At 37.5% G+C, this 72,089-nt stretch overlaps 2 protein-coding genes and 2 long non-coding RNA genes across 6 annotated transcripts; all 4 read right to left on the reverse strand.

Annotated features, from left to right (window-relative positions):
• Positions 1 to 5,439: 5,439 nt before the first annotated feature.
• Positions 5,440 to 8,321, reverse strand: LOC141591080 (uncharacterized). Its single transcript, XM_074411522.1, has 10 exons — positions 8,098 to 8,321; positions 7,889 to 7,989; positions 7,552 to 7,620; positions 7,399 to 7,440; positions 7,221 to 7,288; positions 6,590 to 6,656; positions 6,462 to 6,515; positions 5,982 to 6,119; positions 5,837 to 5,897; positions 5,440 to 5,730 (listed from the first exon to the last, which is right to left on the reverse strand). Exons 1-5 carry the CDS (start codon positions 8,176 to 8,178, stop codon positions 7,240 to 7,242), a joined length of 342 nt encoding a protein of 113 aa, XP_074267623.1. The 5' UTR covers positions 8,179 to 8,321; the 3' UTR covers positions 5,440 to 5,730; positions 5,837 to 5,897; positions 5,982 to 6,119; positions 6,462 to 6,515; positions 6,590 to 6,656; positions 7,221 to 7,239.
• Positions 8,322 to 13,496: 5,175 nt separating this feature from the next.
• Positions 13,497 to 16,832, reverse strand: LOC141591081 (uncharacterized). The gene is made up of 3 exons (XR_012520643.1): positions 16,630 to 16,832; positions 16,392 to 16,460; positions 13,497 to 13,776 (listed from the first exon to the last, which is right to left on the reverse strand). It is a non-coding gene; the product is annotated as an uncharacterized LOC141591081 (long non-coding RNA).
• Positions 16,833 to 17,202: 370 nt separating this feature from the next.
• LOC141591082 (uncharacterized) lies at positions 17,203 to 34,548 on the reverse strand. 3 transcript variants are annotated; one of them, XR_012520645.1, is made up of 10 exons: positions 34,517 to 34,548; positions 33,560 to 33,924; positions 33,360 to 33,431; positions 33,172 to 33,251; positions 32,354 to 32,438; positions 30,667 to 30,779; positions 29,567 to 29,696; positions 20,327 to 20,445; positions 18,941 to 19,266; positions 17,203 to 17,807 (listed from the first exon to the last, which is right to left on the reverse strand). It is a non-coding gene; the product is annotated as an uncharacterized LOC141591082 (long non-coding RNA). The 3 variants fall into 3 exon arrangements; XR_012520644.1 differs by having other exon boundaries at positions 33,360 to 33,924; XR_012520646.1 differs by lacking the exon at positions 30,667 to 30,779 and having other exon boundaries at positions 33,360 to 33,924.
• Positions 34,549 to 35,416: 868 nt separating this feature from the next.
• Positions 35,417 to 36,994, reverse strand: LOC141591083 (putative disease resistance RPP13-like protein 1). The gene is made up of 2 exons (XM_074411523.1): positions 35,699 to 36,994; positions 35,417 to 35,523 (listed from the first exon to the last, which is right to left on the reverse strand). Exons 1-2 carry the CDS (start codon positions 36,913 to 36,915, stop codon positions 35,517 to 35,519), a joined length of 1,224 nt encoding a protein of 407 aa, XP_074267624.1. The 5' UTR covers positions 36,916 to 36,994; the 3' UTR covers positions 35,417 to 35,516.
• Positions 36,995 to 72,089: the final 35,095 nt, after the last annotated feature.

The following is a 72,089-nucleotide window of genomic DNA, read 5'->3' on the forward strand; positions in this document are numbered from 1 at the left end:
ACATTCTCAAAGCATGATTGAGAATGTCGAGAAACCGGAGACCTTTAATCGTAACATCAAATGAGAATATTGTTATCGACCGTATTCTTCATTCACTCCACGATGGTTATTCGCAATTCAGAGCGAATTACTATATGAATGATTTGAAGAAAACTCCCCATGAATTGCACTCCCTCCTCGTACACCGAGAAGGACATGAAGTTCAGTGGGAGTTCAAACAGATGTTCTCGTTGTGTCAAACAAAGGGAAAGGTAAGGGCAAAGCTCCGGCAAACCTAACAAAAGAGGTAAGGCGAAGTTCAAGAAGTCGGGTTCGGGGAAGAGTGGTCCTGGTGAGGCGAGCAACTCATCGGGCAACACAAAGAGCAAGAGTGAAAACATGGAATGCCATCATTGCCACAAGACTGGGCATTGGAGACGCACATGTCCTGTTTATCATGAGGACTTAAAGGCAGGTCGTGTTAAACCTGTTGGTATGTCTTCTCTCTCTTCTAATTTTATTCATATGATTGAGATTAACCACGCAAGTTACGGAACTTGGGTACTTGATACTGGTTGTGGTTCTCATCTGTGTAATCATGTGCAGGGGCTCCGAAACATCGAACCCCTCGTAAAGGGTGAGGTGGACCTGCGTGTTGGAAATGGAGCAAGAGTAGCTGCCATCTCCAAGGGGACATATGTGATCCAGCTTCCTAGCGGATTTGAGTTGTCTTTATTTGACTGCTATTATGTTCCTAGTCTTTCGAAAAACATTATTTCAGTTTCTGCGCTTGATAAACTTGGTTTTTCATTTGTAATAGAAAATAATTCTTGCATTTTCTCATTACACGATATGATTTACGGCAAGGCAGTCTCCATGAACGGAATTTATGTTTTAGATCAGACCTCGGAAATATTACACGTAATGAATAAAAAGTTAAAGGTTGGTGACAAAGATCAAACGTATCTATGGCACTGCCGTATGGGACACATTAATGAGAATCGCGTAAAACAGCTCATCAAACATGGAGCTATCTCGGCCTTTGATTTTCAATCATTTGGCACGTGTGAATCATGTCTCATCGGTAAGATGACTCGGATTTCCTTCAAAGGTGTTGGAATGCGCGCTGCTGACCTATTAGGGCTCATACACACGGATGTATGTGGTCCTATGTCAATCACCGCACGAGAAGGCTATAGGTATTTCATCACTTTCACGGACGATTTGAGTAGATATGGCTATGTCTACTTAATGAAGCACAAAAGTGAATCCTTTGAGAAATTCAAGGAATACCAAAATAGGGTACAGAACCTATTAGGTAGAAAGATTAAAACACTGCGTTCAGATCGTGGTGGCGAGTATCTTTCTCACGAGTTTGATCAACACCTAAAGGACCGTGGGATTGCCCTACGCTTAACTCCACCGAACACCTCAAACAATGGTGTGTCCGAACGGAGAAATCGAACACTACTTGATATGGTTCGATCCATGATGAGTCACACGGTTTTACCCGATTCATTATGGGGTTATGCTCTTTGTCACCGCTCTAATACTTAACCGAAGTCCGTCTAAAGCTGTTGACAAGACTCCATATGAACTATGGAAGGGAACGGTCCCTAACTTGTCCTTTATACGGGTTTGGGGCTGCGAGGCTTATGTCAAGTGGAGACCTGAAGATAAGCTCGGCCCGCGATCGGTCAAGACATACTTTATAGGTTATCCTAAAGGATCACGTGGTCATTACTTCTATTCGCCAACCGAACAACGTGTTTTTGTTGCGGCTAGTGCGACATTCTTAGAGAAGGAATTTCTCGAGAATGCAAAGAGTGATAGAACCTTCGACCTGTCGGAGATTCCAGAACCAAACACCGAGCAACCATTGGAGGAACGTATTCCTTCAATCCCGGCTGCGGTAAATAATCCTGAGGAACCTAGGAGGTCGGGAAGAGTCTCTATTCCTCCGGACAGATACATTGGTATGGTCGAGGAACATGACATAGATGACGTTCTACTCCTTACGAGTAGTGAACCCGCAACCTATAAAGGTGCCGTGACCAGTTCTGACTCGAAACTATGGCTTGAGGCCATGCAATCCGAGATGGACTCCATGTATGAGAACAACGTGTGGGATCTTGTTGACTTACCTGCTAAGGTTCGTCCCCTTCAATGCAAATGGCTTTACAAGATAAAGCATTCTGTGGAAGGTCAACAAGATATCTACAAAGCACGACTAGTTGCTAAAGGTTTCACCCAAGTGCCAGGTTTGCACTACGATGAGATTTTTGCACCCGTAGTCATGTTGCGTTCCATCCGGATTATCTTAGCGATTGCCGCTTTTCATGACTATGAAATTTGGCAAATGGACGTAAAAACCGCCTTCTTAAACGGCTTTTTGGAGGAAGAGTTGTACATGGTACAACCCGAAGGGTTCATCGATCCAAAGACATCCTAAGAAAGTGTGCAAGCTTAAGCGTTCCATTTATGGACTTAAGCAAGCATCAAGGAGTTGGAATCATCGCTTCGACCAAGTGATAAAAGAAAATGGATTCACTCGATCAGTCGAGGAACCATGTCTATATATCAAGTCGAGTGGGAGCAAGATTGTCTTCCTAATATTGTATGTTGACGACATACTCCTGATTGGGAATGACATACCTCTCTTAACTTCGGTGAAAGTATGGTTGAAAAACCATTTCCAGATGAAAGATCTGGGAGAGGCGCAAAGAATTCTAGGCATCCGCATCTATCGAGATAGATCACGACGGATGTTATCTCTCGATCCAGAGTCTTACATAGACAAAGTCCTAGAGAGATTCAAAGATGACTAACTCCAAGAAGGGGTTTCTTCCTATGGCTCCAGGGGTGCATTTGAGCAAGTCTCGTGCACCGAGACACCGGAAGAGAAAGAGCGCATGACACGGATTCCTTATGCTTCGGCTATAGGATCAATCATGTATGCCATGATATGCACACGTCCGGACGTGGCATATGCATTGAGTATGACAAGTCGATTCCAACAAAGAACCAGGTGAACCACATTGGTTGGCTGTCAAGAACATTCTTAAGTACCTCCGGAGGACTAAAGATTGGGCATTGACTTATGGAGGCTCTCAGACGCTATGCGCAACCGGTTACGCAGATGCTAGCTTCCAAACGGATCGTGATGACTCGAAATCTCGGTCGATTCGTTTTTACTCTTAATGGCGCTGCAGATCACCGGAAGAGTTCAAACAAATCACATAAAGAGATTCTACGACGAGTCCGAGTACTATGCCGCGTCCGAAGCTACAAAGGAAGCGATATGGATGCGTCAATTCTTACATGGGCTATCTGTAGTGCCTAGTTCGAATGACCCGATCACCATTTATTGCGACAATAGTGGTGCCATCTTCCAAGCTAAGGAGCCTAAGTCTAGCAACAAGTCTAGACATGTACAACGGAAAGCTCATCTAATCCGGGATTACGTGGAGCAAAAGACAGTAGTGATAGAAAAGATTGCTACAGATGACAACATAGCAGATCCTCTCACTAAAGCATTACGACAAGATAAGCATGAAGGGCACGTTAATTCCATGGGAATTAAACGTGTTCCTAAGTTGTAGTACTCTTTTATGGATCAGATTCATTCTCCTTTGTACTCTATACGACATCATCGTTTTGATATTTTATATATATATTTTGTTTTTCATGTGGAATTGTACGACGATTTTGAACACCACAAAGTGAATCGAACAAACATCATATCTTGTTAGTCCTTAATTGCCCACATGAGCTGATAACTCGGCAATTATTTTGTGACGTTGGTTGATGGTGGGTTCAACGAGCCATAAGTCAACCGGTTGACTGACCAATCACAGAGGCGATTTATACGGATATTTCGTAGGACACCATTGTGACATCGACGTGGAGTCCTAAATGTTTTATAACATTCGTTGCCCGGTCGTGGATAGGACTTCCATGGTGATCCTTAGAGTCGAATCTCTTGACTATCGACTGTCTCTTGAGACTACGGCAGATTTTGGGTGACTTTGGTTTATTTCTCACGGTCATCCGTAACAGGGGGCCAAGTAGATTTTTTCTGGGTCATTTCATGCTGTGCTTAGATCGGAAGGAGTCGAGTTGAAGGAAATATTCAGCCTTTATCGTGTACTCGATATTTCTCGGGGCCACTCGAGGAGTCAGAATCGAAATGCATGGCCATGCTCGGATACGGATTCGTTTTATCAGTTAAGTTACTCTCTAGTCGGGGAAACCACTCTAGATACAGATCGATTGTAAAATACGACCTTTGCGGATCCAGATCTGCAAATTGTTTTACATTGAGTGGGAGAAATTTTTAAATGAATATGAGAATCGGTTATCGCACATACACTTGTCCGGACAAGTGGGAGTTTGTTGGAGCTTGTGTCCTCCAGTTAGTGCGGATAACGTCATTGCACATGCACTTGTACGGACAAGTGGGAGCTTGTTGGGGTTGGTGTCCTTAACAGTTAGTGCAAGGACTTATAAACCTCTAAAAGGATCAAAGGGCATACTTTTGGTATTATTATCCGTTGATCCACGTTTATCAATAACGGTTGGCTTGCTAGATAAGTTTGACGTTATTGTCATACGATGATGGTGATCAATCGGTCCCTAAAAGTCACACCTATAGGATACGTTCGAGAGATGTGACGGTATGGAAATACTGTCATGTAGATGCCAAAATTGACTAACCAGTTAGTCCGAGTTATTTGACTAGTAATTAGTCAAATATGTGATGTTGAGATATTATATTTAATACGGATTAAATATCATGGGCTAAGGTGAATTAACCGTTAATTCGTAAAATTAAATATACGTGATTTATATTTAATTAAATGTATATTAAAAATAATTATACAATACTGTTTTGTCGGACACGTATTAATAATTCAGCTAACCCGTATTATTAGCTGATGCCTTAATTTCCGATAACCGATAACAGTTTATAATACAAACCCGTCATATACATTTCAGTATTTAACGAACCGGACCTCGAGTTAAAATCAAGAGGAAGTGGAAGCCCACTTCCCCTTGTGGGTCACGGTTTTGGCCGAATTAGGAGAACAAAAGGAGACCTCCTCCTTCTGTTAAACCTAATCATCATTTGAAACAAAACTAGGGTTTTGAAGAGCATTCTCCTCTGAAAAACCTGAGATCTCTCATCTCGATAAAACTCACATCAGTTCTCCCTATATTGCAAGGCAATCGGAGAACACTGTTCTAGCACAAGGGCATATCTCGGACAAAGTCTTGGGTGTAACAATTAGGAGGAAATCTGCTTTGATTTCTGTTCTTTACGCCGCAATTTTAAAGGACCCGAGGTTATTTCTATACATTAATCATTTCATTGTGTTTATCGTTTTATGACTATAAATTGCATGTTTAAATTTACGTTATAGTCCTGCAATTAAAGGGTAGTATACGGATATTAACCTTCAATGACAATTACTACTATAAGTCTATAACATCTCTTCCTTGTCTTGGCATAGTTTGTAAACAACGAAGTCATCGTAAACAATGGAGATTGAAGATAAATGACATGAATCGAAGCAACAAACAAAAAAGGACCCACAAAATTGCCCAAACAGCTCAACTCAAACAAAGACCAGCACTACTTCAGTGAACTGTTTGGAGATAGCAACTCCAGTGACTAGAGATGGAAAACCGACAGGAGCGATGCAGACTGAATTACCTAACAGGCGCTGATGGCACATTACACCTCTTTACCTGCATATTTGTAAGTGTCGGTAAGAACAATTTCACTCTTAAAATCTAAATGGATAACTACTTGCTCAGGGGGGGAGTATAACATAACGGGCAATGGATTGATTACCTTCGACATTACTTTGCAGTCTTATCGGCTGTTCGGTTTGCTGTTCTAACCGCGTTTATAGCTACAAAATTATGGAACATCAACTTAGTATCTCAAACATAGATATCATCAGATCAGTCACTGAACCGTTTAGAAAACAGTATACCTTTGAATATTCTTTTGTTGGAGGCTCTTTTCCTTTTCCTGTCCTTCATTAATTCAGTGTCCTTTTGATATCTCCTTTACCAGCAAAGACCTCCTCAAGGGCGAATATAGCCACATCCGAAACCGCTACCGGAGTTATCTGCTCATCAAAAGGGTAATAGTAACTGTAAATCCTACTCAATTAAGCATTGGCGGATCTACATATAAGGACATGGACCACAAAACTCGTCTTTTCGTGCTTTTTGTCCAATTTTTGTGAGAAAAAAATTATAATCTGGAACTTTTGCATAATAAATTTATACTCTGTAATAGCTTTGATATTGTTAACGAGAAATCAAAACCAAATGTCCAAGGTCTGCCCTCGCAACTTATAAGCAGAAACACAATCACAATCCTAGATACTCCGTAATTTATTTAAACACCAGCCAGAGCAGACAGAATCTAGAAAAAGACGCCCTAAGCATTGAAATGAGACTCATACCTCTTCCATGGCTAAAGCTGGAACATTTGTCGGGATAGTCATGTCTTCCATTACCTGTCAAGGTAACGTTGATCAAACACACAAATCACACACATGGGTTCACTTATATCTGCAAAAGTGATGAAAGCTAGGAACAAAATGAAAGTGGGACAGTGCATCCAGTTTCAAACACAATCTTTTAAAGAGTTCACTTGCCTGGTACAAAAAAGATGGTTATGCGTGAAATCCTGAAAAAACAGCTTACATCAAGATAGGTGTGCAAAGAGGTAAAAAGCACATTAAAAATCAGACGTGAAGTAACTGACATGACATTTCTTTCCACACTGAAGTGCCTATACTAGTCATATGTAACTCATTTTCTTAAAAAAGAAACACAATTAAGAAAACATAAAACAAGGTTAACAAGCCACTAGACTTGATGCATATAAAACGGAAGCAAATATTGCATAAACCAATTCTCGCACGGTGCCACTTGGTCCCACCACAACAACCAACAAGAAAGCAAGTGCAAAGGTTAAATGCCAATATGACTAGTACATACAGAGCATATAACCAAGTGCAATACTCAAGCAGGACACAAAAAATACATGGTAGTGAAATCATTATCCATAAAAATCAAATTTGAAAGCATTATCCATATTAATCAAATTGCACACTCTACTGTGGGGAAAATAGTGAAGATATGGGTTCCTCAAAAAAAAAAAGTGAAGATATGGGCAAGTCATTTGCTTTGCAAGGAAATTATATATAAATAATCACCTATTTTCTCAACTCATCATTAAGTGAAAGGGTGCAGCAGCAAGACCAGTTTGCTGAGCATATTCTTCCTGCAACAGTCATATATTTTGACAGCAAAGTTCAGGTCAGTCGGTCATACTGAAACTTCAGAGCTAATTTCTATGAATCAAGCACAACTTGATCCTGAAATTGATCTAACCTCATAAATATCAGCAAGACCCTTCTTGCTCTTATTATCGTCCTGTAGATAAAAGGCAATAGATCAGCAAAAAGAGTTGCTGAAACACTTCTGTACCAAAATCAGAAGTGTAATGAAAATTCAGTTTATCTGTATGAAAGATAACGAACTTACCAACTCCTTCCATTCTTTAGATGCTGCAGATGGCAATTTAGGAGCCCTTTGTACATCATCAAAACGTCCCTGTGAACACTGAGTATTTCAGTACAAAAACCCAAGCTTTGTAATACTATACAATATATGCATTCAAACTACAAAGCAAGCATAGAATATTAAAGGCAAGAGGACCCTTAAATCTTTAAAGTTTATATGCCCCATAGATCAGCAAAAATATTCCCGTTTTGGTTTCAGTATTAAAATTGATAATAGCATGAACAAAACAGTGCTAAACCTAACACAATTCATCCAAGCGTCTTGTCCAGACATTTTTCTGAAGCATAAATCACCCTACATGGTCCAATCTTTGGCCGCTAAATTTGCGCCTTCCATCTGTTTTATTTTGGCTTGAACCTTCTTATGCTCCCTCTCTTGAGTAGAAAGATTTGTATTGCTCTGCTAAAGAGACAACACAACAAATACATTTACAGCTTATAATAAAACTGATAGAGAGATAAACAGTACAAAATATGAACACGGGCTATATCAAAGAGGAACAGTAACCTGAGGTTCAACTCCATCATCTGATTCTGGTTCATCAGATTGATCTGATTCACTAACTTGTTTTTGTCTTCTTTTTGCCATAACATTCTTCTCATCTTCTATCTCGGAGTCATCTGATTTACCCACTTGTTTCACTCTGCTTTTTTGTCTGCTTCTTATTCAGAAGATGGAAATCTGCATACCTAATATTTTGTAAAAAAATAAAACTAAACAATGCTTACACCAAACAAACCTCCCTATCTGAAGGATGAATGGAAAATAATTTAAACAAAGTAACACGGAAGGTCAAATGGAAGTGTTCTGAATGAAAGTGTTCTGACTGACTCGAAATGAAAATTGAAACCATTGGCAGATCCAGTAAATTATGAATCACAGACTTTCTAAACATGCTAATAAAAATCGACGTAACTCATATACTCTCAATGTGAATCATTTTACATGCCACCCGACCGACTCATATATTTAAATTACCAGCATAACAGGGAAGGTCAAACGAAAGTGTTGTGAATCTCAAAATGAAAATAGAATCGAATGATACTACAAGCGCAACCAGTTTCATGAGGACCATTTTGTTTTACTCCATCATAAACCAGTTCACATCCTTTTTGAAGAAAGAAAAGAATAATCTTATGAAGTAGTCGAAAGTGGGATTCACTCTTTCGATGTCGTAGTCTACAAGTCATGTTAGTTGTCAACGGGGAGCGAAAAACACTATTCATCTTTTTCTCTTCTGATAAGCTTAAACTATATTCATCTTTTCTCTCCTAATAAGTACATAGTTTTCCAACATCCAAATACCCAATCCATATACAATTATACATCGATATCCCACACCATAGCATGCAAACCAAGCAACAAAAAATAAATAAAAGATATGCAACATAAAAGCACCTGATGTCGTTTGTGTTGTCTTCACCATCGTCACTGCCTCCTCCATACATGAGAAGCTACAAAAAACAGACATCAAATTAAATAATGGACAACATTAGTGAAGCTTCCCCTCTGCGAAGTTAGAGGGAGAAGGGGGAGGGTCTATAATTAGGATGTATAGAAGTAATTGTTTCCGATTGATTCTAAACAGAAAAGAAGATAGCTACCGGCTTCTTCATGAACAAGTTAGAAACAGAGATCTTTTCTAAATACCATTATATCCGAAAAACCCTACAAAACAATCATCCAAAACCCTGGACAAGCTTGTCAGCCAAAGCAAACTCAACGAATTTTTGTATCAACAGTAAACTACAAAGACAACCAAAGCAACCAGTTTAGTTTTGTTTATACCTGGTGAATATAGTTTACTGGTGTACTTTGGTTGTTCAATATAGTTTACTAGTGAATATAACAAACTAGCTTGTCAACCAAACACCACATAAGTTGTTATATGACTTATATCAGCAAAACAACTCTACAACAGTTTGCTGCTATTCTAATTTTGCCCATCTCATTAATCCCCCTCATTGTACTGCATCGAAAGAAAAGAATACAAAAAAACTAACTAAATCACGTACTACCGCCCCCTTCCTAGACCACCCACCACCTCCACCTTGGCCACCCACCGCCCGCCTACTGTCCACCTTTTGTCCAGTCTACTACCACGTCCCCCTTTTATCATTACTAGTTGTTGTATGGCGCGCGATACCCCAAGATATTTATATCAGCGTAGTTTGATTCCTTGAACGTCGCAAAGTCACGAAAGTCACTACAATATGATTTGAAAAAGTCTAACTATATAAAGTTTAGAAAACTTATTGATTTTTTTGGGTGTAATATCATAATATTTCAATAAACTGTATATAAGCTACGATTATCCTTGTCTTTTTTTCCCCTGAGTTAGATCAACCTCTACGACATTATTTAATGTCGATCTATTGCGAAGATCAATCTAGTGGGATGTGGTAAAACAAGCTTTAATAAATAATCTTAATCAACAAGCAAAAAGTAAAGAAAGTGAAGAACATACAATCTTTATACAGAATACTCCCTTCATTCAAATGAATTGTAATCAAACATATGAAATTTGTTTAAAAGGAGGGTAAACAACGTAAAAGTTCTAATTAACCAATCTAAACAAACAAAAAATCTAAAATGGTCAACATAAATAAAAACTTTGATTAACCAATCTGTGTACACATTTACCACAATATTTTCACCACTTTTTGAATTGTATAAGCTACAGATTAAAGATACATGTACATTTTGTGCAGGCTTCTTGAATACCTCCTCTATAAACATGTACCACAATATTTTTCACCACTTTTTGAATTATATTTTCTGCAAAAATCACTAATGTATTATACATTTGATTAGATGTAACGTACTAACATGTATCGCTATATTTCACACCGCCTGAGGTTGAGATGAAGTTGCATTCCATGACGGAATAACATTGGGCCTAAACATAACATAAAGCAGCTCGTTCCACGAGTTAGGAACTCCGGGCAGGCACCAATGGCTGCAATCCTGCCTGTGGATGGATGCGGGACCTGCACCAGGGCCTAAATAGTATAACGATAAGTGGCCGTCTTTTCTTCTGGAAGGCATTACTATGATGTTCAATACATTGATGGCTCTAAAACTGGAAGACTGGTTTATAAGGGCAGTCAATACATTTGTGCCTATGGTGAACTTGGGCCATATTTGAGGTGGACCCAAGGAGGTTCGGGGAGGGTCTCTATGTGACAGGTTCCTCCAGTCTTCCAGTCGCCACCTCTGCCACGTAGAAATGTAGTTTGTATTAAATGAATGAAGATCAATCTTTTTGAGACGGAGGGAATAACATTGATACAGCAATCTAAAACATGATCAGTAATTCTAATCAGGCTGTAATACTTTATTCAACCAGGCTACGAGGCTGGCAACCTTCATCTACTATAATTCAGTAATTATTACTTCTTAGCTCACTGAACTCGGACGAGTTGAAAGGATATAAGAGTAAAAGAGTGAGATTTAAAGAAAGGTGATAAACTTGAAATGTACAGGCGCATATGTACGAAAGAAGATTTGGGTCTTGCTTGTCTTTACATCTTTATCTATCCAGTTTATAGTCTCTAACGATCTTTGATATGCACTATCATCTGTCATACTCATATTTACCTTTGCCCCGGTTTGAAAGTAGCAACCCCTGCCATACAAATTAAAAGCTTCAAGGCCTGATGTCATCTTCAACAGTTTGATTTGGGGAATAATGGAATTGCGGACGAAAAATCTAAACTCAAATTGTTTCAATGAACATCTGCTATGAATCAGAGATCATAATGCCAGACATGATGATTAAAGCTCATAAATGAGCATATACCGTAAACTGCCATATAGCATCCTATAGGCTACACTCTACAGAAATCCGATTAGTGAATGAAGTTTCATCAAAACAATTAATTGGATGAGGGGTATAATGAAACTGAACACAAAAAGCTTCATTTACGAGTTATGTCATCCTACTTCTAGGTCCTTTTGAGTCACTTGGCTATGGGTTAAGTCGCTTTGTCATTGAGTCTAAGTCTAATAATTTCATGATGCATTTGAAGTCAGAAGCAATAACTCTTAACTTATAAATGAGACAACAATTATCACAATTCCCCATGAATTTAACAAACTTGAGTTATTATTAAAACGCGGTTAAACGGATTTTCCCAAATATTCTACCAGATCCCCGAACTAACAAACAAAATGGCCACATAAATCTAGGAGATTAGTGTAGATTAGTCAGATTAGTGTAGAATTCAAGTTAGTCGAGCAAGTCTCAAAGGCCAAGTATCGTTGCTCTAGTCTTATCCCGTAAGTTCTCCAATCAAGGATACAAAACAGCTAAAGCGACAATAATAAGATAAAGGGGTTACTCGAATTCCAGGGACAGGGACACATCCCGATAAAGCGCGCTAATGTGACAAGCAGGAGGGAATCTCCTCCTTTGGCTTTGGGACTAAACTATTCATCAATGAATAGTGTTGAGTGGATGAATAGTTGAACTCCACTGGGCGGGTTTGGGTGTCATTTACGCTGGTCGTTGAGTCGGGCTTTGCATTAACTGGGCTGCGGTTGCCTTGAAGCTTGCTTTTGGGCTTTATTATGATTCTGTTGCCTTTGGATTCGGTTTCAGTTTTCTTTTGCTTGGTTCTCTCCATTTTCACCACACACTTTTCCACCTTTTCCTCCCTGCCTTTCATTCTCCTCTCTCACTATCAAACGACTCTCACTCCCTCATCACTTTCCACTTCTCTAACACAATGCTAGAACTACAACTTGAAACTAAATTTCATGCTCTGAGTTCTTGCCTTAATCGTGATGAACGTCTAGCCTCTGTTATCATATTAGCAATGGCGTAATTTCAATTAGCTTATAGCAATTCAAAGCATATATACAACTCGAACATCAGAAATAGCCAATATGCACTAACCAAAACTCAAACTTGAACAAACCCACTACTCCAAACATTTAAAAATGTAAACATCCACCCTAAAGCAGAACCAAAATCACAGCAAACAACCTCATAAATAACGTATCTGTTCATATCCAAGCAAACCCCACATCACAAACCACTATATTACAAAATACCCATCCGCCAAATAGTTAATTTACATACACATAGCAATCAAAAGCTAATTAAATCAATGAAATCGAATAAACTAATCAATTAAACACAACTACATCAAATTATTAAACTGATATGGGCAATCAAATCAAACAAACCCATAAATAATTGAATCATAACCCTAAACATTACCCACGATTTATACTATAAAATAAAATTAAAAATTAAGACCTGTATAGACGTTTTTGATGATGATGATATGACCATAATTTGTCGGAGGTGTCTCAGTTGCTTAGGCATCGGCTGATTGCAGTGATGATCTGAGAAAGCTATAGCAACAAAGTAGAGGGTGAAATCAAATTGCAGAGAGATGCCTGAACAAGAGAGCTGTGAGGAGAGGGAAAGGAGATTAACAGGGAAAATAGGAAAAGTGATAGCAACAGGGAAAGTGAAAAGGAAAGTGATAGGTAAAGTTTTTGTGTGTGTTTGCTGAGTGAAGGGGAAGAGTGATTGTGTTCATGTCACTACAACAAATCCCGCCTGTTTTCGACGCTTTTTTCATCGTTTTTAGACGCTTTTTAGTGTCAGAAAATATATTCTCGACGCTTCTAAAAGCGTGGTCTTTTGAGCCGTCAGAAATTCCTGACGCTTTTTAGTGTCGGCATTCTCGACACTATTTGGTGTCGAAGGTTACTCATCGACGCTAATATCTGTCAATATTTCTCGACGCTTTCTGATGTCGTATTCATAGTTTTCAACACTAAATACAGTCATTGATAAATTTAGGTGGTAACACACTTTAAAAAAAAATTCGTCAATTCAAGTGTGTCAATATATTGTGAAATTACACAACTTTTACTCCTACCCAATTTTTATTTTTACCAATAAATTAAAGAAGTGATTACAAGGATCTCTTATATTGCACTGAGTAACTCGAAAAATCTCGTATAAACAATTCATACATTGTACGGTGTTTGGAGGAAAAACTCCTTAAAAAGCAAACTAAAATCAAGAATTGAATATTTCCATAAAAACATAAATTAAAGTGGAATATACATCCAACTACAACGGAAATACATGTTGTCGATAAATCTAGAATATATGTCGTTTCTCTTCAACTTTAATCAAGCCTACCAATGCATCTAGAGTTTCTGCGAGATCATCAAATATGGCATTAGTATTGTACCATAGTCACTCAACAAAGCACAATGGTTAGGTACCTAGGGTAGGCGAGGCAAGAAGGCACACATATGCGTCTTTTTTTAAGATTGGTAGGCCAAAAAAAGTAAACGAGTATATAAGAGAGCTCAACAAAATTTATTACTAGTTGGCACCAACTCAATCAAACATTAAAAAAAAAAAGTTGTAAGACTTAAACTCGTCTATCAGGTTATATCCTAACCTAGCTATATCCTAACCTGCAATAAAAGGTTTGGGGCACTGAACTCAAAAGTAGGAAATCAAATGAGAGCTCAAATCACCATTTTTGATAACTAAAGAAAAGAAAAGGAAAGAATGAGAAGAACGAGCTCAATTGCTTTCAAAAATTGACAAATGATCAACTGATATATAGACAAGTTGTCAATTACACATATAACTTTACTTATAACTTTCTAGTTATGTGCGACAAAGGACAATAGAAATTTGATTACTTTTAATTATGCTCGAACTTGCTGCTCTCATTCAAAATGAACTTGGAAAACAAACTGAGTAATTGACATAGTAATGAGGACACCAACACCATAAATTTATGAGAGATGAAGTTCAAATTAAGATTATTTATGTGGCGGCCGATTTATAAAAGCATGGGAAAAACAAAAAGAACAGAGTTATTCAATTGATGAAGGATCGGAAGGCAGCAGTAGAGAAACAGAAAGGGGTAAGGGTTGACAAGATTCGAGAAGTTACGTCGCTACGGCTGCGGAACGTGTGGGCAGTGGATATTATTTAGTTATTTTAATATTGTTCGAAACTTAAATATATGATACTTGAAAATGTACAAAAGGAGCGATGACACAGTTACAGTGATGTGAAAAAATGTGAAATATTTGGCATAAAATAAAAGTAGTGAACAATATTTGGCCTGAATAGATATGGTAGAAAGTTCTAAACCTATATCAAACTAACAACTCATTATTTGATATCCATGTACTCAGACGGAAATTGTCACAACATATGTTGTTCCATTAATCTCTAGAAAACAAAAAAAAAAAAAAGTGTGATCAGAAATAAGCCATTGAATCAGCTCCGACAAACCAGTATGTGGGATTTTTTTTCAAAGAATCACTAATAGAAAAAGGGATTGGCCATAGTTAGAAGATATACCGTGTTAGTAACAGTTAATTCAAGTCCTCAAAGCTACTCAACTCATCCAAAAAAACGTATCATTGAGCAATAGGCTAATGTATTAGTAAGTCACTAAGTCACTGAATTCCAATTTTAAGGAAATCATAGAACGATTAATTAGAAGAAATGAAAGAAGCCTATAAAAACATTGTAAACACGAACTCATGAAGCCTTAAGTTAAGACAGATTATCCAATGAATTGATGATAGATCATCATGATATAAGAATAAGAAAAAGGTACATCGTCATGTATTAAACATTACATGTTCAATAATATAAGCATAAGAAAAAGGCTTCAACCATTTCAGCTCAATTAGTTTAAGATAGATAATCATTTATTAAACATTACACATTCAATAATCGCAAAGTACTGGAACTTCTAACTCGTAAAAAGAAAAGTCCCAAAACCATATGTAACTAACAATTAAATTATAAAGAAGTTGTAATTAAAAGGAGACGGAAAATAACAAGATCAGAAGCATAAACGCCCATGATTAAAAGGAGACAAAACAATAATTATCTGAACTAAGTAGCTAACAAGACTCAATTTCCGTAATTAAGTAGACAATCTTTAACTCGTAGAAGAACAGCAGAAGATACGAAGGACAATTTCACAGCAGGCGGATAACATCAAAGCGTATATTAGTCATGCAAAAAATAATCAGGCAGCCACAAACATCAATAAAATAGAAATGCTCAAGCACATGGAAGCTAATTAGCAAACAATAACAAAAATATAATACCTCAAGATGTAAAAATGCTCCTATTTTTACATGATTTCCTTAACAAGTGATCCTCATTCAGCTTTTTCAGATTTGCAGCACATTCCTTGTAATGCAAACTTAGTAGTTACTCCTTTTCATGCAACACACATGACTAGTAATATTTACGGACTACATACAATATCACACTTGTACTTAAAACATATAAAAGTTCAACTTTGAGATGATGAACTTCAGTGTTAGTCCTAACACAAATATTGTAGCGAGCATGAGTAACTACCAATTTCAAGTAAAAACACATATAAGAAAAAATAGGCCTCTAGTTATTGCGCTATGACTAGACTAACTGGAAAGGTGGATTGGGTTTACTTATTGCAAAGATAAAGCATGATTTCAACACTGATTTTACGCACTGCAATGACCTTCGTTAAAACTCTTATACACACCAACCTGGACTCACAAATGACTTAAGCATTGCATACACCAGTTAGACATAGTTAGAAATTGAACTGAACTGAACAATAATCAAGTAGCCTTTTCGATATAATTAGCCCATAATTTCAAAGTAGTGAAACAAAATATGACCGCTTCAAATCAGATCGATTAAAATAGAACAGCTTCAATTGTAGCCACAGTGCCATATTAAGCATGGTTCAAACAAATTTTTACAAATTAATAAACTGTGGTAGCCAATCTACCTGATTTGTGCCATATTAACAACACCCATTTAGAAAAATTCAGATGTTCACTTAGCTTCGCCCTTCACCCTGTAATCGTTTCACAAATACAACAATGTTCCATTAGCATTAGAGAAGCCATAACCTGAATCGAAACTAAAAGTTAACAACTTTAGTTTGAATCTAATATCAAGATCCCCAATTAAATTTAAAAACAAAAAATACTGCATATTAGGGTCGATTCGAATCAACATCTTACGAAAGAAAAAGGAATGTGATAGTGTATTGAAGGCGTAGATGAAGAACCGTCTTGGTAGTGCAAAATTGAAAGCCAATAACAAGAACAAAGTGAAATAAGAAAGAGAGCAGGAAAGATGGAATCACAAGGGAAATAGAAGAAGACGTTTCATCTCATCTGCTTGAGAGTGAATATGAGAAAACCTAATTTCTAGATTGACGATGTTTTGCTTTACTTTAGCAGATGAAGTAGATATTTGTGGTTTAATTTTTTTATAATTGCGCTCAACTACAATGGTTTTTTTAACACTAGTTGTTGCATCGCGCCCTATCGGGCGCGGTGCCCCAATTTGGTGAAATGCTAGGCAGAATTGAGTCAAGATTGAGCGTGTATTGATCATAAACAATGTATGGCCCGACCTAGGCACATGCTGCTTGAAAATAAATATGTTTGAAGTAATAGAATACTTGTAATTAAAAGCAAACAACTGTCTAGAAGTACAAGGTAAAACGACATTGCTAAAATGCGTAATAAAAATGCATACACATTTTACATTGTAGTGTTAGGAATGTAACACATAAGTAGTCACGATGATTCATATGGAAAAGCAAAACATTCAAGTATTTAGACAGACACGGGATCAAAAACAAGGATGTACTACTTTGGAACACACAGCTTAGTAAGCATGGGTGTTCCCAAAACACTAACATTGGTTTAGATGATACAACGTGCCTGAAGTGGGTATTATGCAAAAGTATTGTTTAGTTACTACGACCCAAAAGAGAACTAAGATTAGTGTAGTTCATAATATACATGTGACTTACATAGAGATGATGCCCATTGGGGTTGTCGTGGATATGCTGTTCTAATTACCATTTACCGGGCTGCTTTGGTTTTGGGTGAAGTTGATGTATCTAGAGCAGGTGTTCTCTTACTCCTTCGATTTTTACTTGAATTAGTTTTGGTGTATTCGAGTTTAGTGGTTCAGTGATCAAGGCATCTGTTCTGTTTCTGTTTGAGTCTGCTCCATCTTTGATCTGAATAAGTGTCGTTTGGTGAATGAATTTGTGCAGAGGAGCATATTGGAGTTTCCCTTGCTGCAGCTAGTGTCTCTTCACCTGTCTCTTTGGTGCTGAAGTTATGAAATTCTGGTGGCACTTTTGCATCTGTTTCTGGGAGAGTTTCGATAGCAGGTACCCCTGGAAAAAATTCCTCACAGCCTGAATTATTCCTCAATAACCAATTATATTATTATAATAATTAAAAAAAAAGTTGAGATCAACAGGAAAACAGGAGCATGGAAATCACTTGATATACAGACTATATGTGTCCATAAAATGATATATTTTCTATCAATCAACTTGGTTTTTTTATATGAATCAATCGAAGTAATTCCTAGAAATGTGCTAAGAACTTCTCTGTTTTTTTTTGTAGAAAAAACAGAAAAAGAAATAGAATGCAACAAGATGCCTTGGGAAGAGGTGCAGTGGTGCACCCATCCTAGACCTACTCTCTCTCAAGAGAATATATATCATTTTAAGAACAAAAAAATGATGACTTAACAACTTCGGGTAATTTTCATCAGCACAATGGTATTGAATTAGGCAAAAACACTAAGTTCACAAATATGACAGTGACAATAAAGTGGTTGAACAATTGTTAAATGACACAAACTGGTCTCAACAACTAAAACTAAAACTACATCATCAATTAATAAAAGCCGAATGAAAAGTGTTGTGTATAGAGCACTTACCGTAATTGAACTTTGTTTGGAACTCGGAAGCAAAACATACGATCACAATTAAAGATTTAAAGTTAATCAACAAACAAATTAAATCCTTATGCGAGAAGAACACCCACAAATTATCCAACATTTCATAAAATCACGAGAACTGAAGAAACAAGCGGATTCAAAATTTCCGTAAATTACCAATCTACAAGGTATCTATCCTGAATCAAAGATAGACACAGTAAGTTTTACAATAGTAAAAAAGTAAAAAAATAAAGATGAATGTCTGACCTATATATGTTTCGGAGATATGTCTGAGATTTGTCAAACTAATAAAGAATGTAAAGATAAACTACTCTCACATTTTCATCATGCCCATTTTAAAAGGTAGGTTACGTAAGTTATCAACAATGTAAATTTCGACCCTATTCTTAATCGTTTTCACTGAATCAGTCTAGGATCACCGACAGACATTTATTATTTCACTATGTTTCATAGGTGAATAACAGTGAACCAAATTACTTTATTTCACTATTTCAAAGCTGAATAATAGTGAGTTTTTTTACTCCTTAAGAGACGCTGCACGAAAAAAGGGTCATATACCTTATATTTTTATGGACCTTGGATAACCTGAATTCAGTAGTCCTGCGGATTTCTGTGCTGAATAATGTTCACCACTGAAGTAAGTTGCGGAGTGCATTTCTCTCTTATCACTCTTGCTGCGTCTTAATCTTCTTATATGGTGAGTTCCGATTTCCCCTCTTTTCTTTGCTTTTGGTGGATCAGTAGCCGGTTTTAATTTTCCCTCTTTTCTTAGCTTTTAGAAATCCAAGATAGTGCTGGTTATCCAGAATAGACCCCTATATGATAGTACAAAGGTTACATTTGCTGCATCAACTCTCAAGCTTACTCTTTCTCCTTTTTGAGACCTGTCAAGATTCAACAACCCTTGTGTAACCAAACTAAATTACAAATTGTTGATTTATCAGCAACATAATAAAAATTCACGTTCATTATGTTCTGCATACTCAATAGATCAAAAATGCCTACTAATCACAGTCTAACAAATTTGCAAACTACAGCTAAGTTTCCTTCTTTTGCCAATTGATTTATCAGCACAATGGTATTGAATTAGGCGAGAAACAACACAAAGTTCAACAATTTGAATGGTGACGATAAATCCGTTCAACAATTGTTAAATGAACATAGCCTGCTGTCACAAACTTATAAATCAACAACTAAGCTACAACTACATCAATTAGTAACCTAATGTCAAATGAATAGTGTTGTTGTGCAGAGCACTTACCGTCACTGAATTTGGTTCAAAAGCAAAATCTACAGACTACAATCACTATTAATGATTAAAGTTAATCAGCAAATAAATTAAATCCTTATGCAAGGAAACACACCCACAAATTATTTAGGGTTTTCTACGTGGTACCCTCGTGTTTTTTTTAATTCTACGTGGTACCCCTCATGTTTTGAAAACATTAGTGGTACCCCTAAACTTTATGAAAACTTCTTAAAATACCCAAAATGTTCTAATTTGCCCTTAAACTTATTAAAATACCCAAAATGTTCTAACTTGCCCTTTCTAAATGCATGGTTTATGCATTTTCTATTGATTTTGATAATTTATCAAACTATTATCACAAATTTCGTTTACTCGATTTTAAATAAAAAATTTCTTTACTATATTTAACCGTTAGAAAATTCAAATTTTATTTATGAACATATCACTTGATGCGTTATAATAACGTGACAGAAAAGAGGAGAGAAAAGAAGGGATCCATAGCTTTAATTGTGTGAGTAAAAGATACATCTACCTTTCCAAGGCTCATGTTTGTGAAAAGGTTTCCTAGGGTGTGCACAACCGCTAATGGCAGGAAAGCGAGTAAGTGCAACATAACAATCAACCGCATTACTGGAGCTATGTCTAATTGTCCATAAAATTAAAGGTTATGTAGAACAGAAATTCAGACATGTTACCTGGGTACTCCTAGCTTTAGGCTTCTTGTAGAGATTGAACATCCACATATAGAGACGGACCAATCCAGTGGTGAACTGAATCAACTGACAGTCATGGGGTAGGGAAATACCTTACGAACCTGTGGGAATTATCAACATTCACATCATTCAACCATACAAGATTAAAAGGGACAACAGAAAAACTGTGACACCCCTCGATAGGGCATCAAAAGAACTATTGAATCTAAGCGGAAAAATAAGGGATTTTTAAGTCCTTTAAAGTTTAAAGTGTGAAATCCACCATAAGTGATCAAACGAAAATGAAAAGTAAGATGAATAAGTTTTACAATTAAAAACGAAGTGCGTTGGGGAAAAGATATCCCACGAATAAACACAAGTCTAACGATAGGTGAGTCTAAGCAAACTATAACTAAGGTCCAAGGTTTAACGTTCTCGCTAGCTCACACGTCTTCCCCATAATCTGCATCACAAACCTGTCATTTATGTAAACATGAACGCCACAGTCAGTGGGGAGTAACTCAGGGTTCTCCCAGCCACAATATGTCGAAATGCACATAAGCAAGAACTTAATTAAACATATTGATCATACATCATACTTGACTAATAATGAACAAGTGAATATAAACGATAATCATAATGAGATAGGCATATTGCATTCTTAAAGAGATAGGCATGGTACATCATATTAAACATGCTTTCAAGGTAGCAAAACATGGATGTGAGATTAGGCATTGAATCATGTGAAGAAGGTAAACAACGGATCAATTGGATAGGAAATACATGGATGGAAACCAATAGCCATTACTTGAAAACCTCTTAACAACCATAGCACGGGACGTGGCTACTAATGTCACATTCATACTTATGGCTTGCATCTCACCATAAGAACGGATGGGAACATCAATCCCGGCGATCATATCGCAACTAGGGGCTTGCATCTCACCACTAGTATCCGATAGGACCAAGACGCTCACAAACAATCATAGAAGACGTGCACTCTCGTATATAAGAACACGCCAATGACCGTAACAAGCAAGACATTTACAAAGGATTGACTCAAAACAAGACAAACCCCTAGACTCCAACCTCCTGGTAGGACGACGATCATAATACGGTCCTAGTCTAAATCCGGCCAGACTCTCGGGATGGACGACACCCGATTCGACATACAATCCCAAATCGTATCCAAGACTCGATCCATGACACCTAGCCGTGCCCCAAGGTCGAGTAACCCCAAATCGGAACCATGGTACCTAGCCGTACCCCAAAGTCCGAAGAGGCGGAAGGAAGATAGCCCAACTCGGAGACAATGGCACCTAATCGTGACCCAATGTCCGAGGGCAAATAAATGAGGAATGTCGAGTAGTCACACAATGTAAACCGTCACACTCCGGTCACAAATACGAGTAACAATAGTTGCATGATCATCCCGTAAACATGTTATAAATTGACCACTTATCAATCATGGAAAGATGCATGTGTAAATCATTGGTTAATATAGGTTATAGGCGAAGAAAAGCACTCGAGGGGTCTCAAAATGGGTCGGGTCCGGCGGCGGTCCACCGGCTGGGACTCCAGCAAACATTAAAACTTACGGGGTTCCCACCGGTCGGGGGCGGCGGTCAACCAACCTGAGACCCATGGTTCATTTTTGACAAATTGTAAAAAGCCAAATGTTACGGGGTTCCCAGTAGGTCGGGGGCGGGCGTCAACAACCGGGCCGAGACCCACGACATATTTTGAAAAGTGAAACAACATACAGGGGGTTCCCAGCCGGTCAGGGGGCCGGCGGCCGGTCAACCGGCTGAGACCCACTGTACGCGTGAATCGCCAAAATCGTCTCTCAAATCATTTGCAAACAACCACAAATCGTTCCACAACAATTATTTACCTGTCCTAACATGATTCTAACCATGAAAAACAACATAATTGAGATAGAAATTCAACCAAAACGGATCAAAGACAATAAAGCATGGAACTTGCCATCAAACATGTGAGAAATGTCATACAAGTATTCTAATCAACAACAATTCATCACAAGTCATGAAAGACACCAAATTTAACAATCATATGAGTCTAATACTACACAAATCACACAATTTTAACATAAAAGTCGAGTAACCCATCACCGTTACCTTTTTGCACTTCAATCTTCTAAAGACTCGTCAATGATGTAGCTATCCTCCTCCGGGTTGTCCAAGTTCTCCCCTAAACACAAAAATAAAGGTATTAAGTCAAGAATCCACATCCTTGTAAGATGAGAATTTCGAAATAGAGGAAAAGATGGTGACTTTCTTACTTAGAAAGAAGGGAAATGAGAAAAGGAAGAGAATGGCGCGAAAAGGAACGAGATTGGTGAAGAGTTGAGTGAGTTATGGTGATTTTAGGGTTGAGAGCAAATGGTTTAACAATGGTGGAGTGTTTGTTGAGGAATTTCAGAAATTAGAATGAGAGGGATGAAGTTGTGAGGGTTTAGTTGAGGGTTTTGTGTAGAGAAAAGAGGGGAAAAAGGCCCATGAGTCAAGATAAGCCCAATAACTCAAAATGAGTCGGTATCCACTAGAATTTTCGTCCCAAGTCTACTATAACTCGAGACGGAGAATAATATTATTAAAATCTACACTATCATTACCGTTACACGGCTAAGACGATATTTTATGAAAATAAGCTTTAAATAATAATTATTTAATAAAAATTACTTAAAAGTTTATTTAAAAATATAGGGAAAGCGCGGGGTGTTACAATCATCCCACCTTTTAAAAAGTTTCGTCCTCGAAACTTGAAAATAGAAGTGAGAAGTCAAATAGAAATAAAACCGGAGTTTGAAATCGGTAACCAAAACATTAAAAGGTTACTTATCGTAAAAATCAAAATCCTTTCAAAAGTTTCAAATAAAATTTTCCGACAGAACCAGATTCTCATCAAAGGAACGGAGGTGCTCTCGTTGCGCATTCAAGAACATCACATTCCAAATCGAAGATATGGTCAAAAGCAAATCATTTGTATAAATTGAAAATCAAAATATTTTCAAAAACATTAATGAAGAGTTTTCAAAAGTATAAGTCTCATTCATGGAACGAAATTGCTCTTGTCGTGCACACAAGAACGCTAACTTTCCAAGTCAAAGACAAATTTAAAACAAAAATCATTCGCCGACAAGCGTAGAACAGGTTATTAAACGTTTCAAATAACGAGTTCTAACATCCGATCAACGTTAAAATCAAAAGAAAAAGGCAATTCACTCAAATTTTCTTTTGCCAAAGTCAAATTAGAGATAAAGGTTTCACTTTTAAACTCAAAAGGAAGTCAAATTTCCGAAAATATATAATATCAAACTCTGACAAAGAAATCATAAGTAGATCAAGGTTAGTTAGAAATTGAGCAAAGTTAAAAGTAACTCGGGTTTAGCAATTAAAATCAATAAAAGGAGTTATACTTATAGAACAAAAGGAGAACTAAATCAAATTTTCATTTTTGAACTCTTAAAATAGGTAGGGTTTAGTAAAAGTAACATAAACTTTTAACAATGGATCAAAAGTGGCAGCTTGAAATGTTTAGAAATTTTATGAATTGAAAAGTAACTTAGATATCATGAAAACAAGATACGCTAAGAGGGTTCAAACTTAACCAACCAAAGAGCTATGATGAACTTCCTAGGAGAAGAGTTGAAATCGAATCTACAAGGATATCAAAGATAGAGTTTCACAAGTTACGAGTATCACATATAAAGGAGGGGCATGATGAGGCGAAGGAGAGAGGTATGAACGGAAATACTTATGCTTAGGGAAGGAAGGAATTTAAACAACAAGGAAACGCCAGAAAGTCAAATCTCGAATGACAACACGATCCTAGACGGCTTCTAAAACTCCCTAATAAAGTAAATCTCACAACCATATTACCTCCAAGGATCACTCAAGATAACTTACGTCACTCTACATCTAAGCTATTCTATGAAACAAGGTACTTCACCACATTTGCGATTCCATAACTCTCAAATATAAATCATCTACAAACGATTTCCACGGAACAAGATCAAAACTACTAAAAGAGTTATACACATAACCAACTATCGACTACTAGGAGTTCTCACTATGGTAAAATCCTAAATCAAGGTCAAAATCTCAAGGTCTTTATACTTTCTAACACTCCAAACTAAAATCTTATTCACGCCCGAATTCACAAGCATAGATGATCACATTCCCCAAATCATAAAGACCACCAACCAAAAGTAAATAGGTTTGTCATACAATTTCCTACCCAACTCAACTCGAGTTCCACTAATCCAATTTTGACGAAATCAAGGTTCACAAAGAATCCTCTAAGAGCATCTCACTCACTCTACAACGTAGCCAACAATGCCATCACTCCACTAAAGAAACAAGAGCAATAACTAGGTCAAGAAATGATAGGAAATTTCAAGGGGATACATGAACATGGCGAGGTGTGAGATTAAACGAGTCAACTAATAAAGATAACTAGTTAACGCCAACAAGAGATATTAGAATTAGAGAGGTATTCAAGGCAAGGAAACGACAAGTAAACCTTTATACTTAAGAAATAAATCTAATCAAGGTATGAACGAAGGGAAGGAAGATGATTAAAGGTACGAAGGGGGATTTTAAGGCTTAAACCATACGCTTTCTAAGACTTAAGGTTCTCTCTAACAAGGCCACGCCTAATAGGATATCGTACCATCATAACAAAACGACCAAATTCCAAAATAAGGGTCAAGGCAATTCATCTCATTCCTTATATGCAAGTCTCTCTTAAAGGATTACACCTCTATGACTGATCAAGGTAAAAATAAACGCTCGCTTAAGGGTTGATACATTTGTTAGATTCATTGTTCACCTATCCTATCACATATTAGGATTTCCCAAAAGCAAATCTACCACTCAAGTATAAAAGTACCCATTTATCTCAAGTACTTGATACAACCTCAATGTTTTAAAAACTAAAGTGTGCATTAACAAAGACTTCTCAACAAAATTCTCAAGGGGCAACTAAAATCAAATCGCATCACCGATCTATACGGGATCATTAACATCTAAAAGTGGGTTTTCTTCCAAGCTCATATCATAGATTTATCTCATGGTTACTCCTAAGGTGACGACGCTCAACCTACTACGCTTTCAAATCCCAAACATAAACAACAAAGCCAAGTTCTATAACTTTAATCACATAGGCAACTCATTCCTAACACAAAGAATCCACCAATCAATTATACTCACTTGGTCAAGGCACTAGGTATAAGAATCACTAAGTATTTATCATCACATTACCTAAGTCTTTCTAACATCACGACCTCTCAAGACCGGGGTTAAGGGTAAAACACAAACAAACTCCGCAAAAGCCAAATTATTTGACCGAAGTTAACATTCCATAAGGCAAAGATGAAGGTATACAAGAGGGGCATTATAAGGAGAAAAGGTACAAAGACAACTCCCAAGATATGGAATAAGAGTTGCGAAAGGCATAGAAGCACAAAGATAAGGGAATATGACAAGGTGCTCGAAGAGAGGGAGGTATCTTCAAGACGGTAAAGACATTCTTCAAGAGTAAGAGATCCGTATGCAAGATGTTATGTAAGGAGAAACAAAAACGAAGAATAGGTCGGGTGGGTACCAAACTAGCTTCAAAGGTAAGGCAAAAGAGAGTTTAGAAAGGAAGGATGAGCATCACAGGATAAAAGTAAGGTAAGGTGGATCAAGGATAGAAAACACACCCATAACGGTGTCGGGAGAAACGGTGGTTCCGACTTGATTCTCGACAAGAATGACTCTTCTTGGCTCGGCTTCCGGAGCATGAGGGAGAGGAGGAGGAGTAGTCTTCTTCTCGGGGCAATTCTTGAAGAGATGTCCGGGCTTCTTGCAATGGTAACACTTCAAGGGCATATCATAGCATCCAATACCGGGGTGATAAGCTTGCCCACACTTGAAGCACTTGCGGTTCTCCTTAAGCATACTAGTAGATGTAGGGACTTGTCCTTTCGGCTCTTGCACTATTGGCTCTTGTCCTCCATGGTCTTGTACTCTTTGTCCTTGGACTCTCGGCACCAACCTCTTCTTACTAGAAGATGACGAAGATGAGGGCACAAAGGGTCTCTTGCCACGACGGATAGGGTGATGATTAACTTGAGCATTGGCATTTCGTTGATTCCGAAGAATTAGAGTAAGGGCTTCCATGATAGTATTCTCCACCTTGGTTGGTCGTACCATCTTCTCAAGACACCAAAAGAGTCAACCATGTTAGCACCTAACAAATAGCATGCACAAAGAGACTACCAACTTAGGTCCTTAGTTCTACCCATCTCTCATTCATTATTTGGGGTCAAGTTCAATTTAAATTCGGGGTACACGTGTGTGCGTCGGGAGCAACACATGCTCTGATACCAACTGTGACACCCCTCGATAGGGCATCAAAAGAACTATTGAATCTAAGCGGAAAAATAAGGGATTTTTAAGTCCTTTAAAGTTTAAAGTGTGAAATCCACCATAAGTGATCAAACGAAAATGAAAAGTAAGATGAATAAGTTTTACAATTAAAAACGAAGTGCGTTGGGGAAAAGATATCCCACGAATAAACACAAGTCTAACGATAGGTGAGTCTAAGCAAACTATAACTAAGGTCCAAGGTTTAACGTTCTCGCTAGCTCACACGTCTTCCCCATAATCTGCATCACAAACCCGTCATTTATGTAAACATGAACGCCACGAAATAATGTGGGGAGTAACTCAGGGTTCTCCCAGCCACAATATGTCGAAATGCACATAAGCAAGAACTTAATTAAACATATTGATCATACATCATACTTGACTAATAATGAACAAGTGAATATAAACGATAATCATAATGAGATAGGCATATTGCATTCTTAAAGAGATAGGCATGGTACATCATATTAAACATGCTTTCAAGGTAGCAAAACATGGATGTGAGATTAGGCATTGAATCATGTGAAGAAGGTAAACAACGGATCAATTGGATAGGAAATACATGGATGGAAACCAATAGCCATTACTTGAAAACCTCTTAACAACCATAGCACGGACGTGGCTACTAATGTCACATTCATACTTATGGCTTGCATCTCACCATAAGAACGGATGGGAACATCAATCCCGGCGATCATATCGCAACTAGGGGCTTGCATCTCACCACTAGTATCCGATAGGACCAAGACGCTCACAAACAATCATAGAAGACGTGCACTCTCGTATATAAGAACACGCCAATGACCGTAACAAGCAAGACATTTACAAAGGATTGACTCAAAACAAGACAAACCCCTAGACTCCAACCTCCTGGTAGGACGACGATCATAATACGGTCCTAGTCTAAATCCGGCCAGACTCTCGGGATGGACGACACCCGATTCGACATACAATCCCAAATCGTATCCAAGACTCGATCCATGACACCTAGCCGTGCCCCAAGGTCGAGTAACCCCAAATCGGAACCATGGTACCTAGCCGTACCCCAAAGTCCGAAGAGGCGGAAGGAAGATAGCCCAACTCGGAGACAATGGCACCTAATCGTGACCCAATGTCCGAGGGCAAATAAATGAGGAATGTCGAGTAGTCACACAATGTAAACCGTCACACTCCGGTCACAAATACGAGTAACAATAGTTGCATGATCATCCCGTAAACATGTTATAAATTGACCACTTATCAATCATGGAAAGATGCATGTGTAAATCATTGGTTAATATAGGTTATAGGCGAAGAAAAGCACTCAGAGGGGTCTCAGCCGGTCAGGGGTCCGGCGGCCCACCGGGCTGGGACTCCGAGCAAACATTAAAACTTACGGGGGTTCCCACTAGGTCGGGGCGGGCGGTCAACCTACCGAGACCCATGGTTCATTTTTGACAAATTGTAAAAAGCCAAATGTTACGGGGTTCCCAGGCCGGTCGGCGGGCGGCGGTCAACCTACTGAGACCCACGACATATTTTGAAAAGTGAAACAACATACGGGGGTTCCCACCGGTCGAGAGGCGGCGGCCGGTCAAACCGGCCGAGACCCATCGTACGCGTGAATCGCCAAAATCGTCTCTCAAATCATTTGCAAACAACCACAAATCGTTCCACAACAATTATTTACCTGTCCTAACATGATTCTAACCATGAAAAACAACATAATTGAGATAGAAATTCAACCAAAACGGATCAAAGACAATAAAGCATGGAACTTGCCATCAAACATGTGAGAAATGTCATACAAGTATTCTAATCAACAACAATTCATCACAAGTCATGAAAGACACCAAATTTAACAATCATATGAGTCTAATACTACACAAATCACACAATTTTAACATAAAAGTCGAGTAACCCATCACCGTTACCTTTTTGCACTTCAATCTTCTAAAGACTCGTCAATGATGTAGCTATCCTCCTCCGGGTTGTCCAAGTTCTCCCCTAAACACAAAAATAAAGGTATTAAGTCAAGAATCCACATCCTTGTAAGATGAGAATTTCGAAATAGAGGAAAAGATGGTGACTTTCTTACTTAGAAAGAAGGGAAATGAGAAAAGGAAGAGAATGGCGCGAAAAGGAACGAGATTGGTGAAGAGTTGAGTGAGTTATGGTGATTTTAGGGTTGAGAGCAAATGGTTTAACAATGGTGGAGTGTTTGTTGAGGAATTTCAGAAATTAGAATGAGAGGGATGAAGTTGTGAGGGTTTAGTTGAGGGTTTTGTGTAGAGAAAAGAGGGGAAAAAGGCCCATGAGTCAAGATAAGCCCAATAACTCAAAATGAGTCGGTATCCACTAGAATTTTCGTCCCAAGTCTACTATAACTCGAGACGGAGAATAATATTATTAAAATCTACACTATCATTACCGTTACACGGCTAAGACGATATTTTATGAAAATAAGCTTTAAATAATAATTATTTAATAAAAATTACTTAAAAGTTTATTTAAAAATATAGGGAAAGCGCGGGGTGTTACAGAAAATACTTGGGTAGCTACAATATGATCATTCCAAGCCATCAAAATCAACCCCCTTGAACTGGCTACATTCCCAAGATGGCAGGATATCAGCTCCAAATGTTGAAAGCAATAGTGTCCGACAGGACCGACACAACTATTTTTGCGAAAAGATCAAGTTTTCAGACTGAAATAAACTGTCAAATGTCATGTCTTTTCACAAAATAAGAGTCGGGCGCGCAACCAAAGTGAGGTGTTGAGTTAAGATAGGCTATACACAACAACCTTCTAAAGCAGAGAGCTATACCTGGTACATTAAAACTTTTTTTTTGTAATCAGGCAGTTGAGCTTGACACCTTTAGCTATTTCATATCATTCTTCTCTTCTTTCCCTTTGAAAATTACACTTTCTATCAGCTCTTTTTGGAGCATTGTTGCCTGCAATATCCACATTTCATAGAGGTATGACAAACCAAACAAGAGAAAGAAGGGCAATAAAAACCTCGTTTTGGTCTAGAACTCATATTTGGATCAATATTATACCCAAGCAATTAGAAAAAAATTGAAAAATGAAACCCAAACACATAAGCGATGTGGTGCATTTTTATAAAGTTAAAAAGGATCGTTCAGCAGGTTATTATTGGCTTCACATTAAAGAAAAATATTTAACTACCATGCTAATTGTTAACAAAAATTTATGAATCTTGTTCTCCGACTCAAACCTTAAGAGCAAAGATTCACTACGATTCCTGGAAAAATATTTGGCTTGCTATCATAAAGAACAACCCAAACAGACCTTTAAACTTAAGCTCATCACCTAAGATTAGAGTAGCACCCTCCATGCCAGGAGTGTTCAGGAGTGTTTTCTCATAAGTCAACATGACCTATCACGTTAAGACCCTTAACTTTCAGCTTTTCTTCAACTTAATGTATTCCACCGAGTTCCCCACTCCATCCCAAAACAGCAAGATCCACGATTTACTATATTGATTTGAGTTCGGTTAATAGATAGGTATATGCGAGGGAGCTTACCCACAGTTTGGCACAATAATGTCTTTCTTTTTTGTCGAATAAGCTGAAGGCTATTTCATAGGAGTGAAAGCAAAGATAACTTCTATAAAAGATGTGAACTTAACTGCCTCTTATAAAAGCTATATAAATTTTGATTTTACATATTCTCAACACCTAGTCCTCCCTCTCTTTTCTACAATAAGAAGTTTCAAAGGCTCAAATTTATCTTATAAAATGAAGAGTTCAGAGGAAAGCAATTTGAATATCGATGCAACAAATTTATGCTTCGTAAATAAGGAGTTCGCAAAGCAAACCTGAATATTTGAATATAGTATATTTGATGGTTTAAACTGAAGTATTTGATGTGTAATTGATGGGTGGTTAGAGTATATCAAACCTTGTTCTTGCGGAGTGCAGTGATTGTGTTGGTTTGTTGTCCTCCCAATAAACCTTTAAGAGTTAAGATGCGTGACTGGATTTCGGATATTTTTTTCCTGGTGGCCAGCTAGCCTGTATTTATCACGAAAAGGTGTTAGCGAGTTGCATTTCTCGAACACGGAAATAAGGCAGTTGACGCAGATTTGGCGTATCCATTTTTAGAATAGTAGTGTGTATATGTAGCTCTATTCATAATAAGTATCTTCTGTCATAGTAACAAAATAGATGAGATGGAAGCAACTATTTATTTGGTGGAATCATCATATTAGATCACTGTACTGGTCTCAAACATGGAACATTATTCACGAATCACCGTATTAATAAGTCTTCCAAGTTTCCTAGTTCATTTAGTAGTCTTATAGTTTCCTATTAGTATCAAAGCTTGCTTGGATTGAGGTTAATTGCTGGCCAGGTAATGCAGAGATTAACAAAGGAAACGAATGGTAGTAGCGACGAATGGGGGAAGGAAATGAAGATAGGCTAAGAAAAATATGTACTATTTAAGGAGGTAATAGTTACCCCCTAAGGGCTTGCTTAGAATGGGAATAATTATTAAGGGAGTAAAAGGGCTAAAATGAACTACAAAATGGAGGGAAAGGATGGGGGTTGAAGATAGAAATGGACATAAATGGGGAAATATAGTGTAATAGTCACTCCATAAGGGAGTAATTAATTGTTCCCTACCTCTCCCCCCAAGTAATACATTACCTCCATATGGAGGTAATAATTCCTCCCTCACCTCTTCTTTCCACCCTCCACAACCACTACAAAGCACCAATCTCCTCACATTTCTTCTTATTTTAGCTCCCATTACTCCCTTAATAATTACTCTCATTCCAAGCAAGTCCTTAGGTTAATGCATTACCCTTGTATGCGATTAATAGTTCCCCTACCAATCATCCATTTCTCTTAACCACCCCTTCACCTTCCCATCATCAATATCTCCTCATTTTATCCTTTATTTTGAGCCCCATTACCCCGTAACAATTACCCTCAATACAAGAGATCCCTTATGAATAAATGCTAATGTAAATAGAAGGCCAATAAAGTAGCCGATTTTATGGCTAATCATTGGCTTTCACTCTCTTCCCTCATCCAAAAGGATGAGATAGGTTGGTCCTACTCGAGGGGATCAACCTAGTTTTCTTTCCTAATAAAAAAAATAAAAAAATAAAAGGGTAATTTGTTTCTTATGCCGATCTAGGTGCATATAGGAGAACAAATACGCCAAGGTAGTCAAAGAGTTGATAAACAAATTATTAGGTGAGTGAATCCTAGCTAAACTTCATTGTTTTTGGGTGAGTGAAGCCTAAATTCAGTTTAAAGTTTGCAAAACAGACTGCATAAGTACGCACATCAAGAATCAGCTCAACGACGAAAAAATGCAATTAAGACAGGCGCAATTTACAGTATCCATCTTTCTAAAATCTTCCGCAGTCGTAAATTTTTTTTAATGTAGCAATTTATGATTGTAGACCACATCTGAACATCTAGTCATTATTGTCCTTGAGAAATCATTTGTGCCTAGGTTGGCGACAATTGAGATTCTATAACAGTTATTGCAATATGACTATGCCAGTGGTGCAAAGAAGGTAAACTTGTGACTTAATACTTTATTTTAAGCTTTAAATACCAATGCTAATTACCTGAGTTCTCACATACTCCACCGCATATTCCACACCAATTATTGGTCAGCTTAAAAATGCCTTGCACATCGAAGCTAACTGCACCCTGCATATTGCATTTTCAGCTGATTAGCAACTATACCTGGCAGAGGTCGTGTTATTAGGAACAGTAAACTCCGGGGAGTTAACATCTAATAGTATACTCTGGCGGGTAATATCTTAGACAACAGATGGTCCCAAGATTAAAATAATGGGAGTCAAGATGTGTGCGTATGAGAAATTCCACCAATAATTAAGTCAAACTCATTAGATAACTAATATCCCAACACAATTAGGCCAATATTCCCGTAAATAATTAAGTTGATTCACTAAACCATAGATTAAATACCATAAGAGCAAAGCAATAATTGTGGTCTGTGGATTATTCTCTGAACAACATAGCAAAGAAACATGGTACAATACGACACTCCAAAATCTGCATACAATCATGCTGTAACTCAAACAATCTCATAGAAAAATAAACACAATTAGTCTTCCGTAAAACCATGTATCACAAATTTGAGACACCTACGCCACCATCGTCAGTTGAGCACCCAATTACAGTCAACCAGCCAAACAAAGCAACCATTAACCATATTGTGGAGCTACTACTATGCTACAAATCTAGGGGTGCTTCAATTTGGTGCAGTAAACACATGAGCAATCTATGAAAAATTGTGCATCAAGTCAAAAAGACATTTCAAATGAAAAATTGATAAACAGAAGGAACATAACAATCAACAAAAAATAGTGACCAGATTAGAATAAAGTCTAGAATAAATTCAAGAATATATACATACCTGATTTTCTTCCCAATTTTATTGAAACTGGCACCATCTTTACATAAGGCTATTCCTTTCTCTAAACATTGTCCGGTCACCTGACGAAGAATCATTCAAGTTCCATTAATAGAAACCACAATTATAATATTCCAAAGCAACTACAAGCTTTGTTTGCCTTTGCAAGAACAGAGAGGAACATACTCTACCTTTACAAGTCATTTCATTGCATCACTGACATTGCCACAAAGGTATATCTTTGATGTATCTCCGTGATAACCCTAATATCAGAGAAAGACAGCAATTACATCAAATCAAGGGGTCAGGTCCAATATTTGAATCACTCAATGTATTGCGTCAAATGATTCATAATGTACGTGAATAATTCATTAAAGTGGATCAACACCACCTGGTAGAAAGGAGGAATAGTTCAGTGCTTGTAGAACACGGACCCCAGTAGGAAAGGGTCGTGGATTTGGCTACAACCTGGTAAACTTAACGGTATTGTCAGCAAACCTCACAAGAAATAAATTCCTTATTATTTTTACATAATCACTGGCCATTTAGTGATAACAAAAATTGAAACTGAAATGTATACGTTTGAGTCCACAAGCGAGTACAACGTTCCACTACAATTCACTGAACTCCTCAAACCACCCATGCCAACTACTTCCAACCATGAAATGCAACAAAGAAAGGCACCTTTGTAGTCTTAAGAAGAAAGGCCACAAGTAAATATTTCTCATTACTCCTTCCTCAAACACTCTGCAAACACTAAGAAAAAAATGCAAGGAGATTATTAAGATCAAAGCGACAATGTAGGCAGGAGCTGCTGTCACAAAACAAACAAACAGCTAGAAACTTAATGCTAAACTCAGTAAATTCTATCTTACATAAATTACCAGATTCCTATTAAGAGTTCAGAATTTTATTAAGTAAAGTTTTAAAAAAAATTGCAAATTAACAAGCAAAACTGCCATATCTTAATCTAAGAGTAAAAAAAGACCCTCAAAATGAATCTCACAAACTACCATATTTTGTTGCTAGATAACAAAACTGTAATAATGTGCCTGCATTCAACATCAATTAATTGACTTGCTAAAGTAGAAAAAAAATCCAATATCGCATCTTAACATCAGAGATAACAATCAAAACTGATTGATTAATCGTACAAGAATAAAAGATTAATAATAATATTGTTAACAACTGCCCACCAAATAAATTAATGAAAACAGGTAAAAAGACAGCACTGGTGCATTTGCAAGGCCAGGGTCGATGGAGAGAGTGTCTGATGGTAATAGATTGATGTTAAGATGCGATACAACTATACAAGTACAACTCAACAAGTAAGTAACACAGAATTTACTTGATTTGGAGCTTCACCAGGCTTACAATCAACTGCCATGTCCATATGGGCAACATAGAAGTGTTGATGCACTGGTGCATACAGGCCAGGTTGTTGTTCCATATTTTCCGACTTCACCAGGCAGAAGTGCTCATAAACTGAGAATTACAGTCAATTTAACCTCAATCTCGATCTTTCCATCCTGTACAAGAATCAACTTTTGGGGCTTGTAACAAGAACCTGACTATTTATTGCCAATGTAGCCAACATTCCATTTCTCTTCCTCGTCCCCCTGCACCTATTCCCATCTCTTTTTTTCTTTATCTGCCACAACAATTGCCAAGGTGTCAATAATCGATATTTAATCATTAAATGTACCAAATTAAATGAATGTTAGCAACCCGTCGAAATGAACTAATAGCTGTATATATCAGCACATCAGAACTCATGAGAGTCAATACTACTCAACAACTCACTCAATGTCATTTTGACATCCATTTAAAAACCGCAACAAAAGCCTAACTCGACCAAAATGACCCTGCACCAGCAAAGCCTAAGTCGACCAATCCCCAACCTAAATTGACTCATTTTTCTAGTACGTCTCATATACGATTTTGTATCTGTATTCCGTTTTCCACTGTCTGTCCTACTAAACCATACATTGTCGTGTTGTAACGCAGAGGTGCATAGGGCGACAGAGATGTTCAGTGACTATATCCAACATGAACTTCGGTGGAGATCCATGCCCTAAAACTCTAAAACAATTATCGGTTGAAGCTATATGCTCGTAAAACACACTTTGTAAAAAGCCATGAAATTATTATTTTCACAGCAACAGCTTGTTGTTCATACACCGAGGGCAGACGGAAGAAGAAAAGGTTAATCTGTAAAAGCCGAAGACAGTTGGGTTTGGTTTAGACATACCTTCACAATTCACCGATGATATCTCATCAGAATTCAGTAAGGACGTAAGGTCTTCAGTAAATGGAGAGATGTCGGCTTCAAGTGCTCTTCCAAAGCTTTACAAACTATTTTTACAAAACATTGATGATAAGCGATTTGATACAGATACTTGTGAAAATATTTTTGATAAATAATTTCTCAAACACCATAACTACCACTTTATTTTAAAGGGGCAGTCATGGTGTGGCCGGAAAATAGTAGGAAAATAGACAAGAGTGGAAATAGGAGACTCAAACATACAGGACAACTTTGGGGATGTGATGAATGAGGCGCCAGTCCTCCCCAGCTGGCTGATAGCATCTTTCCTTGAGCTGGTCGGAACAGTGCTTGATTGCGAGGCATTCGAGAGAAGTGAGTTTAGGCATCCATTTCGGCAGAGTTTTCAGTTGTTTGCAGCACAATAGTTCAAGAGTTTTTAGGGATGTCAAATATTGCACTCCCTCTGAAAGATTCTCCATGGCATCATCTGATAATGTCAAAGAACAAAGGGTGCGAGAAAGGTATTGCCATGGTATGCCACCTTTTTCTTTTTCTTCATCTGCTTCAGCTTTTTTGACCGACAACAGATTCAGACAGTATTGTATAGATAATCTTGTCAAGGCCGAGAGATGCTCTATCCCTCCAAATAGAGACTTGATTTTGGGGCATCGGAAAACTGATATAGCCGTAACATTAGATAAGAAACCGTTTTGGAATAACTCTCTAACTTGTGACAAACTTTCCACCTCCTTATCTTCTATTATAATCATCCTCGTAGGAAGCTGGGTATACTCCAAGGGCATCAATTTTAGGGATCCTAAGTTGGCTGTAGTAAGCTCCCATTTTTGAGAGGATGGGGAAGAAACATCGTCTATTAATCTCAGTTCCAGAGATCTTTTATTATCACGTATAACCATGTGTTCAATAACGGGACAGACCGGAATGGATGTCATTTCTGGGCATTGTAGCATCTCAAACCTTCTCAAGTGAGAAAACAAGGGAGATGAAGGTGATCCGGACCACCATCTTTTCAATTTTGGTAGATCTTCAACCTTGAGTGTTTCAAGGCAGGGAAAGAATGGCAATTCATTAACACCAGGACTACCCGCTGAATTTGAGGCTAGATCTGCAGTATCCTCCATGTACTCTACATTAGGCAAGTTATCGACGTACAAAGTTTTTAGACGACACAATTTTCCCAACCGTGGAAGGGACTGCAACCGTTGGCAGTTGCTAATTTGCAAATAAAAAAGATTAGGAAGGAAAGTGCACAATTTATCTCCTATCCCCCAACTTGGCATCCTTACACAATTGTATCCTTTCAGCATTAATAGCTTGAGATTAGAATGGGGACACAATTTTCCAAGCAAGTCCTCCTCAAAATCCAATCTTAAGCAAGTCTCTGCAAATTCTATATCAAAACCAATACCACTTAGTTGTTGCTTCCTACTCAGATATGCTTCTCCCGCTCCTCCCATGCTTGTTTCGTGCACAGACAATGTCCCATGTGAAGGAATCCGAATCTCAATTAAGAGATTTCCTCTCAAACTAACAATGGCTTTTAGGTCTTGGATATGTTGTGTAGGCTAAACAATTAGTACAAACATGTTGAATACAATAATACATAAATAGTAAGATTTTACTACCCGATCAACCTAAACAAACAACTGAAAATTAGGAGTCGGAAATTAAAAGAAAAGCATAGAAAGACAGAGGGGTAAAATAGGCAAAAACACGCTGAATACTTAAAATTCAATTTCATTAATTAATTCATTACATGCTACCATCCTTCCATAATAATACTATAATCATTAATTAATTCATTACATGCTACCATTCATTACATGCTACCATCCCTCCATAATAATACTATAATCATTAATTAATTCATTAAATGCTACCATCCCTCCATAATAATACTTGCTTAAACAACCTAACAACCTGAGGACAACCTAAGCACGAGCAACAACTAAGCACGAGCAGAACCGGAAGTGCAAGCAGACGAAACAGACGGAGCACCCTTGTTGTTTTGTTGATTCGCTTTTACCTCTTTAATTTCTTCTTTTACATATCCAATTTCTTCCTTCAAATCTCCGATGACACCCTTCAGATCTCCAATACTCCCCAGCACCTCACCATGTCTTTTTTTCCCATCTGAATCGGAAATCTGCAGTATGAGACCATACCAAGTCCCCCCTATGGTAATAGCCGCAAACGCCTTCTTCGAAAACGAAACAAATCTCTCCATTTTTTTCTGTTTCCCAACTTTTTGGATTGATAATGATTGATGAAGAGGCGATCTCAAATTTAACCTAATCGACTTTTAGAGCATGGGGTTGGGCCTTGGCTTTCTGATAGACGTGGCAATTGGGTGGGTCATCGGATTTGAGTCGGGTTATCACTAGTATTGGTGCCCGGCTTCGCCCGGCTACCTCTACTTATTATTAATTTTTTTTTTCATTAAATAAAATCAATACTATATATTAAATCCAGAAACCAAGGGACTTTAATGTAATTAAAGAAAGTTATACAAATTAAATATACTATATAGTTTTAAATCGATAGCACCGTGTGATGGACCTGATAAAGGGACCTCGATGTAAATATTATATAGTTTTGGTTAAAAGTATAATATAAAGATGCCTTGATGAAGAATATTTATGAAAACTACATTAAATTAAAATAATTAAATTTAGAAAACACAATAATATAGTGATTTTCCTTAAAATTAACATGCCCCACTTATGGAATTAATTAGTATCATCATAGATTTATAAATTAAGCCAAATGTAGTAAAAGTAATAGTAGCAGCAACGAGATTAATAAAATTAACGGTATTAATGTGGGAGTAGTGACAGTTATAATAATGACAGTGGGAGTAGTGAATGTAACAACGAATGTAGTGAAAGTAACAGTGAAGATAAAAAGTATGAACAATTAAATAACCAATCGACTCAAGGAAATATTTTATTTATTAAAATATAGGCCGGATAAAATTAACGAGAATAATGAATTTAACAAAAAAAAAAATAGAGAAATTAGTAAAAGAAACAATAGTAATCACGGGAGTAGTGAACGTAATGATATTAACAAAGAATGTCGTGAAAGTAATAATATTAATAGCGGGGTAGTGAACATGTCTCATAATTTGAAAATAAGTTTTACATTTCATCATAATTATAAGATATGTCATAGAAAAATATTATACTAATAGACTAATAGTAAACGTGTGAGTTAGACAACCCCAACATAGTTTATTTCATTGAAAATAAAATTTAACGGTAAATAGAGGTAGCCCGGGCGTAGCCGGGCACCAAATCTAGTTACTTAAAGTTGTATAACCTATAAATTTATCATCATTTATATATTTTTTTATGACATATCCTAAAATTACGATGAAATAAATTTTGAGACAAATTCACTACTCCCGCTATTAATATTTTACTCTTATTAATGAAATAATAGTAATAACATTTCACTAATTGCCCGTAATCATTGTTACTTTCACTACTCCCGCCGTAATTATTATTACTGTCACTACTGCCGCATTAATATTGATAATTTCACTACTTCCGCCGTAATTATGGTTACTTTCACTATTGCCGCATTAATATTGATTATTTCACTACTCTCGTTGTTTCTACCACTTTCACTAATCTCGCTGATAATATTGTTACTTTTACTATTCAAATGAGTGATTACTATCATATAACTATATCCAATGTTACTACAAATTTTTTCTTTACTGACGAAATTACTTTTACTACTTAGACATGCAATTTTAAGAGGATTATATATTTATATAAATATATTACATATATGCATTAAATCGAATCGAAAGAATTATACAATATTATATATTATGGAATCTAACTTGAATTATTTATAACTTACTTATTATATTTTTGTATGTTAAATAATTAACATCTCTATACATCTAATAAACTATAAAGTTTAATAAAATTGCATAAATTTTAAATTTAATATATAATTTTATGATGATAATAATTAATATCATAAGTGTGCATGTTTATACTAATTAATTATTTTATTTTAAGGAAATTGACCATCTTCTAGTCTTCTATAAATATTTAGTAAAATTACCAAGCATCTTCTTTCTTTAATCTCCTTGAAATTGACCATTCTAATTAATTATTTTATTTTAAGGAAATTGACCATCTTAATTAATTATTTTATTTTAAGGAAATTGATCATGTTTTAGTCTCTTATAAATATTTAGGAAAATTACCAAGTTTCTATATAATTTAATTTTAACCCAAATTATATAATATTTGCATTGAGATCCCTTAATCGGGTCCATCACACGGTGCTATTGATTTAAAACTATATAGTATAATTAATTTGTGTAACTTTCTTTAATTACATTGAAGTCCCTTGGTTTCTGGAATTAATATATAGTATTGATAATGTCAGATCGATTCGAATCATTTACATTTGTGGGTCGGATCGGGTTCGGTCGGATTATTTCAGGTTATGACTTGCTTCAGATATCTGGTCGGCATAGGGAATACTTGATCGGGTGACGGTTGAGAAGGGTCGGATTAGTCCGATAACTCTCCTTTAACAGTTCATATCGAGTCAAAAAGTTGTAATATTGGTTCCTATCGAGTTATAACGGGTCATAACTCACAATTAATCCCCTTTTTGAGGTTTCTTTAATATTATGTGATATTATACCTAAATAAATACTAATAAAAATATAATAAAATTGAATTCAAAATTTTCACTTAAGACTAAAAACTAACGATTATGAATTTATGAACACGGTCATTTATATAATATATTGAATGTGAAATAATTATAAAATAAAATTTTAATGTAATTTTGTTTTACCAATTATTCGGACATAAGACTTACGATAATATTTGAACCAAAAATATGAAAATCAAAGATAACTAATTAATATAAGGATGGGTGGCCAAATATATTTGACTCAAATTTGAAATAACTCGCCAACAAAATCAGTTGAACATAAATTCAAGAAAATTCAAATTAATCTAACTCGAATTAATCGGATTTGAAGTGACCCAAACCAAAATTTAATCAATTTTGAAGGTTCATTCGATTTCCTTATTTAATTATGAACGTATAAAGTTAATTTGCGATAAAATAAGATGGAGAATGAGCTAATAGTTTTATGTTTACTAACTTTAGCTTAAACTGTGATGGAACAAGAAAATAAATCCGAAAAATTTGTTAAGTTTATTTAAGTTAAATTTAAGTTATTAAATTAATTTAAGTCACTTAAGCTTAATTATATTAAGTTTAGTTAAGCTAAAAGAAAATTTATACTCTATCTAATTAAGTTTATTTCAAGTTGCTTAACTTCAGTTCACTTGAGTTTAGCTCAATTCAATTTTATTTTATTTAGTTCAACTACCTTTCATCCGGTTTAGCCATATTTAGTTCATTTAAGTTCAATTCACTAAGTTCAGCTATAGTAAATTTAGTTTAACTCAATTTAGTTCAATTCAGTTAAAGAATAAGACATTAGTCAAATAAACTAGCTAAAGAATAAGACATTAGTCAAATAAACTAGCTAAAATAACAAATATCCTTACTCTTTAAAAAGAGAGAACATGTACTACTGTAGCTATGAATAGTAGCCTTTCATTTTCCACCCTTGATCTCTGCCTCTCAATCCTCACCCTCCCTTCTAACTTTATCCTTTCTAACTTTACCGTATTTCATCCTACCTTCATCCTTTCATTCTACATTTCTCCCCTTCCTATCTTGCTGCTCAATTTATACAACCTACTTCACCTTTAAAACCGCTTCTCACTCCACCGCAGCTTCATCTTCTTCAATTCCCATCACCTGTTTATCATCTCTCTCACTCAAAATGGTGAGTTCTCAACTACCATCTTCATCACTCTTTTATCTGGGTTTTTAGGGTTCCTCATATACTAATCATAATATTAATGATTTTTACTCCTTTTTTGTGAATATCTCTTTGATTATCAGGTATTGCAAGATGACATTGATCTTCAATTCTTCATTTTTCCTCGCTGTTTATTGTTTATATAATAGGTATATCTTGCTCTTTGGTATGTCATGCTCTTTGTGTGATTTATTTTTTTATTCTTAATAAATGGGTTGTTTCTACTTTTTTGGTGAATCGGTAAAAGGTGAATTTCCATGTTGATTATTGTGTTTTTTCTTCCTATTTTTTTCATTGGTGAAGCTTTGTATGTGGGGGTGCCCAAATTATGATCATGCTATTATTCCATTTTCTGGGTTATTTTAGTATTTTGTTTTTATGGTTGATGTGCTCTCCCTTATTTTGAGTAGTTTGGCTAGGTTGATCGGGTTGTGTGAAAGGTTGCTCGAGATGTATTTTGTGATTAGAGTTTGATTGAAGCTGGCCTACTTTTAATTTGTTGATGGTGTTTTTTTTGCAGATTTAATAAACCCAACAACATTTCTCATGCAAATGCCATGCAGAAATGCTATGATCCCTGTATAGCTCAGTGGTAATTTGACGTATTCATCTGAATAGCTTATTTTATTCGAGTTAGATGATTTAGTCCTTTTGTTGCCTTTGTTGTGCATTTATTTTTTCTTTGGGAGACAGTGTCGTTAATGGAACACGTGAATTGGCATGGAAGGGAGTAGTAAGTTTGTTCCTTATTGTTCCCTGTTATGATCATATATTCATATATATATATAGAGGGAAATATTCTATTTGATAGTTTCATTACCTTGTGCTTGGCTTGCTTGGTTTTGCTGACATTAAGAGGGGGAGAGGGGAGAAATGGAGGGATTTTGGACCAATCCACAACACCAACGACAATCAAACCAACCATTTTACCTTTTGTTCAAATAGGGAGGGCTATTTCATTATTATTCTTGATCTCCAATTTAGGTGAAGAAGCAAGGGGGTTCATCGAAGTTGATCGATGGTCGGGAAATTGGCATTGATGCTGAGGTTACAACTCATGTCACGTATTTCTAGATTGAGAATTACTTGCCCTTTTGGTTGGTTTTATGTGTAGCCAATTTAATTTAGTTCATAGTTTAAGTGTGTGAATGTATTGATAATCTCGCTCAAGGTGATCTCAGGCTATAAGTTTAGTTTTGGGATCTCACTGGAGATAAAATGGAAAATGCTATTAACATTGGGCATGTGCTCTCTTTCTGCTTAATCATAACAATGTCCCTTATAAGACCAATTCTACTCATATTAGAAACGGCTACATGCACTTTCAATGGTATCATGCTTATTATGCTTTTTAGTCAACAATTACACAGTTTTGTTCGATTAATTAATCATTGTGAACCTCACATAATTGATTCAAACAAATATCTGATTTAAATGCTTAAATTACCATTAATTTGTTAAGTGTACAATTGGTTTGCAAGAGTTATTTTCATCCACACCGAGTCTAAAGGAAGTTTGATAAGTAGAGAATATACCAACCGGACTATGACAACCTTCCCGGCATCTCTACAAGATGGGTAGATAATGGCTGATTTCGTGACTTAAGTTTGTTTTTATACGCTTTTGGAGAGAAATTAAGTAAAGATCCTTTCCCTATTTTTTATGGTGAGCCAAATTGGGCCTGCAATGTTGTTTTCTCTCTAAGTTTGTGTTTTCCCGATGACTCAGTTCTATGTTTTCTGCAGGTTCATATTGTTGGTACATTTTATTGCTTGTTGTGCTGTCCTGTTTTCTTGCCTACAGCTGTTTTTCTTACGGGTTCTGAGAGGTCGAACAACAGTTGAGGTAAACTTTTTTTATGAGGTTGTCTGGACATATTTGTTTCAAATATGTCAGTATTTGGTCTTTCCGTTGACGATTCTCTCTTAAGTCTCACCACTATTCAAACTGCAATGTTCAATAGAACTGATAACCAACAATCTGATGTACACTCACTCCTTTCTTGTTATTATTTTGGGGAGATTATCTTTGGGTCTTATGGCCTGTATAGCATCCGTCCTTTCTCCATAGCTATTTTATTTCAGTTTAACCATAGCGGGTCAGTTGCCCGGTTCCTGTTTCGGATTTTATTCCTATATGTTATGTTAATTATTGAGCTTGATTGTTGCTTGTGAGTTAGGAAGGATTATTGGTTGTTAGTTAAAGTAAATAATTTATAGCCATGGGAGCCATTATACTCGATCTTCGACCTGGTCTCTGTATCGGTCCTTTCACCATCGGTATTTTATTTTTGGTGTTTTATTTGATTTTCCACTGATTAATTGTTCTTGATTGATTTTCTAGGTTTTGTTGATTAATTTGATTTTTGCCGTGATTTTCTATTAGTTGATGATTTTTTATTTTCATTTCCACTTTGCATGCGATTTTTGTTTGAGGTGGCCTGTTGATTCTTAATTTCTTATTTCAGTTTTCTTTTCCACTTTGCATCATTTTTCCTTTCCACTTTGCATGTGATTTTTGTTGGAGGTGTCCTGATTCTTATTCAGTTTTCTTTTCCACTTTGCATGCATTTTTTGTTCGAGGTGCCCTGTTGATTATTATTTCAGTGGAAATGGGTTAATATGTAATGTATTTGGGGCGGTGAAAGGTTAGGATATTGAACTGGATGTCTGGATAACCACTAAAGGAAACAGTATTATAAGATAATGGCAGGGCTAGGATTGTTGAATGGGGTATCCACAAGAATTAGGAAACTATTATCGAGGTTCAGAGTACAGTTCTACTGCTGTGGCGGTTTATACTTGATTAGTGTTAGATAGTAAAGAGTCTTTGGTTGTCTAATGGTTAGTTTGTTTGATGATACTGAGACGATAATTCTCTTAATGTAGGGAAGGCTGTGGAGAGTGAGAGTCAAGCTGAAAACCAGTTTTTAGATGATGCAAAGTCGATCTCTTCTTCTCTTATACCATTTTTGGCAAGGCAAGGCTGCGGAGAGTGAGAGTCAAGCAGAAAACCAGCCTGTGGTACCAAAGTTGGATAAGGTTCAAGCGGTTCTGAAGGTAATAAAGCAGGTAATGACGCAACTATTTTTCTTTTCTCAGTGTAGAGTTGTGCTTGAAGATGATCATTCAACTTTTTTATGTAGAAGATTTTTACAAATAGAATTTAGTTGAAGCAATAAACATTTGCTTTTGGCATCCTATTAAAAAATCCAGATTCCCACTACTTCACTCGCTCCTTCTACTTCATAAGGAGTGATATGTTATTGGACATTTTTGTTTTGATTTAAATTGGATATCTAGCAATCACGTGATCATATGTTTTAAAGATCTATTGTCTCATTACTGTCAATGCCGGAACCCATATTCTTAATTTTTTTTTCAACCTTCTTCTTTTAGAGGCCAACAGAAGTAAATTTAGTTGTTGCTTTGGTTCGTGGAATGAGGGTTGAAGACTATTATTGCAGCAGATGAGCGTTTTTTAGTGACTTTCGATTTATTTTGTTGAGCTTCGCTGTCCTCTGCAAATCAAATCTTATTGTGTACAATTTTATAAAGTATAGTATTGCTACACCGCCTACACTCGATTACCTTGTAGAAGTTCGTTTACATTCATCTACAATAAACGGTTAACTTTATATTTTTTTTCCTCTGGGAACTTATTATCATGGGTCCGACTATTTCCCTGCAACGTGTACTGTGTTTGCTGCATTTATTTCGTGTTACATCTTGTTTTTGGGTGATTTATCGGCCTTTGATGTTCTCCACATTTAGATGTGATCCTTGAGTTACTTGATCACTCACTATGAGTTAATGGAATAAGTTTTTAAGGTTGTTTTTACATAAAAAGTGGCAATGACCTTGTAATACTCCGTATTTATGGCCTTGGGGGTACTCTATCGAGTAGCCCTTACTCTGTCGAGTAAGGGTATGTTGCAGAATAAAATAGTTTCTGACCTGTTGGGCACTCGATCGAGTAGCTGGGGCACTCGATCGAGTAGGGGGGGGGGGTACTCGATCGAGTACCTTGGGTACTCGATCGAGTGTCCTATTTTTACGGGGAGTTTTCTCGGGTTTTGTTAATTACGCGATTAAGGTATTTAAACCAATTCGTCTTTGTTCTAAATCACTTTTTACAAAACCTAAAACCTGTTTAAGAGAGAAAGCAACTTGTCTTCTTCCTAATCGCGTTCTTGACAATTCCCGGAGTTCAGACAGTCAGTTTGCATCGTAGTTCGTGCCGTTGGATTCCTTGCGTCGAGGGTAAGCTTCTAATATAATTTATATAATGTTTTGCTAGGTTTGGTCAAACCCTAATTTGGGATTTGGGGGTTTTATGAATAGTAAGTAATTGGTAGTCTTTGTATGTTATATGTTAGGAGGAGAATTCATAGAAGAGGCGTTTTGAGACAGCTGTAGATACCGTCTGCGTGTTGTGCTTTCCAGGTAGGATTTCCTACTCGGTATTAGTCCCATAATGGGATATTGGTGATGTCTTTGTAGTTAGTTGCTTGATATGATGATTGTGTTTGTAATTGTGCTTGTGGTTGTGTTGTTGATGGTTCTCGAGATGCGTTCTCGGAGTGGGGTCACTTATGGGAGTGATCTCACGGCCTAGTTTCGCCCTTCGTGGAACCCGCCACGAAAGGGGATGTGCACATTAATGGACGGGGTTATCGCTCGTACGATGAGCGGGGCTTAGGTGGGAACGGTGCGGTCCCCCACTGGCAGGTAGTCCAAAGGGGACGATCGATGATTGAGACGGTTGGTTGGATGTGTGTGTGTGTGTGCGGTTAATTTGTCTGTTTGTCTTATCGTTGTTATCTATATTGATTGTGTGATTAGTCTTGATCGACCCGGTGTTGTTTTGTAAAACTGCGGTGATCCATTCGGGGATGGTGAGCGATATTGAACAGTATAGAGATGATATCGGGATAGTCAGGATGGCCACGACATGACGATAGAGTCTTCCGTGTAGTTTAGTTTTATTTACATTTCATTGAGAATGATAGTTTGGAATAATGTATTGTACTTTCAGTTTGGTTTCGAGGACTGTACTCATTCATTAAACTACTTATAATAAATGTTGTTTCTGTTTTGTCTATTTGATTATCATGCCTCGGGCAACCGAGATGGTGATGTCTTCATACCTGAGTGGTCCTGGTAAGGCACTCGGAGTATGGGGGTGTTACAAATGGTATCAGAGCGACGATCCTGAAACCTGTAACCAATGAACTTAATGAACATAGGGAGTCAATTAAAATGAACCCGGGGTAAAAGTTGTAGGAGCTAGTGCAAAGGCTTGGGAGACGTCCTAAAGTCGCGGGGGTCGCCCTACAACTTTGAACCGGTCACATGGGGAAAGTGTTTGTCGAGTCATCTGTATGTTTGATTTACGTGTACAACAAAGTGATGAAGTGTGTTGATTGTTTGGTGTTGAAATAGGAAGTTGAGCAAGTGAAAGGATATGATATGTTGGACATGTTAGTGAGATGATAACATGTTGAATGATTTACAATGTGGCTTTAATAGCATGATGAATTGATCTTGTTGATGGTATAATAAATGCGTAGCATATTTATTATGATATCATACGATTTTATAAAGTTAGCATGTTAGCATGTGACGTAATATGCGGGTAGCTCTTACGTATTGGGGGTACTTGATCGAGTAAGGCTGACTCGATCGGATAGGTTTTTAACGATTTTGAGTCCAGAATCGAGTTTTGGGGCACTCGATCGAGTAACTAGGGGTACTCGATCGAGTAGGGGGTCACTCGATCGAGTAGCCTAGATACTCGATCGAGTGGGTTAGAGATCAGAAGGTCTGTTTGGTTCTGGAGTTTGGGTACTCGATCGAGTACATGGGGGCACTCGATCGAGTAGCCCGTTACTCGATCGAGTGGGTTTGGATACTCGATCGAGTAGGTCCTATGCAGCGCGTTTTCGTGTTTTGAGGTTTAGTACGCGTGTTTATGTTTATCCCTTTCTTATATAGCTTCAAGATGCCGCCCAAGAGAAATGCTTTGTACGCGAGAGCTGAGGTTATGACTACGGATGACATCGTTAAGATGTTGGAACACCAGGACGCTCTTCTTACGAGACCCCGAGAGAGTGAATGAGGACAAGGATAAGAGTAAGGAGAAGGAGGTTGACCATGCTAAAGTCAGCCTCTATATTGCGAGGTTCAACCCGAAGGAGTACAAGGGAGTTGAGGAGCCTAACCATCTGGATAGTTGGCTGAGGGAGATGGAGAACATACTGGATTTAGTTCGCTGTCCTGATGAGATGAGAGTGGATCAGGCTGCATTCTATCTGAGGGAGGCAGCTGGCAAGTGGTGGGATTCCGTGAAAGTGAGTGCCAAGGAGATATATACCAACCAGGGGTTACCTGCTATACCTTGGGAGGAGTTTCGTAGGGCTGTGAGGAAGGAGTTCGTACCAGAACATGTGAGGAGTAAGTTGAGGGAGGAGTTCGACAAGTTTAAGATGACGGCTGAGATGTCTGTGGCTGAGTACTACAGGCAGTTCAATGAGAAATCCAGATATGCTGAGGATATGGGTTTGAGTGAGGAGAATCTGGCTTTGAGGTTTGAGAGAGGGCTAACCACGAAAATTATGGATAAGTTATCCGTGGGAGTCCTTACTGATGTGAAGGAAGCATATGAGAGGGCTGGGAAAGCTGAGAGATTAGTGGAGATGGCTCAGGAGAGGTCGGGTGGAGAGAAGAGGAAGTCTGAGAGCGAGGGTGGTGGCCAATCTAATTTCAAGAAAGGCAACCACAATCAATCTAAGGGATTTTCTTCCTGTTCGGGTTTAGTCCGGAACTTCCTTTGGGCGAGGTCGTGGGAGTGTGAGCAACACCGGGAGTGACTCGCTTTGGTTGTGGTGGCGTAGGCCACAAGAGACATGAGTGCACGAGCGCACCGGATCTTTTCGAGACCCGCACAGAGCTTTGCGAGCAAATGGACCCGGATCATGGCCAAACCGGGGAGGTCGAGCTATCGAGTGGAGGCAACCGCAACGGCGGTAATTCTTATGCGAAGACACCGATGAACAACAACAACAATCAAGGGTCGGGTGCTAAGCCGACCGCATCGCCTAGTAATCTTGTCCAGGAGGTGGGCGGAGAAGACCAATGTGGCAAGTTGTTCATGATGGACAAGAAGGCAAAATGAGGAGGATGCGCACGTTATCACCGGTACATTCCTTGTTAATGGTATTCCTACGTTTGTTTTGTTTGATTCGGGGGCTTCTCAATCGTTTGTGTCTTCGAGTCATGTAAAACAGTTGGGTTTGAGAGTATATGAGTCTGTTAGGGAGCAAGTTTTCATACCTTCAGGTGAGTCTGTATCGTGTGGGAGGTTGTTTAGAGATGTATCTTTGATAGTTGGGCAAGTCGATTTCCCTGTAGACTTGCTAGAGTTTCCTTTTAATGGTTTTGAGATGATAGTTGGGATGGATTGGTTAGGAAAGTATAAGGCTAAGATAGACTGTCATCAAAAGAGAGTGTCCCTTAGAGGTCCTAAGGGTGTAAGTGTGTCTTACCGTGGGTTTCTAGTCAAACCCAAAGTTAAGTTGATTGCAAATTGTCACTTTGAAGTCGTATCGAGGAAGGGATGTCCTCCGATTTTGTGCCATGTGAGAGATGACCTGATAGAGAGCCCGTTGATGAGATACCAGTGGTGGGAGAGTTTGCAGATGTTTTTCCAGAGGAGATTCCGGGTTGCCACCGAAGAGGGAGATAGATTTCACCGTTGAGTTGAAGCCAGGGACGGGGCCAATCTCTAAGGCACCGTGCCGTATGGGTCCTAAGGAGATGGAGGAGCTTAGGAAGCGGTTGGATGATTTGATAGAGAAGGGATACATTAGACCAAGTGTATCGCCTTGGGAGCACCATTCTTTTCGTGAAGAAGAAGGATGGAACTTTGAGGTTATGCATAGACTACCGGGAGTCGAACCGTGCGACGATAAAGAACAAGTATCCTTTGCCAAGGATAGATGACCTGTTTGATCAGTTGAGCGGTGCAACAATCTTTTCTAAGATTGATTTGAGGTCGGGGTACCATCAGGTGAAGATTAGAGATGTGGACATACCAAAGACAACTTTCACGTCGAGGTATGGCCATTATGAGTATGTGGTGATGCCATTTGGGTTGTCTAATGCGCCGGCAGTGTTTATGGATTTGATGAATAGGATCTTCGAGACGTTCTTGGATCGATTCGTAGTAGTGTTTATCGATGACATCTTAGTCTACTCTAAGACTAAGGAGGAGCATGAGGAGCATCCGAGGATCGTGTTGCAGACTTTGAGGGATCATGAGTTGTATGCTAAGCTGTCCAAGTGTGAGTTCTGGTTAGAGAAAGTTGCTTTTAAGGGGCATGTAATCTCTAAAGATGGGGTAGTCGTGGATCCTACGAAGATTGAGGCGGTGACAAAGTGGGAAGCACCAAAGAATGTTCTTTGAGGTGAGGAGTTTCTTGGGTTTAGCTGGATACTACAGGCGGTTCGTGAAGGATTTCTCCAAGATAGCTAGACCAATGACGGCGTTGATGAGGAAAGAAAACAGGTTTCGTTGGGATGAGAGTTGTGAGACGGCATTCCAAACCTTAAAGGAGCGTTTGACCACGGCTCCTGTCTTGGCATTGCCTGAAGGGAGCGAGAATTTCGAGGTCTATACAGACGCCTCGAAGAATGGGTTGGGATGTGTGTTGATGCAGAATGGTAAAGTAATTGCCTATGCTTCTAGGCAGTTGAAGCCTTATGAGGAGAACTACCCTACTCATGACCTGGAGTTGGGTGCAGTGGTGTTTGCTCTCAAGATTTGGAGGCACTACCTTTATGGAGCAATCTTTAAGGTATTTTCTGATCACAAGAGTCTCAAGTACATCTTCACGCAGAAGGAGTTGAACATGAGACAGAGGAGGTAGATGGAGCTGATTGGTGACTACGACATGGAAATCATCTACCATGAAGGGAAGGCCAATGTTGTTGCTGATGCTTTGAGCAGAAAGAGTGTACATTCCTTGTGTACAGCTCTATCTTTGATGAGGCTGAGGGAGGAGGTAGCGAGCTTTGGGATTCATATGATACAAAAAGGAGATGCTATGGGTGATATGACAGTACACATGGAGTTTTATGATGATATTCGAGGTAAACAGGCTTTGGATCCTAAGGTAGTGGAGTGGAGAGCTGGAGTAGAGAAAGGGACGGTGTCCCGGTTTTCCATTCATACAGATGGTAGCTTGAGGTTTGATGGTAGGTGGTGTGTTCCTAATGACGAGGAGTTGAAAAAGACAATCATGACAGAAGCGCATTGCACACCATATTCAGTTCATCCGGGTGGAGACAAGCTTTACAAAGATTTGAAGAAAACGTTTTGGTGGCCTGGGATGAAGAAAGAGATAGCTGAGTTTGTGTCCCGTTGTTTGACATGTCAGAGAGTAAAAGGGGAACAGAGAAGACCACAAGGTAAGGTTCAGTCTTTGGAGGTGCCTGAGTGGAAGTGGGAATCCATTTCCATGGATTTCATTGTGGGTTTGCCGAAGAGTCAACAAGGTAACAACATGATTTGGGTGATAGTGGATCGGTTGACCAAGTCAGCTCACTTTGTTCCAATGAAAGATACATGGACTAAGGCACAATTGGCTATGGCCTATCGAAAGAACGTGCTTAAGTTACATGGAGTCCCTAAGGACATAGTGTCTGACAGAGATGCGAGGTTTATATCAAGGTTTTGGAAGGAGTTGCAGGAATCGTTGGGAACAGCTTTGAAGATGAGTACAGCATTTCATCCTGCGACAGATGGGCAGACTGAAAGAACAATCAAGACTCTTGAGGATATGTTGCGAGCTTGTGTGATGGATTTTGGTGGTAGCTGGGAGCAGAGGTTTGATTTGATAGAGTTTTCTTACAACAACAGCTATCACACCAGTATTGGTATGGCACCGTTTGAGGCTTTGTATGGAAGGAGATGTAGGAGTCCGATCTGTTGGGACGATAGTCTTTGGCAAAGTGGTTTTAGGACCGAGAGATGGTACATGAGATGGTGGAACAGTTAAGATGATCGGGGAACGAATGAGAGCAGCCCAGGATCGACAGAAGAGTTATGCAGATCTACATCGTCGGGACATAGAGTTTCAGGTTGGGGACAAGGTTCTTCTGAAAGTGTCTCCTATGCGAGGAGTTATGAGATTTGGGAAGAAAGGCAAGCTAAGTCAGAAGTTTATAGGGCCTTATGAGATCTTAGAGCGAGTTGGGGAAGTGGCTTATCGGTTGGCTTTACCGGCTTCTTTGGAGAGAGTCCATGATGTGTTTCATGTATCGCAGCTGCGGAAGTATGTGAGTGACCCGTCACATGTGTTGGAGGCAGAGAGCTTAGAGCTGGATGAGTCTTTATCATACCTTGAGATGCCTAAGCAGATCCTAGACCGAAAAGTTAGGAAGACCAGGAGTGGTGAGACAGTTTTGCTTAAGATCCTTTGGTCTAACCATGAGACTGAGGAAGCTACATGGGAGGCGGAGGATATCATGAAAGAGCGTTACCCTTTCCTTTTTGATCAGGTATGTATGGTTACGGGGACGTAACCTTGTTTCTTTTAGGGGGGTAGGAGATGATCGCAAGAGTTTTTAAGAGTTTTTACACCCCTTTTATATATGTTGTGTCGGTATGTTTGTCGGGATAAGTTGGGTTAGTAGCATGTTTTGCGTTGTGTTTATTTTGACCTTCGAGTCGGGAAGCTTATGGGAGTACCTTTGTTTAGTAGTGGTTTGAACTTCGGGGACGAAGTTCCTTTTAAGGAGGGAAGACTGTAATACTCCGTATTTATGGTCTTGGGGGTACTCTATCGAGTAGCCCTTACTCTGTCGAGTAAGGTTATGTTGCGAGAATAAAATAGTTTCGACTGTTGGGCACTCGATCGAGTAGTCAGGGGCACTCGATCGAGTAGGGGGTACTCGATCGAGTACCTTGGGTACTCGATCGAGTGTCCTATTTTTACGGGGAGTTTTCTCGGGTTTTGTTAATTACGCGATTAAGGTATTTAAACCAATTCGTCTTTGTTCTAAATCACTTTTTACAAAACCTAAAACCTGTTTAAGAGAGAAAGCAACTTGTCTTCTTCCTAATCGCGTTCTTGACAATTCCGGGAGTTCGCATCGGTTTGCATCGTAGTTCGTGTCGTTGGATTCCTTGCGTCGAGGGTAAGCTTCTAATATAATTTATATAATGTTTTGCTAGGTTTGGTCAAACCCTAATTTGGGATTTGGGGTTTTATGAATAGTAAGTAATTGGTAGTCTTTGTATGTTATATGTTAGGAGGAGAATTCATAGAAGAGGCGTTTTGAGACAAATTTGTAGATACCGTCTGCGTGTTGTGCTTTCCGGTAGGATTTCTACTCGGTATTAGTCCCATAATGGGATATTGGTGATGTGCTGTAGTTAGTTGCTTGATATGATGATTGTGTTTGTAATTGTGCTTGTGGTTGTGTTGTTGATGGTTCTCGAGATGCGTTCTCGGCTGAGTGGGGTCACTTGCGGGAGTGATCTCACGCCCTAGTTTCGCCCTTCGTGGAACCCGCCACGAAAGGGGATGTGCACATTAATGGACAGGGTTATCGCTCGTACGATGAGCGGGGCTTAGGTGGAACGGCTGCGGTCCCCCACGGCGGGGCAGGTCCAAAGGACGATCGATGATTGAGACGGTTGGTTGGATGTGTGTGTGTGTGTGTGGCAGTTCAGCTGTCTGTTTGTCTTATCGTTGTTATCTATATTGATTGTGTGATTAGTACTGACCCCGGTGTTGTTTTGTAAAACCTGCGGTGATCCATTCGGGGATGGTGAGCAGATATTGAACAGGTATAGAGATGATACTGGGATAGCTGGGATGGCCACGACATGACGATAGAGTCTTCCGCTGTAGTTTAGTTTTATTTACATTTCAGTTGAGAACAGATAGTTTGGAATAATGTATTGTACTTTCAGTTTGGTTTCGAGGACTGTACTCATTCATTAAACTACTTATAATAAATGTTATTTCTGTTTTGTCTATTTGATAATCATGCCTCGGGCAACCGAGATGGTGATGTCTTCATACCTGAGTGGTCCTGGTAAGGCACTCGGAGTATGGGGGTGTTACAGACCTGGTCTTTCTCGCTATGAGTTAATGGGATAATATTTTCAATTAAATTCATTCATGGCCACGAGTTAATGGAACCCGATATTTATATGGTATCCCTAAATTGTCGCTGCCCTGGTCTTAGTTGGGTTGTTCATTGTGACATGTTAATTAGGCTCATAGCTTGAAAGCTTCCATGTTGCCACGTGCTTTATTGTGTTTACTAAGCTCAATTTGGCCTTGAAAAGGGTATCAAAATGTCATACATATTAATGGTATTCCGTTTACTTTGGATATCCTGCTTGTTCAGGGATCGGCATGAATGGTATTCCGTTTACTGTGTTTCGCGCCTTTGCTGTAATCTAGCACTTTCTACTCTACTTATACGTGATCTTGTGTTTTAAGAAGCTTACCGTTACTGTCCATCCCTGTCAGCTCTCATTTGTGCTGTTTTAATTGCAATAGCACATCCTGGGGGTGGAGAAGCCGAAGGAAGATAGTTCATCACCGGTTGATGTGGGCACGGGGTAAACTGCCTGCTATTAGTTTATCTGTTAAGTGGGTCTGCTTCAAGTGTGGTTTTAAATTCCATCAGCTATAATTTCCTGTTAATTTTCTACTCTTTCACATTTACTTATTCCGCTCCAAGTTTGGGCGGATTTTGTTGTCATCTGTTTATAATTGCGACAACAGGTCCTAGGGGTGGAGAAGGCGAAGGATGGGACTGCCCTAAATTGTTTGTTCCTGAAACTCATAATTTCTTGTTTATCCCTATATTTCCTGCTCTGATTAGTGCTTATATATGGGGTTTTCGTGGCTGTTGTTGCAGTTCAGTGCCAATTACAACCGCCCTAAATTGTTTATCGGAGTTCAATGACTATTATGGTGACGAAGAGGATTACAATGCGACGACGATGATGGTTAATATTTTTATATTTTTTCTTTAAATGTGTGTCTTTCGGGTGTGATTATGAACCGCTTTTTAATTTTTTTCGCGGTTTCTTTCACAGTTAGATAGACTCAGATGAGCTCATCTCAGACTATCATCTGGGAGTGAGGTAGCTAATGCTCACTACAAGGCATTACTTTTTACTGGTGTTGATATCCGCGCCATCAATTGCGAAATTGTGCCTGTTAAGGTATCATTTTATTAACCTGCCCATTCTTTACAACGTAAATTTCTTTCTAACAAGAAACATTAAAGCTGGGTTTGGTGCAAATAGTACTGACCTTGTGTTCAATTGTTATTGTTAAGGTGGTTACGAAGTTGTGTAGAAGACACAAAGAGAGACACAAAGGCAAGTATTTATCTTATTGTCGAATTCTATTTTATCTTCTATGTTATAGTGCCACACTGCCACTGCCTCAAAAATGAAATTTGTAGGGGATGGTTTTAGGGTGTGAGGGCTGAGGCGGGGTTCCTTATTTAAAGTAACATGATTATGAAAGAAATGAACACCTACAAATTCACGGCTTCCATTCTACGTTCACATTGTATATGAAAAATAGGCTCATGTTGTATTAAATTATTACGCTTGGACGAGAGTACAGAAATTTCTTTAGTAACTGGGATGAGGTTGGGAAGTATCTTTCTTGCTTTACTTGAGTGGATCGGTGCTCGATGAAGATATTCTTTGAAATCCCAAAACAAAGGTATCTAACAAGTGAGTCTTTATTGCTTGTGATTTTGTTCTGCATTTATTACACTGATAGGTTTCTTCTCTTTTATATTCGAAGTATGGCTAATTGGGTGTTGATACTGGAAGAATTCTCAAGTTGGACACCCTACCTTAGCATGCAATTTCTTGAAGCCCTTGAGGCATCAACGAAGCGTTATTGTTGTCGCTAATTTTGTATTATTGTGATAGACTGATCGTCCGGAAACCATGGATGTTCTTGGAAGGACTTGAAGGTTTTTTCTTCATTCAACGAGGAGCAGAATGAGGAGATTTTTCCCAATTGTTGACATTCAAGAATTTCAGGTACCCGTAGCTCTGTTTGATGTGGAATTTTTATGGAGTTTTAAGAGACCTATAGATTAAAATTTGGATACTTTCTCATTGTAGGGTGAATGATCAGTTTTTTGTGCCAAGTTGTATCTCCGGCCTCAGGAATACGAAGTTGTTGTTGTCATCAATCAAAGGTACGAAATTGAAAAATGTGCCGGTGTAGTTTACTTATGTCCATTTAGGCTTCATGTTATAGTCAAGCTCCACATATTTTGTCCACGTATCAAGTTGATACATCTGACTACTTTTTCGTTTCATGTCAGGTCTTCGTCAAACGAGATTGCAGATACAGTCATTCAATTTCTCCTGCATAGGTATCATCTACATGTCCCTTTTCGATTTATATTGCAGCCTGGTTACTGAATGTGGTGGTCTTAGCTGCTTTTATATTTGGGTTTTAGGTCTTTCTTGGCTTAGTTCTCGAGTCTATTAGGGGGAAGACAATTTAGTGGGTTTTAAAGGGATGTCGGTTGTGTAATAATGAAGGGGATTGGTTTGTGCGAGATTTGGTGAGATTACGAGTTGTCTACAATTCCGCTATCTTTGTCATCTGAATAGGTAAATTTTCGATTAATCGTCATACACCATTGCACATTTAAAGCTCCTTAATTAATAATTCATTGTTTTACTTTAGCCTATAGGTAGTGACTTGATCCAGAATAAGTAATGGGCCATCTGAATGATTTTCTGTGCACACAAGACAATTTAGGGAGTTCTTGGATTCGGGGATATACGTGTAGATTGTTATTGCAACGCTGACCCATGTTTAGAGTGGTCCTGTGAATTGTGGGATGGAGTCTGGCCGTTTGCAAGCTTATTGGGTGTTAGCACATTGGGAGGCTTTGTAGTGATACCAGTTATGGATGTTTTGTAGAATTCTATTAATTCTTTTGTGTTGTAGTGTCATTGCCTCAAAAATGAAATTTGTTGGGGATGGTTTTTGGGTGTGAGGGTTGGGGTAAGGTTCCCTTGTTTGAAATAACAATATTTTGAAAGAAATGAACTACATAATTCATTGCTTTCATTCTACCTTCACATTGTTCCTAGGACTTTTGTGCATATTACTTGTGACTGTAAATTGCAGGTATTGTTCTGTACTTGGCAGTGGTCACATTTGGCACTACTATAGTGCTATTCCAGTTGATTATCCGACAGAGTTGCGGAAAGCCGTACACTAGCCCAGTACTTTCAATATATGAGACGCAACGTTCTGAACTTCTATTTTAGAATTTGAATAAGGTTAAAAAGCGTATCCAGCATTAAGGTTTTAATTCGATATTATGTAATGGGCCCTTTAATTTCTCGATTGTGCTGTTTATTACTTTGTACTTTTAACGATTATCCGTCATTTTGGTATATATTTTCTCCAAGTCTGATCTTGTATATATGTCGGAATTTGTATGTTTTTTCTTGAAAAAATGATCTTTTGTGGGTTGACTTTTTTCTTCTTTCTTCGCATTGCCTTTTCTCCAAGTCTGATCTCGTATATATGTCGGATCATGTTGTAGTATGGTTTTTGCGGTGTTATCTTGTCCTATATTTCCGTTTGCACCATGAGCTTGTCTATAGAGAAAAACAGGCTTGTCTCACTGGTCGGTGGCGTTTCAATTTATATTGCACTGAAGCGGTGCTTTACGTATTTTACATAGATGTTTTTTTTACGCTATTTGTTCTACCGCCGTTTCTGTCCAGGGGAAAGACAGTTTCAGTTTTTATTTCAATGCCTACTAATGAGGTTCGTTAGACGATTAGCCAAATTGGGGCACCGCGCCCGGTAGGGCGCAGAGCAACAACTAGTAGAGCTAAAAATAGCAAAGAGGTGTATTAATTTATTTTCAGTTAGTGTTTAATTCCCTCTGTCCCAGTCAATAATTTACATTTGCTTTATTTCCCCTCATAAAATAAAGCAAATGTAGGTGTTGTTTGGCCTTGCTTGTGTAAAATAAATTTTCCTTTTTAAAAGGGTTTATTCACAAGTTACTTTTTGAAAAAGTTTTGGTTGTTTGGCTATACTTTTGTAAAAGCGATGTATATAAAATGTATGTGTTTGGCCTAACTACTTTTATACAACTTTTGTTTTGTTTTTTTTTTTGGCTGTTTATGTGAAAAGTAGAAGTAGAAGTAGAAGTAGAAGTAGAAGTACTACTTCTACTTTTGGAGGTGATTAATCAGTTTTTAACTTTTTAGTAGTTTTAAAAGTCCTAATTTAGGGTGTTTGGCCAAACTACTACTTTTTCAGTTACAAAAACACTTTTAAAGCTTGGTCAAACAACACCGTAAACTATTTACTGGGACAAAGAAATTATATAACAATGTAAAACAGATCCTTACATAATATGTGTAAATGTCTTACATGAGTAATGGTAATTTATTATTGCCAATTACCAAAATTTGTTTACAAAAACGTGGACGGACAATGTGAAAAATAAGATTATATCAACAATATTTTCCATGTTCTATGTGGCATAGTGAGGAGTTGTGGCTTTTGCCCACACTTACACACGTTTAGTAAAAGTTTTGAAATTAAAAAATTGCCAATTAAAATTATCATACTCCATAACTCTATGCTTCCACTGTACATAGTTAAAAGAGTACCAGTATCAATTCAAAGTTCGCATGTCCTAAATAGCAATTCCCAAACATCCTGTCTATTAAAGCAATAACCACAAAGCCTACGTGACGTTCTGTGGTTGAAAATCAATATGTCAAAGGCAGTTTTAAGTTTGCTTATTTTTTGGGCTATGTTCTATTTGTGAATTAATTAGACAGCAAATTCATTGTTCATTGTACTTCATTCTAAAATTATGCAATTAATTCTTGTGAAAAGCTAATGAAAAACAATTACTTGAGAATTTTCGATATTATAACCAGTAGATAAATTACATAGTGTAAAAATAAAAGCAACTTTATTTTTTTTTTCCGGTATTTTAAACTAGATAGAAAATAGAACTAAAATACTCATCTTCTGTTGAGCGATGATTTAAAACTAAATTTTTGTTGAGTAGTAATGTCAATTTTATAGAGAAACAAATAATACTCATTAATCTAAAACATAAAAAAAAAAAAATTACAAATCAAATTAAATTTATAAGTGTAGATTATCCCATGAGAAAAAGTCTTGAAAACCGTAATAGATGGCAGTTTAATGAGGACAAATTTATAAATAAGAAAAAAAATTCGATAATCAAATTATAGTTTAAGAAAGTGAATAAATTACAAATTTCTTTAATAAATTAGCAATATGCAGTAAATTTTAAAAATACTTAAAACGTAAATGAAACCAATTACAAGGATTTGAATACAAATAAAAAATTCTTCCAATTGTTTGACAAGTTTTTTTAATTAAAAATTTATTTTGAAGACAAAAAATGACCGAATCTGTTGATTACTTTCAATTTAAAAAGAAAAGTTAACAATCAAACCTTGCCTTCTAATCCCATGCATGCATTTTGAGCACTTTATATCGCATTTATTTTTTTTTTAACAAGAATTGAAAGGGAGAGGGTGACGGCTATTGAGGAGTGAAAGATGAGAAAGGCTTGGTTTAAGGTATTAAGGATTAGGTAGACGTGATTAGTGATTAGGTTTTAGTGAGTTGGTCCAAGTTTTGTGGATAAGCTTAATTCATAAGTAGTTACATTGGATTCCCTAATATTCTACGTAAAAGTTCTGTACTCCGTATATATAATCAATTAGTCTCTCTTGTGACGGGTCTAAATATGATTACCTTAAGATAAAAAGTAACCACTCTTAAAATGTTACCTATCAACTCACATTTTCTCATTAAAATTATCACATTTGGGTATGTTACAATTTATGACGAAAAAGCGCTCTTCACAAATGAGAATTTGCAATATATAATTACAAACAACAATATGACAACGGTTTTAACATGTGCCGTGAGGGCACATGATAAGAAGTCAAATAAGAAAGTATATATATTTAACCAATCATGAAAAATAGAAAGATATACTCATCCGTATCATTTTAATAAAAGATCTTAAAAATATTGCCTTATATGATTTTTAAGGGCACATGTTAAAAAACCGATATAACAATAAAAATAAATAAATTGCTAACACGTCATAATTTTCATTTTATTTCGTGCACGGGGTTGACTAAATGGAAGACGGGGTTAATAATTTGTATAAATGTACAATTATTTAGACCTGTGCAATTTAGGTAACAAGAAGACATAGTGTACTATAAGTACTCAACCAATTGACCCGTTGTATTATTTATATTAATTGCAAATGAAATTAATATTAGTTCAAATCTAATATCTTAAATATGATTTTATAATTCAATTATTATTATTTGAAAACTAGAATTGTTAAACAAAAAGTACGATTTTACTTTAAAACATTATTTCTAAAAGATAATTAAAATTTCAAATGAGACAGTTAAATAGTATATAACTTAATCTTGAATATCTACATTTTCTTAATAACAATCCCCTAACGAGCATTTTCGTGCAATTTACACGGGTTTAAAACTACTTTAATACATTATTTCTAAAAGATAATTAAATTTCAAAGGAGATAGTTAAATAGTACTTTGTTAATTAACTTAATATCTACATTTTCTTAATAACAATCTTCTAAAAAGAATTCTCGTGCAATTTGCACGGGATTAAGACTAGTTAGTTAACAAATCACAAACATCAAACACAGCATAAGATACACCCTTAATCGAGTCTTACTTGGGTTGGGTTTTTTCTTTATCGGGTTTAATCGGTTTCGGTATTTTTAGGTTCGGGCTATATCGGTTATCGGGTGTTATTAAGAATCGGGTTATGTCAAATCGGGCTGGGTCGGTTTCAGGTGTTATGATTTTCTTGTATTTTCGGGTGTCAGACGGGTCCGATATCGGACGAGTCGGATCGGTTTTGTCGAGTCGGGTCGGGTTTTGTCAGGTCTACTTTTCGTGACTAATCATTAAACGAATAATTGTTTTGTCCTTAAAAGACTTTACATAATAAGATTAATAATTATTTTTATAGAAGCAATAGTCTAATATTCAATGCAATTAATGTAGCAGATTTAAATGTGTATATCAAATACAAAATAGAGAAAAATATAGTTTTAGGTCCATTTCGGTCTAAGACCAAATCGGACCGAATATCGATTTGGCTTTGAACCGAGGGAGTAGCTTCGAGATATGAATTTTAAAAGGCTATGTTTATTCTAATATGGGCATATGGATTGATGTTGTGCTTTCAGTACTATTGTTTCCTTTAACCTTCGGCTTGTGGGTGAGGGAGTAGAATATATAATGGGTGGAGGATTTCAGCTGTGGTTGTTGCGTTATCATTATTCCATAGGCACTTTATTAATTGGACATAGTTGTTGGACTACTTTCGGAACACGATTAGACGAGTTATGTATTTGACTAAGTAGTGGCAAATAGTTAGTGGAGTATGTGTCGTATTGTGCTCGCGGCTGCAAATAGTTCATATCCTTTTCTTAGCAGATTGAGAAGTGGAATGTTTAAAGGCAAGTAATCGATTATCAATAAGACAGGATTGTTGTTATAAAAGGAAATAGTTAAGGATATGGTGGTGGTTGGGTTACGAGGATGTAAAACTTGTCTTAAGAGGGGTAAAGGTGTCACACCGCGGTGATAGCTCTACACTTTGTGGTATATTCTGTAAATTTTGTGATCAATTGTTTAGTTTTGTTATTGAAGTATTGTTGCAGCATGAAACATGACAGGTCGTAGTCATGGAAACAAGGATGGTCTTGTGGATTGATGTCGTTAAAAGCATTGGTGGTACCCGTGGGATTGTTTATTTGAAATGAACAGAGTTTTAGAGTAAAGTTGTAAGTTTGCATGATTACGATAGTGTTGACGGTTTTGAGTGTGAGCAAATTTCGGGGACGTAGTTCATTTTAAGGGGGTGTAGTGTAATAATTCATTTTTGTAGTTGTCCTTGCTGATAAGTGCTTATTTTACCTATATTCATTAGAGCTGAAATAAAATTAATATTAATACTATTACTACTACTACTAGCTGAAATAAAATTAATATTAATACTATTACTACTACTACTACTACTACTACTACTACTACTACTACTACTACTACTACTACTACTACTACTACTAATAATAATAATAATAATAATAATAATAATAATAATAATAATAATAATAATAATAATAATAATAATAATAATAATAATAATAATAATAATAATAATAATAATAATAATAATAATAATAATAATAATAATAATAATAATAATAATAATAATAATAATAATAATAATAATAATAATAATAATAATAATAATAATAATAATAATAATAATAATAATAATAATAATAATAATAATAATAATAATAATAATAATAATAATAATAATAATAATAATAATAATAATAATAATAATAATAATAATAATAATAATAATAATAATAATAATAATAATAATAATAATAATAATAATAATAATAATAATAATAATAATCCTATCTATTAAAGCAATAACCACAGAGCCTACGTGGCGTTCTGTGGTTGAAAATCAATATGTCAAAAGGCAGTTAGTGTTACACGTACTTACATTAGCTTCTCAAGTTCATCTCCTTTATTACCCCAAAACTCACCCTTAACTTGACATGATTCTAAGTCCCAAAACTCCGTACTCGCTGTCCCAAGAAAAGGTGTTAAACCACATGTAGTTCCAGTTCAATACCACACATGCTCCACAATTCTCTTGCCACAACTATGTCCACCAATGCCTCATCTAAAACAAGATCAAAAGTACTCCAACAACCTCTCACAATGTTGTCCCATTAACGGAATATTACTTTACCATGACAGCAACAGAGCCATACCCAACTCTCTTTCATATCGTCCTCTATACAAACCAATAGGAACATACCCATGCCGACACTGGTAAGAAACATCGAAAAACAACACAACGGTCTATATGCCCCGACCGACACTAACAAGAAATAGCAGTAAACAAACAACGATCTATGACAACATGAAAAATACCTGTATCACCACACGAATTACCGTGCACATTGCACAAAAACCACCTCGATAGCCATCACAACTTTTACAATCTCATAACATTGACTCAGCACAACTTCCTTGACCACAAGACTTTCTTAAAACTGCTCTACCAGATCACGACGCAGCATATTAGACGAGGTCACAAATACCAACCTTATGAATATTATCCATACCATGACTCTTGAGGCCGGAACCTCACAACATTACTTACAGATATCATACATACACATATAAGTATAACATATAAAGCGGAACACACATATAACGACTCGTAACTATCACGCCACACCATTACTCGTGAGGCCAGGACCTCACACAAAGTTTTACACACCTCATGGACCCATATCGAATTTAAGTAGTCAATCCTGATCACATAAGTTACCACTTGACAATGAATACCTCTCATCCGGACTTAACTCAGGTGCCCCTTATAACATATCCTCTCATACACACAATTATCACCCCCTCCGGCAAATGTAGCCATAACATCAGTACCCAACTTCCAGCGAACACCTCATATATCCACACCTTATACTCCCTCACAACCAATCATACTAATCACTTCCACAAAATCAAACTCATTGGAACAACTAACTTCCCTAAAGTAACATCATCCTCAACCATTAGTGACAACACTAAAGCACCACCACCCTTCATGTGACCACTCTCTTACTATCATTTCTTAATATAACAATCTGTTTCCTCTCTTTGGTTACCATCCCAAATAACGAACATCAAATCCATCAACAATATTTACCTCAACATTATTTCTAAGTCTACCTTTTATTGCATCATCACCTAACTCTCCACCAAAACCTCATATCGCGTAAACACTCTGCCAGCTTCTTACTCCCTTAATACCTCAAAATCGACGGCTAACATGTCGTCCTGAATTTCTATATAACTATTAACTCACATCCTCTCATAAAGCTATTTTGCCTTTCCATGATTCCTTATTTCCATGTCCCGTCACTTTGTTCAATGTTCTCCCAACGTACTTCCACCCCAAAATAATGATTAATAATTCATCTCCTTCCTTCTCCTACCTAACTCTTTAGTAATCCGATTACCTTCTGTTTGCTCCACAACTCAAATTCCATTAATTCATATCAATATCTTCTCATTCTTTCTTATCACTTATCCCCTCTCATCTCGCTTCTCATCCACCCTTGTCACCATCAAGTCCACACACTAGCGGTTACTCTTCAATTAGTCGTATCTCCCTTTCGTATCTCTAGAAACCAAAATTCACCTCATACCGTTAATTGCCCAAAGAATTACACATTAGGCTCACCTCTAGATATTCCAAATTCTCAAACCCGACCACTATCTACCCATCGCGGCCTAACTCGATCTCATTATGCACCATTCGTTTCCATCCCTCTATAACGACCTTTCATCACATATATCTCCAATCTACAAAATCCTAACCGTCTCCCTCCATAGATCCTTACACCTCCCAATATGCCACTATTCTTATCCCTCATCTCAATCTTTAGTTCTCACGTTTCTTTACACTTACATTACCTTTCCCATATACCCTTACTTTTATATTACTCAACTCACGACTGTATCACTCATCATATCTCACAAAACATGCTCTTTACCTCGATTAGTTCATCATTCTTCCCTCTCCTTTTTCCACTATCTCTCAAAACCACATTAACACATGTCTTCCTTATCCAACACATATCCCTCATAAGCCGGCATTATCCCTATCATAACATTGGGTAACTTACGTATTAAGACCGTCACATATATACAAGAACACGTTAAGACTCAAAACATACATGTGTACATACCCTACGACTCAGAACAATGTAAGAAAATAGCCACCGACTAAAAAAAGGCAAGACATAGCCACCGACTCAAAACAAAGGTAAGAACATAGCCACTGACTCATAATGACCGCCCACCGAGGTACTCAATCGAGTACATATCATACTAGGTCGAGTACAGGGTACTCGGTCGAGTATTGAGACTACTTGGCCGAGTCACGACTCTAGAAGCTAAACAGACTTATCACAGAGAGATTACTCGGCCGAATATGGAATACTCGGTCAAGTATGAAAGATACTCGGCCAAGTAGAGACTACTCAGTCGAGTATCAGCACAGTTCTCAGCAACGTCCAGTTTTCATAAAACAGTCATATCTCACTCGTTACCTGGTCATTCTGGGCGTGTGACCTATCGTTAGAATCGTGAGAAGACAAGCTATCACGTCAACTTAGAATTACAGCAATATCATTTCTAGAACTTGACTTATGACAGTTTTAAGATAACCCTTCCGTAATCGATCTTCATACAAATCAAATTTTCTAAACACAACAACTTGAACATGAATAAAGCAAACAATAACAACTCAATACTTCTAAAAACCAGTACATATGTGAACTTTCATCATATCCACACGTGCATTAAACACAACATAAACTTACGATAGCATACTTAAGCATGCAATTCTACATACTATGCATCGCTACCCAAGGTTAAGCATATTACGTCATAAATCAGAAAGCCACATAGTAAACACGTAACATGCCAAAACTTTTCATGCCAAAACCGCTTTAATTGATTTCACGCATCAATTCCATCATGCCTTTCTACCACTTTCACAATGTCCTTCACAGAATTTCACACATTACACCTTCTACCACATGTTCCAAGCATTCAATTTCGACACACCACACACATGAATCAAATAAACACATAACACAGTTCCCCCCGTGACCGGCTTGAGTTTGTGAGGGCCATAGTGCGACTCCGGGACGTCTCCCAAGTATTTGCAGTAGCTCCAAACAACTCTTCCCGGGTTCATTTTATTTAGACTTCCTAAGTTCATTGGGTTCATTAGTTTTAGGTGCCAGAATCTTCGGCTCTGATACCACTTTGTAACACCCTCTCATACCAAGATACCTTACCAAGGACTACCTTAGTATGAAAGGCTGTTACCATCTCGGTTTTCCGAGGTTAGTATATCAAAGTTACAAATTCCAGACAACCTTTATTAAGGTATAAAGAGTTAGCGATTACATGTTTCCAAAACCAAACCAAAGTATAACTGTGAAATGTCTATTAATTACAAGGAATGCAAGCTAAGTCTCTTGACGGCGGAAGCTAGACTCAAGTGATGATTCCCCATGACTGTCCCATAGCTAAACATCTGCATTACCTGTCACAATCTGCTCACCATCCCCGGGTGGATCACCGCAGGTTTTACAAAACGATAACACGGGGCTAGTACCGTTCAATCAATGTAAGACAAACAAACAATGAAATCGGCTGATCATCCACCACGGTAACTGACTACACACCGAGTGTGTAGCCCTGCCGGATTACCCATCGCAACAGGTAATCCACTCCGCCGGTGGGGGACCGCAGCCCATCCCCACCTAAGTCCATCTCATCAACGAGCGACAACCCTGTCCCTTAATGTGTACATCCCCTCCCATGACGGGTTCCACGGAGGGCGAACTAGGGTGTGAAGCCACTCCCGCAAGTGACTCCACCACAATTAACACAATCATCACCACACCACAGCATCATAGCTGTCACAACACCACAACCGTCACAACACAGCCACACAACCACATCACCACCGTCACCACAACACCCATACTCCGATGATCAGCAGATAACAACAATTACAAAACAAACACAATCTTAAATCAATTAACAGTAAACTGAGTAGGGAAACCCTACCTTTTCGCAATCCGCTTACGCTGCAATCAACCATACAAATGCATAACAAATACTACATCGTCACCTACAACAACAATCACATAATTCCAATCACTAACTGCAAAACCCCATTTCCCCCAATTCATGATTAAAGGCAAACCCTAGAATTAATCATCAACAAACATGGGAGTAAAGACTTACCGACGAAAGGATGAAGGATTGAATGCGAGTGCTATGATTGTCCACACATACATAGAGGAGAGATTGGGAATGATTAGAGCGTCGTACATTTGATTAGGTTTTGTAAAATGATGTTTAGAAACTGATTATCGAGATTATATAATCTCTAATTACTCCCGAATCAAACCGCTGAAATATCACTCGCGGACCGGATACTCGGTCGAGTATAGAGTATACTCGGCCGAGTATCCTCTAATCGGTCGAGTATTCATCATACTCGGCCGAGTGTTCCTCGGCAGTAGCCAAACAGACTCCACGACACACACTACTCGACCGAGTAGGCCATACTCCTTCGAGTACCAGCCTATAAAATTCGTAGTATTACATTAAGTCCAATCCGTGTTTGGTCTCTTCATCTCCCTTATTTTCATATTTGCAAACGGTTTTTACCATTTCAAGTATTTTCAAACCCCTTTTTATTTTTACAAGTTTTTAACCATAAAACATTTTTCACCCTTGGTTCTTAATACCATGACGGTTTAATCCGTGTTTCGGTGATAATATTTGGTTAATTATATTTAAAAGGTATTTTAAAGCCTTTTATTTCATTTCTTTACATTTTGGAAGGTATTTTAAAGCCTTTCATCATTTCTTTATATTTTCAAAATAAATGTATTAGTCACCAATACAAAGTCATCCTTGGTTCTACATACCATGTCGGATTTTAACCCGAGTACGATGATGAATATTGACAAATTATATTCAAATGAACTTAAAACAATTAGTCCATAACCATTTTTAAAACTATTCATGTCAAGCTTGTAAAGTCGAACCCGACATCAAATGCCGCCAAAACAATGACGGTTATTCAAGTCTCGTTCTTCAAATCAACACAAAAGCGGCCTAAACGACCTTTTCAAACCAAAACGGGTTCAAATACCCATTTTTCAACACGTTTTACAAACGTTTTTTTTTTCAATGTTCAGAACACGTCATACATTGTTGACGGATCTGCGCCTAAACAGGCCACTTATTTTTCTATTTTCAACCCAGGGGAGACCCTCTTGCATCGCCAATAGGCTCGCGCCTCTTCCGGCTGCCTGATGCAGGGTCTGTTCCCCTTCCAGCATTGGTCTAGGACGATCCCGACTCCGGCTAACCCGGATATAGGATGGATCAGATGACTAATGTGCTCATTCAAATACCGTATTCGCAAAGTGTCTTACTAAGACAAATGGATCACGTTATGCACCATAAACCTAATTCGGTAAATGGATGTTTAATTTCCGTCTTACATGCAAATCAATCATAAATCCAACTCGACATCTTATACTTGATATTTGGATTAAATCAACCGACTTAAAAGCTCTCATATGTTAGGTTTAAACTATTGGATGCGCATTCATGCATTTAAACCGTTTTATCAACTTTTGCATTCAACCAACCAAGATCGATCAGTAGAGGCCGCTACCACGGGCGGGATTGAGTGTCTAATTAAAAGGCTTCCCAATACGTACCTTCACCTCTTACTCAGAAACTTTGGATAGTGTACGACCATATCCAGGGCGTACGAGCGTCATTCTAGAGATAGGATGCTAAAGAGGGACGATTCCTTATCTTTAGTACCTATGTCAAACACTGCTTTGTGCTTCGTTTGACCGAGGTATAAAGTGGATTCGAACGGGTTCCAAGCATCCCACAAATTCTTGGTGGCGACTCCGAGCATCTCTAATTGTTTCGAGACCCTTGCCGAGACGAAACCGACCGATCTAAAACGATCTGGTCGAAATTATTTTTACGCCGCCGAGCGTGGCTTTCAAAAGACCAATGTATGTCCACAAATCGGCTGGGCATGCAGGTGGGACATGTCCACAAGGGCGAATTAGGGTGGTCTGGAAACCTCATCTCTATGATGTTCTGTTCTTAGACTCTGATGCTCAACATATTCACATGAAAGTAATAGATAAAATTACTGGTATGAGTTTCTTTTATACAGTGCTTTATGCTTTCAATAGGATTAATGAAAGGGAACCTTTGTGGGACAGTTTGAAACGATTAAGACCTCAGGGGTCTGAACCTTGGCTGTTAGGGGGAGATTTTAATTGTGTGTTGTAGGCTAAGGAGAGATTGGGTGGAAGTTTTAATATGTCAGAGGCTGACCCCTTTCAGCAATGTCTTGAGGAATGTGAGGTGATGGATATTCAAGATACGGGTTCATATTATACATGGAACAATAAGCAACCTGTAGAGACAAGAGTATATAGCAGATTAGATAGGGCCTTGGTTAATCAAGGCTGGACTGATGAGTTGCCTAATATGTATGCCAATTTCCTTGCCGAGAGTCATTTTGATCATAACCCTTGCCTGATTGGACTGGCAGATACAGGTTAGCATAGGAACATGCCATTTAAATACATTAACATGTGGATTTTATCACCAGATTTTCATGATTGTGTTTCTAGAGTTTGGCAACAAAGGTGTGAGGGTACAAAAATGTTTAGGGTCATTCAAAAGTTTAGAAGACTTAAGCTTGACCTTAAAAGTATTAATAGATCTTGTTACTCTGATATTGAGAACCAAGCTATGTTGGTTGAAACCAATCTTTTTCAACTACAGAAATTAATTTCTCAATCTATAGGGGACAAGGATCTTTTGGCTCAGGAATATGCAGCTCATCAGTACTCAGTACACTTACAGTAGGCCAAAACAGCTTTTCTGAAGCAAAAAGCAAAGGCTCATTGGCTGGTAGATAGAGATACGAATTTCTCCTATTTCCATGGGATTATTAAAGCTAGGAGGAATAAAAATTGTATTTATCAAACTAAAGACCACAAAGGAATTATACACTCTGATGGGGGTGAGATACAGCAAGCATTCCCGGAGTACTACGAAGTACTACTAGGTTCTAATGCTCCTACTATAGGAGTAAAGAATGTTATTGTCCAGTCTAGCTCCAGTGACACATGATGAAATCAAGGATATTATTTTCAATATCCCAAATGACAAAGCTCCAGGTCCAGATGGATTTTCTAGCAAGTTCTTTAAGGACTTGTGGGATATAGTTGGAGGAGAGGTGACAGATGCAGTGATGGATTTTTTGAGTAAGGAGCCTTGCTAAAACAGGTAAATGCAACCTTGGTCACTTTGATCCCTAAGGTAGAGAGACCTGAGACTATGCTTCAATACAGACCTATAGCTTGTTGTAATGTGATATATAAATACATCTCTAAAGTGTTATACAACAGATTGGCCCTCATATTATCTGACTTAATCTCCCACACTCAAGGAGGTTTCATTCAAGGAAGAAGCATTATGGACAATATTTTTATATGCCAGGATATTATCAGACTGTATGAAAGAAAGGCTAGCTCTCCCAGGTGTTTATTCAAACTAGATCTTAAGAAGGCCTATGATACAGTGGAGTGGGGTTTTTTTGGATCAATTGCTCAAGGCTATGGACTTTCCAGATCAGTTCACTCATTGGATTATGCAATGTGTCATAATAATTAGCTATTCTCTAAATCTTAATGGAAATTTGTTTGGTTTTTTCAAGGGTAAAAGGGAGCTAAGACAAGGAGATCCTTTATTACCCCTAATATTCATTATTTGTATGGACTATTTATCTAGACTCTTAAGTTATTTAACTGAGAGTCCAGATTTCCATTTTCTTCTTTTGTGCAAGCCCATGAAGCTTTCTCACCTAATATTTGCTGATGATCTTTTTTTATTTATCAAGGGGGATGCTCATTCTATGATGACTTTGCTTAGAACCTTCTCTACTTTCTCCAAGTCATCAGACCTAAACACGAGCAAATAAAAATCTAATCCCTACTTTAATGGAGTGCCTGCAGGCCTTAAAAATGAGATTTTGCAAATTTCTGGAATGGTGGAGGGTAAATTGCCTTTCAAATACCTAAGGGTTCCCATAAAAACTACTAGGCTGACTGCACAGGATTGCAAACCCATTATTGATAAAGTGATGGATAGAATCAGGGGACTGGGAGCTAGGAAATTGTCTTATGCTGGTAGATTGGTCCTAGTGAAGGCTGTACTTAAAACTTTACAAAATTATTGGACTACTATGTTCATCTTGCCTAGTGGAGTCATAACAAGAATTTGAGGCAATTTGTAGGAATTTCCTTTGGGATGGAGGTGCTGATTTCATTAGATCCTCTCTGGTTTCATGGGAGAAATCCTGCAAACCTAGAGTGGAAGGAGGCTTGGGTTTGAAAAATGATGTGGAATGGAACAAGGCAGCCATGGGAAAACTTGTCTGGTGGATTGCTACTAAACCTGACCATTTACGGGTCAGGTGGGTGAATCATACTTACATAAAAGGGATGACTTGGCTGACATACAAACCTCCAACCAATTCTAGCTGGTACTGGAGGAGAATATGTTGAGTCAATAATTTATTTCTAGAAGCCTATCAGTAGAGCGTATGGTAAATTCAACCAAACAAAGAGTACAATATTGCAAAGGGCTGTGATTTCCTAGGGGAAAAAAGTCAGGAAGTCACTTGGCATGGCCTAGTTTGGAACAAATGGAGCATACGAAAAACAGATTTATGGCATGGGTTTATCACCATAACAATATGAACACTATGGACAAACTATACAGACTGAATATCAGTTATGAGAATACCTGTTGGATTTGCAGGAGCTTCACGGAAACGAGTGAGCATTTGTTCTTCAACTGTCGATATAGTCAGAAAATAATCACCAAAATAGGGGATGGCTTGGGATCTCTCTATCGTGCCACGATCTTCTGAACTGGAGATTGGGTTTCATGGACTCTAAAACCAAGAGAGGAATTGTGAATGCCATCATCAACAACTGTATCTATCATCTATGGAAACAAAGAAATCAAAGTAAGCATAAGCTCACAATTCTTCGACCAGACAAAGTAACAAAACAAATTATCGAGGAGATGCGCAGCAGATCAAATACCAGATTTCTGAACCGGTGAAGGAAAAAGACCGGGTTTTCTTGTAGAGAGTCACTGGGGATTAGAATGGAATTGGTTTCTGTAAGAGGAAGAAGATAGGGTTTATGTGATTTAGGGATATCGCTGCTCAATCCCATATCTTTTTTTGTTGTCTATTTGCCTTTGTTGTTTGTTTGAGTGGACATGGTTTTGTTGGATTTAAGATTGGGCCGTCTCGCTGATAGCCCAATGAAATCTTGTATGGTATCAGTTTCGTTATTATTATTATTATTATTATTATTATTATTATTATTATTATTATTATTATTATTATTATTATTATTATTATTATTATTATTATTATTATTATTATTATTATTATTATTATTATTATTATTATTATTACTATTATTACTATTATTCTTATTCTTATTCTTATTATTATTATTATTATTTCAGTTCAATTCACTCAATCGGCTTAGTTCGATTCACTCTATTCGATTCGATTCACTCAACTCCATTCGATTCGATTCGATTTAGGCGTTCAACTCAGCTCCATTCAGTTCAGATCATTCGATTCGATTTCACTCACTCTATTCGATTCATTGACTTAGTTCGATTCGGCTCTATTCGATTCACTCGTTCGATTCGATCTAAAAGCCAGAAAGAACAGGGCCTAATAATAATAATAAATAAATAAATAATATTAATAAATAAATAAATAATATTAATAAAAACTATTTCCTCCGTTCTCATATGATCTACCCATTTGTTGAATATATGAGTGTAGTATTTTAATAAAATGGGTAGATCATA

This window comes from Silene latifolia, chromosome 7 (genome assembly GCF_048544455.1).
Source record: "Silene latifolia isolate original U9 population chromosome 7, ASM4854445v1, whole genome shotgun sequence".
NCBI classification, from domain to species: Eukaryota; Viridiplantae; Streptophyta; class Magnoliopsida; order Caryophyllales; family Caryophyllaceae; genus Silene; species Silene latifolia.

Bases quoted from the DNA above. Each gene is read 5' to 3' on its own strand.
- LOC141591080 (XM_074411522.1), bottom strand. From the start codon at position 8,178: ATGGCAAAAAGAAGACAAAAACAAGTTAGTGAATCAGATCAATCTGAT. The intron at 7,441-7,551 runs GTAAGTTCGTTA...TTTTATCTACAG, and splicing joins CTAAAGAATGGAAGGAGTTG to GACGATAATAAGAGCAAGAA. The intron at 7,289-7,398 runs GTTAGATCAATT...TGACTGTTGCAG, and splicing joins GTCTTGCTGATATTTATGAG to GAAGAATATGCTCAGCAAAC.
- LOC141591083 (XM_074411523.1), bottom strand. From the start codon at position 36,915: ATGGGAGGAGCGGGAGAAGCATATCTGAGTAGGAAGCAACAACTAAGT.